The sequence below is a fragment of the Haliotis rubra genome, unplaced genomic scaffold, assembly GCF_003918875.1.
Source record: "Haliotis rubra isolate DU_JTF1 unplaced genomic scaffold, ASM391887v1 Scf143, whole genome shotgun sequence".
NCBI classification, from domain to species: Eukaryota; Metazoa; Mollusca; class Gastropoda; order Lepetellida; family Haliotidae; genus Haliotis; species Haliotis rubra.
The window spans coordinates 1,385,922-1,458,010 of record NW_025765370.1 but is presented as its reverse complement, the minus strand read 5'-3'; the positions used below and the strand labels follow the sequence as shown (position 1 = coordinate 1,458,010).

Here is a 72,089-nt window from a genome sequence, read left to right as displayed (position 1 = left end):
TACACTTCTGGACACAGGACGTGCCAAAACGATACCAGGAAGTACGATTCTGAAAAACGATCAGAATACATGATGTATTAAACTAGCTTGGTCCGCGTGTATTTGGGCAGAGTAATTATTCGCTGCAAGATGGCTTACTGGGCATGCGTGTGTGCCACGTGGCTGTTGACATGAGCTTTATGACCACTAACGCACTAAACGCCAAAAGAAACGTTACCCTCCTACCTTTATGAATTACTTAAAATCTATCAAAGATATTTTAGAAGGTATTAGTTTACAAGAAAACTTAACAACACAGCTTTATGCAAATCACGAAAAGAAAATTCTCAAATCCATTCACATTTAGGTGAATTGCATTTTTTCAGAAGAGTTTAATTGTCCCATTTTCGTCCATGCCGACATAAACCAATAACAGTGATTTAGATGTCCAAAAGAAAGGTTGACATAAAATTCTGCTTTGGGACAAAGATAAACCCTTTAAAGTCACCATTTTTCAACTATTAAAACAAGAAACAAATGTTGTAGAGTGTGGAAAATTGTCAAATAATCATTCCTATGATTTCAGCCTTTTAAAACATTTTCTGCTGATTTGCATTAGTGAAAACAAGTAAAACGTGTCTTTGATACTGTGAAAAAATGAACATCTAAAATTATCTTTGTTAACATTTTTGCTTGCAAAGTAACATTGTTCCATTTTCTGTTTACACATAGCAATATCAATCGCCAAAACGCAGCAATATTCAAGAAGTATTTGCATCCATTTCACATGTAGAATGATTCTATAGGGTATGAAGAGTGCCTAGAATACTTATACTTATATTCTTTATTCATGTGAATGTAGGCCATCGGCCCATGGTACAACGTTATACATTGGCAGCCTTCAAGCTGTAGCGACGACGATTGTTAGCATAGAAGATGAACATGGCAAGATTTCTTAAAACCAGAGGAGTAGCATTACTCATCAGTCGATTAAATTTACACACGGTTGGATGGGTGAAAACATCGACAGGGATAAAACGTTTACGTAGATCATCATAGACAGTACAAATCAGTAAAAAGTGGTACTCATTTTCTACATAATTACAGGAACACATTTCACACAAATCTTGAGTTTTTTGGTTTCTTTATATATCTACCAGTTTTTATATTCAGTTGGTGTGAACTACACCTGAACCTCGCTAAGGCAATACGGAATTTCTTGATAGTTATGCAAAGGAGATATGGCTCAACACCAAAAATACATTTAAATTGAGAATATAGGTAAGTTTTTGAGCCACTAGACAACGAGGAATGCCATTCCTGTAAATATATGTTTTGGGCTCTAGATATGAATTCAGAAATAAAAAGGTATTTGCATCCATTTCACATGTAGAATGATCTATAGGGTATGAAGAGAGCCTAGAATACATGAAATGATACACAAGTACGAGAAATATGCCACGATTGACAACTGAAGAGAGTGAAAGAGCCATTGGGATGGTGTAGATGGGGTCGACATAAAATGCTGTTGCCAACGCCCTCGGATGCCACCGTATCACGGTTCTGTGACTTATTCAGGGCTTCAGACTGACTGGGGTCACAGTCGACAGACCAAGAAGTGGACGTTCACGCATCACAACCCCAGCGGAAGATAGGTGGTGGAATTGGGTTTAACGTCGTGCTTGAGCATATTTCGCCGATATGACGACCTGTGAAGATAGGTACCTCCGTCATTAAGGAAGGAGGATAACGTTTCTTTTTGGCGTTTAGCGTATGTAACATGTGGAAGTATGAACAGGCTTATGTTGTAAGTTGAATATAAGGTGATATTCTGGGAGACACTGACTGGAATTCTGCAGGAAACGACACTAAATACTTATCACTGTAGTAACGGCCCTCAAGAAGCCATGACCCCAATCAAACATCTCTTGGACTATCTTGGATTCCAAGTCGAGCTAGAGACCCGCCTGTTCAAACTCTGTAGGAACTGACGTAGACACTCCATGAGGAATGGCAGAGGATACCGATGCTGAGAGGTTGACTCTTGTCAGCCAGTATGGTAAGGAGACTGGGAGATGTAGGTGGTGGCTGTAACAGGTACTGATGTGGTCGTCAATGATGGTTCATACCATAACAACAAGAATTGTGTGACAATCAGATTGCTGACGTAGTCATGGTGATCATGTTTTTCGACATTGTTAATATTTACGTTTTTGTGTATTCTTCTCAGAGTAAATTGTTACCAAATTTCAATTTATTTTTTTCAACAATGTTTTTGTTTTAATCAGTGCAAAATGTATTACATTTACGATTTTAATTAGCGGAATTGTTTTGATAGCATAGACAACAACGTAATGTTACTTTTCAGGTGAACAAATGTGGGTGATACTTGGTCATATGGCTATATAACTGGACTTAAGAACAACTGCACTATGTAAACTCCCCTTATTGAGTCTGCAATTAACCACATGAAAACCATTTCTCCTTGGAATATTCGGGGTTGTGGGTAGCCTACAGTGTTCACTCATCACACGGAAGACCAGGGTTCGAATCCCCACATGGGTGCAATGAGTGATGTCCGTTTCAGTTCAAGAAAGTCTCCGTTTCAAAGAGACTTAAGATCAAACTCACTCAAACACTTATCTCTACGTTTTTATATTAAGCCCCTGAAGACGCATGAGTTAATGAAAGAAATATAATATTAATATATACCTCGCAACCTGCAGCACGATTATATTTAGTGCTTTCCCCGTGGAGTTGAGAACACAATCTGTGAGCACAGTGATCGGTTAACCAATATAATCATATTTCATGGTTGTAAGTATGCCCGTTGGTATTGAAGCTTGCAAAATGTAAGTCGATTCACGGTTGGCTGTGAGTTTTATATCAACATAACAACTACTCAGTTATAGGGAATAACTCGACTGGATCCAAAAGTGCTCATCCCGACAAATTATGAAATGTTCATTTTTCCATTCAGCTTGTGAGACGCGGCAAAATTAGCTTAAGGGCATTGTTCTACAAAGCTATTTTACAGAAACAGTAGTACTGCGATTTCTCTCTCTCTCTCTGGAACGAGTCTCTGGAATTGGCAGTTTAAAAATACAATCTTCTCAGGAGCGGCGGTGTCATATGATTTTAATATACTGACATTAATTCACAGCAACATTGCACGCTCGTGTTGATAAAATTGACCGATCTTGAATGATCTTAAACAAGACACCGTAATTCTCGTAATGCTGGCGGCGAAATCGTCGCGGGGAAATATTTCTTTGTCCTGGCAGAGTCACTTCAGAGCTAGGCGTACTAAATACAGATATACCTCGTGTTCATTCACAAATGTACCATTTGCACATTCACTCTTGGTGGTTAAAGTGCTTGCTCGTCACGCTGAAGACACCGGTTCGATTCCCCACATGGGTACAATGTGTGAAGCCAATTTCTGGTGTTCCCCGCCGTGATATTGCTGGAATATTGCTAAAAGCGGCTTAAAACCAAACTCACTCACTCACTCATAGTTGTACCTCATGCACACACAGGGTTGCAGCTCATGCACACTCTCAGTTGTATAAATATAAACACACACAGTTGTATGTCGAGCACACTCAGAGTTGCACCTCGTACACTCTTACAGTTATACCTCGTGCACACCGTACCATATTAGTTGGTCCGTGCATATTGGGAATGGAGAATTGCCACTCGAGCATACCTTTGTGTTCCATGATGTCATAGGCTATGACTTCATCTATTGTTGATGACGTTACATACATTTTTGTGACGTCAAAGCCCACAAATCTTTTGGGTCGGTTTTGAGCATTCACATTTCAAACGTTACTTATGATCAATATTACTGATAAAAGTTAAACTAATCTCCTTGCAACCAGATATTTCAACATACCCTACCCTCATGATTTAATGTTAAAGTCCCGTGTCAAACGCTGCGTCTGCAGAATTAATTCTACCAGAGCAGATGCTCCGTAATTCCTCGTAGCACGAACGTTAGCCTCTGAAGTTATAAAACTAATCCCTGTGTCCATGATTCGTCCATTTCGGAATTATGTTCCGGTAATTGACAGTGAACGGTAACGTCAAGATTAGAGGGGTTCTTCTGTATCATGATGTCGATATAAGATTTCCGTTAGTACAGTGCTTCATTTAGTCCAAAGTCTGGTATAAACATACTTGCTACTTATATATAAACATACTGGCTACTAAGAACACATACTAACTACTCTTATGACAACATACTGACTACTCATCTATCGCGTGTAAACAACAACAGAATATTTGCAATAGGATTTGACATTTGATGGAGAGTTTGTCAGGTGAATACATCTACAACGTTATTTTTAGGTGTGTTAAAGAGTCTCACACTCGATGCCTCGGTAGAACAACAAGCTACATAGGGAAGAGATCACATACTCACATGCCAGTTGGTGATTCATCTGAAACCGCAAGTCACGGCCAAGATGCACTCTTTTAATCCTGGTCTGAATCTACGTAAAAAGTACTCTCACATCCTCAGCCACATAACAGGACGTTACACAAATCCAAACTCTACAAGATGGACCTATGACAATCGGCAGTACCGCAGGTGGACAATCTGGCTGTGAGTTCACCAATAGCAAGCCGGCGTCTGGTAGCCTCTCGCTGGTCAGAAGGCCTCGATCAATGCTCGCGGTCTCCTATACCGCCATCGCTCCACGCTTTTCATCTGGTTCAGTAATTGGGAGTATGTGACCCGCGGTCATTATGATCCACGACACAATTAGATCACATATTGTGTGATCTTAATCGAGTTTGTGTCGCTAACAGGACTACTTAAGCGATGCCAAGAAAAGCACACATACAGAAAAACATATCTCGCCGTGAGTGACAGATTGCGGAATTAGATTTGCCGAAGAGATGTTTGCCCAAGAATACAACCTGGCCTAAATGTGCTGGTAACGCCGAGAAAATAGATGGTTATGTTTACCTGTAACACCCCATTAGACCCCATATTGTTATATAACGTACAGGATTATACTAACACTGTCAACCGCGAACTGGTCAGCTATTTTTGGACCATCCAGATATAACAGCGCCCTTTCATCAACTTTTCTTTGACCTAATTTTGAATGTTTATAGACCATAATCCCCCTTTTATACCAAGTGTTCATGCAGTTATTGTTTTTATTACCTATCGACTTTGATGATAGTAATTCAATTAGTCATCCCTTTTTATTTACATATCTGTGGTCCAGCGCGCTGTTTCAGTTCGCGTCTTAATTAGTTTCAAAATACGTTATCAAAATACTCTCGGAAGTTCACGGGTTTATATGGCTTATTTCCTTAAGAAGACTGAGTCATATCGCATTTTAAACAACGCTGGTTCAATTAGTGCTGGAAATGTAATGTTTTTGTAAATATCTTGTCTTGATTTAGTTAATCTTGTTAAGGGTTATACGATAAAACTGTGGCTACTTAAACACTATGATACGCGTCTGTTAAAATGAAACGGGATCCACTTTCAGTTAGAAAACAACACCAGTCGTATAGATTGATATGAAACCAAACTTGATAAAACTGTATGTTGATATCATCACCACGTATTATTTCGGAGAGAATATTCAAGGTACATATGTAGAGAAACTGAAAATCAAGTTTTCACCCCCTGAAATGTCCATCTTCCAGGATAAGCTAATCAACAAAAAGTCTGTTCTTGCTTGGGTTCTTGTTCCGATTGTTTTAAACTGCCGCCGGATATATAACATTATGGTGTTCTAATATACTGAACATCATTGAAAGCGCACCACCTGTAAATTTTGAAATATGGTAATAGGATTGTTTTGAGAGTGAAAATGAACGTTGGAAATGTTGTTAATAACACAAAAGACAATAAATAATGCTGTACAGTAAAGAACGGATTGCCCGAACACATCATGGAACACATCACATACTAATAAGAGTGGAATGCATTGCCTCAAAACATTATTCAGAGACTTATCAGTTCAATGAGGAGACGTTGCACAGCTTGTGTTGCTGCTAACGGAGGTCATACACGTTACTGACTTTCCAATTTGACTCCATCTTTCTTTCATGGTCAGCTGAATTAAAACTTCACTGTTTTGCTGGATTGGTTCTTGTTTCTTTTCTTTACCAATTATTGGACTACAATAGTATGTAAAATTTACACCGATTGCTCATTTATGCTCTTGGAAATCCAAACTAATACAGGTGGTGCTTTAAACAGTAACACTTGAATGATGTTCAGTATATATTTGATTATAAAATCCAAAACTATTTTAGTAAATGTCATTTACAGCATTTGTTTCCAATCTTTTCAAACATATTCTCAGCTCGTATGCACAAAAATGACGTGCTTGAAACAGTAAACTGTAACACTGAATAATGTTCGGGCAAAATATTTGCGATCCATCTTGAAGGTGAAACTATCCAACAATGTTTGAAGTGTGACTGTAGATCGAGTTGTCACGCGGTTTGTGGGTGGCCCTCAGTAGGATCAGTATGGTGTCTCTTACGTTGTTGGCAGCGGCGTTTGACACGGTGGATCATCAACAACTACTACAACAACTTAAGGACGAGATGAACACTCTTGGTCTTCGCCTCATCTGGATCCAATGCTATATTGACAGTCGAAGTCACAATGTTATCATAGGAGACCAACAATCTTGCTGTTCAGTCTTACATGTAGAGTACCACAGGGATCGGTTTTGGGCCCGTTACTATTTGTGATACATACCAATCAACTTGGTGGAATCATAAAACGGCATGATCTCGGTCACCAATCATATGCTGATGATACTCAAGTCCTGGATAGTTTTGAACTTTCACCAGTTGCTGAATCTCAAAACTGATAACGAAGGAAAAAACTGAGGCTATGTTGGTAGGCTCCAGGCAGCGGCTTTAGATGTCAACTTAAACCTTGTGATAGGTAGCTCTGTTATAGATTTCTCAATCCGAAAAAAATATCCTTGGTGTCTATTTTGACTCCGAGGTGTCCAGGGATTGTCAAGTTAACAGTTTGTTCAAGACCCGTTTTTATCATCTCAGATGTATCAGTCAAATTCGTCATCTGATATCACTTGATGCAGCCAAGACATTAGTACAGGGTTTGGTACTCTCGAGGCTGGACTATGGGAACAGTTTGCTTCTAGGCATCAGCAAAGAATCACTGGGGGAACTTCAAAAAGTGCAAAATGTAGAATCGTTACACGTGCCCCAAAGTACTCTTACATTTCGCAGATACTGAAGTAATTACAATTGCTTCCAGTTGAGGCGAAGATATTGTTATAAGTACTCTGTATCACATACAAGAGTCTAAATGACATGGCGCCAGAAAACCATAAGTGAACTGCTAACCCCATACAAACCATCCAAACAACCGCAATCTGAAAGCAAATTCTTATTGAAGACTCATTCTTATAGACTGGCCTCTTATAGCAAGCGTTCTTTCAGTGTTTGCGCTCCATCACTGTGGAATGAACTGTCCCTCGCTTTAGAACTGTCTCCATCTTTTGCTGCGTTCAGCTCACATCTTAAGACGCATCTCTTTTCACTGCACTATTAACTCTACTCAATCTACTTTGTAGCGCTTAGTATTTTATTACAATCATGTTTGCTTGTCCGTCTCAGTAACATTATGAAATAAAAGTTCAGTATTTGGTTAGCTTCTTGTTACATGTGAGACTTACTTATGATGAGATAGGTTGTTATATATACTTCGGAATTGTATGCAAGTCTACTTTTAGATTATGACTTCTTTGAGTGGCATTTAAGAAGTTGGGAAGTACAATATAGAACAAACTTTATGGATAACAACTTCTTTTATTCGTGAGTGCGACGTTTCGATACAGATTCTTGTACCGTTGTCAAGCATAATGCTTGACAAGAATCTGTATCGAAACGTCGCACTCACGAATAAAAGAAGTTGTTATCCACATTGTAGATTATGTTCGATGCATCATCTGGGGTTTAAATGCAGCGTGAGTTTCAGATGAGTGAGTGAGTTTGGTTTTACGCCGCTTTTAGTAACACGTCTGCAACATCACGACGATGGACACTGAAACGTTGTTTCTTGCACTGGAATAGTTCCCGGTTTCTAATGAACACTTTAGGGAAAGATAGTGACTCTGCTAAGTTACTAACAATCTCAGTTTCTAAACATTCTACTGGGGTCGTTTAAGAGAAGATAACAGTAGCAGTATAGACGTCATGATTGTGGGAGATACCTAAAACTGAAACATTTCGGAATGAATTGTATAGACAGAAACTATTTTCTTTCATTTTACCTGTCTATGCATTTCAATACGAATTGTATAGATGAACACTATTTTATTTAATTTTACATATCTATACATTTAGCTATGAATTGTATAGATAGAAACTATTTTAATTAATTTTACCTATCCTTAGCCATTTCTGGAGTCCCAGCCGTGATATTGCGGGAATATTGCTAAAAGTGGCGTAAAACTAAACTCACTCACTCATATTTGTTCCTTTTGCCATCTTTCTTCATAATATTTATTTCGCAAGATACTTACGACCCTGAAGCATGTCTGACAATGTTTTTGTAGGGTGTCATATTCTCCGGAAATATGCTTCTCCACTCGTATGACGTGTGTACAGCTACTTCTTTATACAACCCATAAAGTACACTAAGGAAGCCGTGTCTCCTAAGGTGAACAATTGCTTTGGCTTTGCATGTGTTTGTGATGGATACCACATGTGATGCATTATACGGTCATCTTTATGCGAAAGATCTTTGTTATTTCACTATTTTAATCGTGATTTATGAACACATAATACACTCTGACCAAACAATAGATCACTGGATTGTCCGGTCCAGACTCGATTATTTAAACAACAAACAAACAAACACGATGTTACAACAACAGGAGATAGAAAACGACAAATTTAAAGCTCTCTGTTGTCCCCAAAACGTTGAATACACTCTCTTTGCCGACTTCTGCCGTGTGACTATTATAGTAACTGCCCAGTGATCATGCTATGGTCCGAGTTCGATTCCCCACACAGGGTGAGGCAGAACATGTGTGACCGATTTCGGGTGTCTCCGCAGATATATTGCATAAATATTGCTAAAAGTGGCGTAGAATCACACTCATTCACATCACATGATGCACCAATTTTGGAACATTACTGAAGAAGGCTCACTCACTCACTCACTCCTACACATAATAACAGAGGCCTAATCTTTCGCCGAGCCAGTCACCAAGTACGATGCAGTTGCCGTGCCTACACACGAACGTGGGTAATATGCCATGAACAAACAGTATATTTCTTTGTCGTGAAAGGCGAGGTGAGTTGAAATGAAGTTTAATGTCGCGTTCAAAATTATTTCACTTGACATCGACGAGCATTCAAGTGTATGTATGTGAGTCCGCTGGTGGTAGTTCTGTCTCACGCAGCCGTTACATTGCTAGCCCTCGGAGATATACTCACCCAAAAAAGAAACGTACAGGCGACATTGATAGATAAAATTCCCATTAAATCGCTCGACCTCAACCCCATCGAGCATTTGTGGGATGACGTGAAGGTCAACCGGCGCCCCAGACGTTAGATCAACTGTCGCAGGCATTACGAGAGGAATGGGCCACAATTCCTCAAGGTCGAACTCAAAGACTTATTCAGCCCGTGCCGAGACGGTGCAGAGCAGTTTGGGGGGCTCATGGTGGCCGCAACAGGTAATAAAGAACGCCCCACTGGGAACAGATGCCTTCACATGTGGAACTTTTTTTATAAGCAATGCATGTTATCAGACATCTGATCTTTTATGCTGTGAAAAATGGCTGCAACTGGTCCATCCGGAATTACTCGTGTTACCATATTAAATTCTGGCAAAACGATATTTCGCTAAATGTATTCAAGGGTTCAACAGACGTATGCCAACAGATTCTGTATGTGCCAACCTAGGTCTCTGGACAATGGTTGGGTACATTGACAAGTGTAGATTATTATTCCTTGGAAGATTATGTAATAACGCTTGTAATTCATCAACGAAAACACTGTTCTGTGCATTTTTTAGCACTCACTGTTCACTTAAATATTAGCTCACGCAGTATTTGCAACACTCAGTTATGTACAGCACGGAAGTATAATCTACTGGACTATGTATTAACTTACGTGCAAACTGGTATTTTTCCGTCAAAGACAGTTTGGCGCAGAATAGTTATAAGTTGTATCTTCTCTTATGAAGAAGCTCAATGGAAATTGAGACTCTCCATTAGAGAGGATATGTCCAGATATGCTGTAATCCATCAAACACTGAGTCTACATGGTCTACTGCTATGACCACGATGCCCACATCATTTTGCACTGTGAATCTGTAATGAGCCAAAGAAATAACTTTTATATGACGCTACTTGACCTACTGGACGTAGAATTTAATATGTATTAATAGAAATGCTTGATGATGAAGATGCCCTTGTACTGTTTTGTGGTGCAAAACTTCACATCCCTGGCCTTCATGAAACAGCATGGCAAACCATCATACTACATTTTTCGAACTATATCTATTCTTTAAAGGATTCCTTGATGAATTCTTTCTGAACTATCATTGTTGTAAAAAACCGTGCTTTGTACATATCATATGTAGATATATGTAACTGACTGATGTTTGCTCATGTAATCTTCGAATATATTTTTTAAGTAATATGTTTTATGAAAACATTCATTGCAAATTCCTCTTCCTGTAGCTAAGAGTTGTTTAACTTAATATTGTTCATGTTCTCAGAAAACAAGCTGCTTGTCAGATTCTCGGGCGTTGTGTTCTTGCACCCGTTTGTTAACCTCTGACACTCTCCAGGGAATAAACCAAAGACCACTCTGATTCGAGTCGGTAAAGAACATCTGAGTTGGGCATCTTTTTAGTTTGACACTTGCCACAAACCGTACCTGAAGTTGAAACTTCTTCTTGGGAAGCGCAAAAACGGAAAATTGCACGTCTCTGAATTGCAAAAAGCACCAAATCACACAAAGTTCTATGAGAAACATTGAAACGTTGTTCATTGCGTTATTCTCCTCTAGAAGTGAACCGTACCTATATTTGAACGTAGACCTGATCTTTTTGGTCTGGAATCGGGAAATCTAAAACCTAAGTATATTATATATCGCAACAAGGACAAGTTCAGCACTGTTTATACACTTATAGGTACATTTTTACATGTTTCAATGCTTCATGGCTAGGACCCATGTGCACAAAGCGATCTTAGCGCTACGACTGTCACCAATATATGTTTAAGCAACAGTGTTAGGCCATGTTATCACAGCACTAAGACTAAGATGTTATCACGCTTTATGCAACTAAACCCAGAAAAATAGGGGACATAGAACATGTTTCTAGGAATGTGGGCGTGTATAGTTAGAAAATAAACACTTGAAGTAATGTAATCGTCTCACGGGAGAGTGCTTTCAACTTCAACCAGTCTTCAGAAAATACAAAACGGGTAGTGTAGCCCTAGAGAGGCTCGTTTAAGCTGGAAGCCCTCGCCTGTGAAAGAATTACTTTACTTCAAGCAGATACCTTCATCTGTACAGTGGCAGCGATTTCAGTTCTATTACGTTTGTCCGTGTGAACTATACATCTCAGGACATTACAGCTTACTAAATGTCAAGGAAGAGCTTTCTTTGTGCTCACAGAAAGTTTTTACCACAAATGGAATTGATCACAATGTGAATCATCCAAAAAAAGTGTTTACTTGAATTTTGGCAGTCTCAAAAAAGAAAGTAAGTAATCCCACACGTCAACCTTGAGGAAAACCTTTATTCTTTAATTTTGCAGAGATTTCAGATGACCATCGAAATGTCGTCCTAACTGTTATATGCATGCTGGAATATATAGGCGTCGATCAAATACAAACCTGAGAACATATATATGCTCTACATACCAGGGTTCATATTATTCCAGCTTCTTTAATCTCACTTTGAAAGAAATGATCAAACATATCTTACCCTTTCAGTCATCCAAAAGTCCGAAAATCCCGGAGTTACGAGCTTAATCCCAAATACAACATGTGCTACATTCGACCACGTTCTCAGTGTGTATTAGTACATTGTCAATATTGTCAACCAATCAATATATCAGTCAGTCAGTCAGTGAGTGAGTGAATCAGTCAGTCAGTCAGACAGACAGACAAGTCATTAGATACAGTAGAATCAAAATGGCCTACACTACACGTGACGGGGGTGATTTCCATGCTTGTAATGAACCTCTGGCCATGACAAATTTAAATAGTAAGAACGCTTCTGTATTTGTTCGTACTGCAGAACCCCCGTGTTCTGGGGAATATGGAAGCAGTCCGCCAGTGCTTATTCCAAGGATACTGTCTCGTTGATGAAAAGTGAAAGCGTGTCGTGTATTTAACCTCTTCTGAAGTCTCGCGGTCATGTGACCGGCTTCCCGTCCAAAAGCTGTGTAATGTGCAAACTTAACGTTAAACGTTCCGTGTCTTGTAGCAGGTAAATACAAAAACCAACAGTATCATCAACTCATTTGCATATATTACTTAGACGCTGTCAATGATAATATACAACGGGGACATTTCTGAATATTTGAGAAGGTCCCAAGCATGCAAGTTATTATTCCCAGCATGCAACACGAAGTGGAAGTGTGACAGAATGTTAACCGTGTCTGTTCCTGGAGGACTCGCTCTTTCACAACACCTTCACATCCAGTAACATGGCACACGATAACACCGTACATAGTGCCCCGTGGGGAAGTGTGTCTCTGAACATTACATCCACAGCAGCAGATGAAGCGGAAGGTTCATCAGTGTAGTATATCAGCGCAGTATATCTGTGTAGTATATCAGCGCAGTATATCTGTGTAGTATATCAGTGTAGTATATCAGTGTAGTATATCAGCGCAGTATATCAGTGTAGTATATCAGTGTAGTATATTAGTGCAGTATATATGTGTAGTATATCAGTGCAGTATATCTGTGTAGTATATCAGCGCAGTATATCTGTGTAGTATATCAGTGTAGTATATCAGTGCAGTATATCTGTGTAGTATATCAGCGCAGTATATCTGTGTAGTATATCAGCGCAGTATATCTGTGTAGTATATCAGCACAGTATATCAGTGTAGTATATCAGCACAGTATATCAGTGTAGTATATCAGTGTAGTATATCTGTGTAGTATATCAGTGTAGTATATCAGCGCAGTATACCTGTTTAGTATATCAGCGCAGTATATCTGTGTAGTATATCAGCCCAGTATATCAGTGAAGTATATTATTATAGTATATAAGTGATGTATATCATTATGATATATAAGTGAAGTATATCATTATAGTACATCAATATAGTATATTACTGTTGTATAAAAGTGAAGTATAGCATTATAGTATATCATTGATGTATATCATTAATATATATAAGTGAAGTATATCATTACAGTATATTAGTGAAGTATAGCATTATAGTATATCGGTATACTAGTATATTACTGTTGTATATCAGTGAAGTATATCACTGTAGCACATCAGCGCAGTATATTAGTGAAGTATGTCATTATGGTATATCAAAGAAAGTATACACCTGGGCAAAAGTTAAGCACCATACATATTTTGACTATATTGAATTCAACAAACGGATTAATTGAGAACACGTTTGAGTAACAACATGTTTACCGAAAGATGGCAACATTAGAGTGTTGTCGAACCAGTAGAAATGGAATTTCGGAGGCATGGATCAATATTCCACTTTACAAAGACTTCAGTGAAATGAAACATTTGCATACATAATATCAGAGCACAAGTATGGGCACAAAAACAACAAAGCGTGTATATCATGTCCCTTTTAGAATGAGTGAGTGAATGAGTATGGTTTTACGCCGCTTTTAGCAATATTCCAGCAACATCACGGCGGGGGACACCAGAAATGGGCTTCACACATTATACCCATGTGGGGAATCGAACTCGGGCCTTCGGTGTGACAAGCGAATGCTTTAATCACTAGGCTAGCCCATCGCCCCTCTTTCAGAATGAAAACAATACACCAACATATCTAGTTGAGTTATCAGCCACTATTGTCAATATTTAGTATACCCACCTATTCCTATTCCTGAATAGTTTGATCAGTTGTTCACTCACTCTTCGTCCCAACTGGTCCCACAAGAGCGCCAGTGGATTGAGATCAGGACTTTTCACACTGGTTCTGAGCAGATGATTCATGAAATCCGAAAACAAGTGTTTGCTGACGTGCTGACACAGACAGACAATACTTTATTACCTTAAAAGGAATTCGTTTTGGATCACAAAAATACAAATGAATAACAACATAAAATATGACATAACTAAAAACATAAAAAGAGATAAATCTGTGCTTAAATATAACTAAATGAATAAGATGATAACTGGACATTCAACATTTGTTTAAAAGTGCAATACTTTGAGGTTCAAAAGACGTTCAAGCTCGAGTCTTGGTGATTGGCACTGTATAGCGGCGGCCCGAAGGTAAAAGCTTATGCTCTAGATTTAAAAAATGTGTTGTGTCATTGATGATTTTTTCAGTCGTTGAAAGTACTTGCCGCTCATAGAGAAGTGAAAGATTATCGAAAGTGACCCCGGCTATTTTACTAGCTGTATTTACAATTTTGTTAAGTTTGGATTTGTTTTTGACTGAAAGAGACTCGAACCAGCACTGAGAAGAAAAAGCGAGTATACTCTGAATAAAAGTGGTAAAAAACAACATCATAACAGATTCGGAAGCGTTAAAAAAGATCGCATTGTGCGCATTTGATGGAGGCGTTGTGGACATTTACTATACAGGGCATCTGTGTTGGTGTTCCACGTTAACCTTCTATCAATAAAAGTTCCAAGGTACTTGTATTCAGTGACTGTTTCATTAATGAACAAAGGTGGTACTGTTGGGGGTTAGTTCTGAAATCAATACACAGTTCTTTTGTCTTAAAATCAATGATTCTCTGTACACCATGATGTGAAATTCTTTACGTTATCTCTGTATCGTCTCTTTGATTCGTAATCATACATCTAACCAACAATGGCTCCATCATCAGCAAACTTATTATCTACGCTAGTGCAGTCATTGGTGTACAGAGTGAACAGATCTGGTGACATAACACAACCTTGTGGCACTCCTGCATTGATAACCTTCATGTCTGATACTCTGTCCAAACTGTACACGTGTAGCAAACATCATCAGAGATCCTGCTTCCACAAGCGCACCTGTTCCCATGGAATATTTCCAAACTGAAACTGCCACAATCTTTCACAACAGTCAGCTTTCTTTCATCATCGACCTGGAATAATGTTTGTGAGACGCGCTAGCCCAGTCCCTCGTTCACATTTGAATACGATACCTAAGGTGAATGTTATAGATTATCAACTTAAAAAGTCGGGGATATTCATTAAGAAGATGTTACATCTTTATTGAGATAAAGAGTTCAACAGAATTTAACAGGGACACCTTATTGATATCTGTAGTTCTCTTTGTATATCCGACAGATTTTGTCTGCGCCCAACTGTTTCTCAAGTCATTTACCCTGACAAGTCAAAACTCATTAATGTCGCGTGAATCTGTCTTTATATTCAAGACAATCTCGCATTCGACGAGGCATACTCCTAATCAAACGTCCAATTTGTAAATTTGCAAATTTGTTTTTTTCCATCCCATTCTTCCTGAAAGGCAGCGCCAGGTTCGTTGAGAGCGGCCCCAGGTTGCTGATGATGGACGTGCAAGACATGTTCGATAGGTGACAAGTTTGGACTGAGTGCTGGCCATGATAGGGTGGATGTTAGCTCCTGTTGCAGGTACTTAGTAACAATACGAGCCCTGTGTGCTCTTGTGTTGCCATCCTGCGTCCAGGTTGTTGTGACAATAGCACTGTCCAGTCACTCGTCCGCAAATAACATATAAAGGTGTTCTGTCAAAGTGATACCACCCCACACAACCTCTGGGCCGCTCCCCCCTAATTCGTTCCGTCTAACGTTCATTCCGTCTTCACCATACTCTGTTATACCAGTGGATGAAGTCTAAAGTGATTCTTGATTCAGCCGAAAACATAATCTTTTTTTCCTATGACGATTAGTCTTGACACCAAAGGCTTGCTGCAGTGTGACTGTCAGTGAATTGAGGAATAATACGTGGACCTCGGGCATACTGGTTCCATGTGTAGTCGATTACGAATGATCTGTGCACTCACTCTAACACCTGCACCGCCTGTGAAGCTCAGACCGCCTCCGTGGTGTAGTGGTTAGAGTGTCCGCCCTGAGTGCGGAAGGTCGCGGGTTCGATCCCCGACCGCGTCATACCAAAAGACGTTAAAATATGGTACTTGTTGGTCCCTGCCTAGCGCTCGGCATTAATGGGTACAACAAGGACTGGTCGGCTCGGAGTCAGTATAATGTGTCTGAGTGGGGTATTCATGCTTCACTGCGGCATGGTATCTCAGTGGGCTAGCACTATAAAACCAGCTTCAGTCTGGGCTAGTACAAGCAGCCGCACATATACATACACACGCATGCACGTCGTCATATGAGCGAAATATTCTCAAGCACGACGTTAAACCCAATTCCACCACCACCACCACCTGTGAAGCTCATCTCCAATTCTGATGAAACGGTCTTGTGATCCAGATCGATGACTGTCATCAACGTTATTTGTCAGTCGATATCGTGATTGTAATGTACTAATTACTGACCTGTGAGATCTTCAGAGCTGGTGCCGCTAAACAGTCTTGTTCCAACGGCCAACATGCCACAACACGTAGGCGCCCCTTACATGACATCACCGCATGTCAAAAATCGTTAATTTGAGTTTGAAACAGAACAACTTTCAGTCTTGTTTTTTATCATCCCTGAAATATTCTACCACACCAACACGTTTCACTGTATATTTCTAATTTTACCCCGACCAGTTTCACTTACACGTCATGAAAAACGCTTGGACGAAATTGGCGTTTGCACGAAATGGATATCACGTTGTTTTTGAAGCAATCATTTTCTAAATCCATATACAATAATACAAATGATCCTAAATAATATCAACCCAAAATGGAATAGCTCCTTCCTTTTTGATAGTATATACTAGGTGTATAGATGACGATGTTTGGTGCATTCGATTTCTGCTGTGTCTATTGGCACTTCAGACAAAATAGTATTGCTCAGGACAGGATATGATTTGTGTTATGAGATATATGTACATTTCCTCGCTGCGGTAAACATTACAAAAAATGTAAAGGTTATTACATATTACTCTGCAATCTTAAAGATAGTTTTATGAGGGTTGATTTATGTGCATTTATTGAAGGTTACATGATTATATACAATCTGTTTATTCTTTGATAAATGCACAAGAACGTAAAACATAAATATTATTCAAAATATTCATTATTTATCAAACATATTCATTTTATGTATTATATACATAATATTAGATATTCACACACGGAGTTAAGGGTGTTATTCATTTTAAAATTATGATGTAGGTGTATTACATTGTTTTTGTTTAGGTTAGAGGTAGAGTGCTTTGGAGTTCTATATTTAGACTGAGACCCAAGAGTACTCCAGAAGGTTCCAGATCAACCGGAAAAATCCAGTTTCGTTGAGAAACTTCTGGAGGTTTTTCACATGCATAATAGGAAATACGCTTGCCCCTGTCAATGTACATTACATCAAGACCAGCAGTCTCTGAAGATCGTTTTTTGCACCGTAGATATCCAGCCCAAATCACCCTCAGAAGCTTGACTGCTGTTGCTGGAAATATCGTCATCAGAGTCAAACTGAAAGAACTGAACACATCTCCAGAGCCTTGAAAACTCCACACTGGCTTCCAGTTCGCTTCAGAATGGAGTATAAAGTCTTGTTCCTTATTTTCAAGTGTTTAGACGGTCTAGCTCTAAAATACCTCTCGGCTATTCAGCCTGTACATCAACGATCTAATGCAGAGTTTAGATAACTTGGGTTTAGGTCTCCAGCTTCCATGGGGACACTGTCCAGGTATTCTTCTTGCTGATGATACTACTTTAACCTCCAGCAATCCACGTAATTCTCAGACTCTTCTAGAAGCTGTGTATGATTATGGTTTGAAGAGGAAGTTGAAGTATAACGTCAGTAAAAGTGCCTTGCTTGTATTCAATACAGACAGATCTCTCACACCAGTTAGTCTGTATCTTGGTTCTGTGGCCTTCCCTCTCATGCAATCTGTTACGTACGCTGGAGTTCAGTTGTCTTCATGTAAAAAGTCGTATGGTAGAACAATGTCATCATGTGAAAAAAGCCCTTAAACTAGTTGTAACATGACCTTATATGATTGTACTGTCTGGACCAGCTTAACATCAAAAGAATTGGATATGTTGGAGTTAACGCAAAGGTATTTCTGTAGAAAGGTACAAGGTCTGCCTAAACGCACTGCTTCTCCTGTGGTTCTAGATACCCTGGGTCTACTGCCAATTCAAGGATATATAGAAAAATCTTGTTTGCTTATGTTTGGTAGAATCTGCCGTCTAAACGATGGCTATGTTGTTAAGCATTTATTTCTTCATCGTCTATTTGAATCCAGATGTATGACCATCATTGGTAATCCCCGTCACTCAATCCTGTACATGGTTAAGCTCAAATATATAAACAAATATGGCTTGTTTGACGCTGTTAATACATATATCACAACAGGTGTTGTATGCTCTAAAGCAAAATGGAATGATGTTATTAAATCCAGAATCTGTGACGCTTATGAGAGTTTGTTGTGTCATCAGATAGCAGTGAGAGAGGATCTCTCCAGATATTGCCTTATCCGAGAGCCTTGTAATCCAAGTAGACTGTGGGAACTAGCCTTGATTAATAAGCATGAATTTTACAAAATCTCTCATAATATTCACATTGGCTGTAAAAAGATTGAATCCAGAGAGTGTATATGTGGAATAGTAGCTTCTGATATTGTTAAACATGTTATTATGTCCTGTACACATCTCAATGATTTGAGAAATGAAATGTTTGAAAGGATTTGTGATATGATATCAATATCTGATTGTGTTGAATTTGGGAAAATGATGACGATGTAATAATTGCTGATTTGCTTGGAGGATCTTGTACAACACTTGGTAATTTAAATATGACAGAATGGGAGGAAGTTATGTTATTAGTGGCTGATTTTATGTCTGTCTGTCACTCTAAAATATCTGCTCAATTAACTGTTTACTGATTCATTGTATATTCAACTTGACATATTCTTGTAACATGTAACAATCGTCATATTTTTGGAGGAAATAAAGATAATCTATCTCTATCTATCACCCAACTAGATCACTCCGCTGAAGAGACCAGTCTCTCCTTGAAATACCACACACTAGAACTAAGGAAAACCAAGTTCTATGGATAGTCAACTTCTTTATTGCAATGAGTGCGACGTTTTTAACACCGTAAGTGATATGGGGACATGTCCTTCTCTTGAAGTCTGTCTTCCACATGCACTAGGCTGTTGTGTTTGGGCGTTTTAATCAAATGTTTCATTTCACTCAAACTCAACGAATATTGAATCAGATGCTTCACTGCATGTTCCAACATGTTTAAGGAGCCCATTAAGCACACAAAAAGTTGCATTTACCTTAGAGTATAAATGACCTAACCACGTTTCAGTTTATATATGACTATCAAATGTTAGGGTGTTCCCATACTTTTTGTTTGTAGTATATGTACGTATTACTGCCATTGTAACTTGCTGTCATTAAATGTTCTACCACGCCAGTGGTGCTGCCTTTGTAACTACTTTGAGGTAGTATTTTTTTACATGTAAATCTAGTTTATTTTATGTCACAATGGTTAATCTATTAGATTTCTTTGTTTGTTTTGGTTTCATACCAAATTCTTGTACGTTTCATTTCCAATTAACTCATGCATCAAGCTGTAAATGAGCACTTAATAACAGGGTCTTGGCTACTTAGTACCGCTGGTACCTAGAAGCCAAAGATGGGTAAAATATGTATTCCATATGATACCATCCAGGGATTCTACAGAGAGTCCACTGTCTTGTAAAAGTATTAAATAGTTTAGAGAAGTGAAATCACTCCCTGAAGACCACTTTCCCAACACGTCGCAACGACGTCAAAACGTACGTATTTGCAACGTTGTGATAACACGATTTGTTAACGGCAATTGATGAGTTTATGAGAATATCATCCTCAATCCTTCAGTGTATCGTTACTCTGTTGGGAAAGTGATTGTTAGAAGCGCTTATGAACATCACGACTGGTTCAGCACCGTGGATAGTGTCGCACTAAGCCCCCCCTAGGGCCGTCATTACTCTCACAGTAAGTGCCATACTTTGGTGGACTTCAACAAACGTGACAGAAATCCCAAAGCCGCCAGTACCATTGGGGCCTTAATCTCATGTATATGTGATAGGGGCGGCACTAATTACACGTGACGTCACACTTGTGGCCGACAGCCTGAAGTGAGCAACAACGCATTAGAGAAAACACGAATGGACTTTTCATGAATTGCACATCATGAAGAACCCAAATCCGAGCTGGTAGGAGCAGAGGTTCTATGCAAGTACTGTGCTGTTATACATATTGATTTAGAAACGCCTGTAGAGATCGCAGGATAAACACTGAAGTCCTCGTACATCGCCCATCTTAGGTTCATTAACGCGCACTGAACGAGATAAAGTTCGATCTTTAAGAGTCATCGTTTCAATACGTACTCGTGAAGTTCTAACTTATTTCTAAAGCCCTTCTAAAGGATTTATAATAATAATGTCCATTTATATGGCGCTAAACTCCACTGGGGCGTGCTCATAGCGCAAACAAGAGTCAAGGAATAGTAAAAACTTGGTGGCAGTACAAGGTCACTTTAAAAGTACAAACGGAACATATGAGTCTTGAAGAGACAATTGAACTGTTCCAACGCCTGGGCTTCTTTGAGAGAGTCTGGCAGCGAGTTCCATTTAGTGGCAGCTGCAACACTAAAGGACTTGTAACCCAAGGACTTTTTCTTCCATGGTGGCACCATTAGTCTCTGTTGATTCTCAAACCTGAGAGAACGTGGTGGAGTGTACATACATACAAGGTCACACAGGTATGATGGGGCCAGATTGTGAACGCACTGATATGCCAGGGTGAGGATTTTAAAGTCCACTCTCGTCGCTACTGGGAGCCAATGTAACGCCTTAAGCACTGGTGTTGTGTGTATTCTTGAGGGAGATCTGATGACTATCCTCGCCGCTTGATTTTGCTCCTCTTGAAACGTAATGAGGAGTATTGCCGATGTGTTCATAAACAGACTATTGCAGTAGTCTGTGCGTGTCAGAATCAAGCATCGAGCTAGTGTTGCAGCTGAATCCTCAGTTATGAGATGACGGAACTTTTACATCTGTTGTTCACTTACTGTTCCATTGATACTCTAGCATCAAGGATTTACCGATGATTACAGTCATAACTTTAAATAAACCGTTATCTTGAAATTCTCGGTTTATGGCGTGTAAATAAATCAAGTTTTCATTTATTTTGAAAAATGCTGTTATTTGGTTTACTGTTGTTCGAATCTTTGCCTGGTTCATTTACATTATTCGTGTAATCAAACCCGCGTTGAACTCACCTCATTTCTATTTGCAACAGGGGCGGTGAGGTAGCCTAGTGGTTAAAGCGTTCGCTTGTCACGCCGAAGATCTAGGTTCGATTACCAAAATGGGTACACTGTGGGATCCCATTTCTCTTGTCGCCTGCAGTGATATCGCTGGAATATTGCTAAAAGCGGCGTAAAACCAAACACACTCACACGTCTTGCAACAAGATGTTACGGAGGGGCCATTTGATGTGCAGAGTTGCGTCCCTTTCACATACCAGCAACGCAACACACAGTTGAATGCTCGGATCCCCGATCACCCCGAGTATGGTTGAAGGTTTGTCCGCTCCATGTCCGTGCTCATGGATTCTACCTCGCTTTGCGCCTCCCTTAAGCTGACACATTGCGATGTAAGTAGTCCTAGGCCAAATGCTAGAATAGTCCCTATCTTTTAGGATCTCTCAGCAGCCGTTAAATTGTTATCCAGTAATTAGCATGACACCTCCCACCCTCCAAAGTTTCTTCTTGTTATGGATCGAGTCACAGAATGTATCAGGTTACTGAAAACAAACAAGGTTTGAAACAGTGTCCACATGTCCATAGACCACCTGCATGAGTATTAACCGTGACAGTTTGATTCCGCAAATGAAGTACCCGGATGTACCTATCCCGCCGTCCAAGGCGTTCCACTTCGAGGCCGATCATGCGTAGAGCTGGTTTGTTAAAATCGGTCCCATAAACAACTGATGGTACTCTGGTAAACATTGAAATGACGTGCAACGGCAGATAGAGATTCCCCTTCCTCCAGACGCCCAATTGCAATGTTAAGATTTACAGCAGTGAGTCGCGGCATAACGATATTCTTTCATTTAAAACATGTGAAGATCCGGTTTAGAATTGATCTCCAGTAACCCATGCTTGTCGCAAGAGGTGACTAAATGGGACCAGTTGGTCAGGCTCGCTGACTTGGTTGACACACGTCATTGTATCCCAGTTGATTAGATCAATGCTCATGCAGTTGATCACTGTATTACTAGTATCTGGTCCAGTCTCGATTATTTACAGACCGCCGTCATATTGCTGGAATGTTGCGGACTGCTGCGTTAAGCAACAAACCAACCAACCAATCTTTCATTTAGCTGAAAAAGGCCAAAGACCGTCTAAAAGCAAAACTGCACGTGCATATTGCGAACCACTTTTTCTCAACGACATTTTCATGCAAGTTGACACTTTTGAACGTAAACGTGCATTAAAGTTTGTCTCAGATGCGTTTTTTCGCTGCGCATTCGTTCAATGTACGCAAACCACCATTATAATGGCGAAATTTTTACAATGAAACAGTAATTTTTTTAAATGTTTGAAATTTCGTCCATCAATATCATCTATGCGTTTCTTTTTGAGGAGAGTATATACACGACTCGGACACACGACAAGTTCATCATGCTGCTTTTACATCGATTGAAATCAAATCCACACACAAATGCGATGGACCACTATTTTCTCTGTAGTTTGAACTTATTTGAAGTAAGGTTTTCTTGAAATGTTTTTTTGTTTTCTTGTTCGTTTTTACGTTTCTTTGTGTAGGTTTCTTATTGTTCTATAAAGTCCTTTTTAGCCATTGGATACGGAGAATTTACCGATGCTTGTTTGTGCTTTGCATGCCTCGACGAACAGTTTCTGCGAGTATCGTGTTACGGAGTCATTAACTCAGTCTGGTGTGCTAGCAGTAACGCAGAATACCCTGGCAGTTCCAATAGTTACTACATAATGTCGAGATTAACCAAAGTCTTCAGAACTTAACAGAAGTTTACTGTGTTCTTACCGCTATATAGCCGTGTAGCCGATCTCATTCAAACACACTCCTCACATGAACTGAAGAAGTCTTTATATTTGAACCTGTGGAACTCAGGCCCATTCCTCTTGCATTTCATTCGACAGTTGACTACGCAAAGAAATATTTGTGTACCATATGGTACAATGTGTGAAGCCAATTTATGGTTTCCCCCGCCGTAATATTGCTGGAATATTGCTTAAAGAGGCGTAAAACCAAACTCTTGCACAACTAAACTGATGTTCAGAAGAAAGGGGCTTTGGGATCATTTTCCAAGTAAATATTCTGAAAAGTGTCTTGATTGAGAATGAGTGAGTGAGTTTAGTTTTACGCCGCACTCAGCAATATTCCAGCTCTATGGCGGCGGTCTGTAAAATAATCGAGTCTGGACCAGACAATCCAGGGATCAACAGCATGAACATCGATCTACGCATCTGGGATACGATGACATTTGTCAACAAAGCCAGCGAGACTGACCACCCGATCCCGTTAGTCGCCTCTTACGACAAACATGGATTACTGAAGATCAATTCTAACCCGGACCTTCACGGGTGTCTTGACTGTGACTTGCTTTCAAACATTGTGTACATGTTGCCAAAACACCGCCGATGTCGTACCTAGCTGCGACATTGCCAAAGATTCGTGTTTCGAACCCATCATGGAAGATTCATTCTTGATCGACGGGTATGGACATGCCGACAAATATCGATAAGCCCGGATGCCAGCAGCACGCTGTCGCTTCATCACCGTGTTCCCGCTGATCCGGTGGCCAAACGCTGTTGGCGCTGATGACGTCATTGTAAGCATTCGGATGCGCAGATGATGAATGCACACGTGATGGTCACCTTGCAGTGTGGTCATTCTCGGTCTTCCAGTTCCTTGACTGTCATATATCTGACCAGTCTGTTTGACCCGTCTCATTAGGCTGATGATGGTCTGCCTTGTACAGCCGAACGTTCTGGCAATATGGCTCTTTCTACCGTCGGTTGGTGTGATATGAAGCCAGGGGATCGAACCATCAAATTTTCGCTCTCCCATTGGACACTCTATCCACTACACCATGGAGAATTTGTCCCGAAGAAGATGAGGAAGGCGGTGGTGATGATGATGATGATGATGATGATGGTTAAGATACTTTAAACCACTTACCACGTTTGCATTTTGGTTTTCTGTGGAACCGATGCTGACTCAACGCATTCCGTCCACAGACTGCAGTTTATGGAGACAGTTTTGTCAACTGTGACACGGGCGGTGGGGTAGCCTAGTGGTTAAAGCGTTGGCTCGTCACGCCGAAGACCCGGGTTCGATTCCCCACATTGGCACAATGTGTTAAGCCTATTTCTGGTGTCCCCCGCCGTGATATTGCTGGAATATTGCTAAAAGCGGCGTAAAACTAAACTCAGTCAGTCAACTGTGACACATTTACAAGGCGCCCACAGACTGCAGTTTATGGAGAGAGTATTGTCAACTGTGACACATTTACAAAGCGCCCACAGACTGCAGTTTATGGAGACAGTGTTGTCAACTGTGACACATTTACAAAGCGTGTACGCTCAGTTGTGTCGAAAAGATTTATAATCATGTCCTTATTCCGAGTAGTACAAACTCACATAGCTTCATTTATAAATACTAAATTAATGTGGAATGTTATTTCAATCTATTGCAAAACCTTTATCGAATTATTAATGAACATTTTAATGCAAATGATAGTACAATCAAACTTTGTATTACGGGGACGTTTTTTAACAGAGTTGCTTATAGATAATTAGATATTGTCTGAAATATCATCCAACTCCGGCCTAAAGAAAGACTATTCAGGACATACTGTTGTAAAACAGACATTACAAGGACATAACCCTCTGCTTTTCATTACACTGGGGGGTTCGCGTTCCCCGTTGTCTTGGACAATTAAAAATATATTTGTTTTTTGCAGAACGAAATGTTGAAAACACCATCCTCATTGCCATTATTTATTTTACTAGCAGACTTTCGTATCATATATCCTTCGTTTGAGTAAGATAAATTTCAAATGTGGACGTAAAAAATATTTTAATTAAAGTATCTTATTTGCTTTACCTATCTTTTTACTATTAATTTCTATGTAGAGTTCTATTTCACACCGACAGCTCCACTTCGTTTCCATTTATGGTACTTCTTGTTTATAATTATTAACGTAGCTTTCTTTTGAAATCTTTTTTACTTCCTGAACAGGAGAAGTTTTCCACATTTCCTTGGAACGATATGACCACGAGAAGGCATTATAAAAGTTTATAAATGGTTTAACTCCAGCGTGATGAACTGAGGTTAAAACAGAATTAAAAAACTACTTTCACAAAGACACAAGACAGTTGCTCATCGAACGCGAAGTTATTGTCTGGCAACCTCAAATTTCAGAATCATTATTACATAATGCAGCAGAACCAGTTGATGAAAATAATAACAATAATCTGTTTGTATACAGCCGACTTCCAGCTAGGCTGTTCACACACGCCTGCGCAATAATGTCAAATAACATACAAAATAGATACTGTGAGGTATTTAGTCCTCGGCGGAATGTTTCAACATTAGGAGCAGACTTAATGGTGAATGGAAGATTGTTCCAAAGCACAGGGGCAGCACGCTGCCAAATGTGGTTGTGGTTGGTTTTACGTAGGGTAGATCTTGTGATCGGAGAGTTCTCGATGGTGCATGTTTTTGAAGAGATAGGTCAAATAGGATGGTGTCGTGGTAGTCTTCAGACATTCAGAGAGTGTTGAGTGACTTGACTGACTGACTGACTGAGTTTAGTTTTACGCCGCTTTTAGCAATATTCCAGCAATATCACGGCGGGGGACACCAGAAAAGGTTCAACACATTGTGCCCATGTGGGGAATCGAACCCGGGTCTTCGGCGTGACGAGCCAACGCTTTAACCACTAGGCCACCCAACCGCCCCGTTGAGTAACTTGAATTCAATGTGACGAGCAACAGGAAACCAATGTACTTCGTTCAGCCTGGGAGTGATGTGTCCCCGTCTTGGGCACAGTGATAATTCTTGCCGCTGTATTCTGTATCAGTTGATGACGATTCATGATGATATGCCACAGTCCAGACAGGTCGTAACAACAACCTGCACGAGAGTCGTTGTTTCATCCGACAGATCAGCCACGGTTTGCTGATTTCATGAAGATGACTGAGGAATCCAATATGTCATGGTAGAGTTGTGTTTAAAGCCCTTACAAATCATGATTAGGAGCATCAAAATGGGCTCCATACTTGATATCAGTAGAAGCTTCGAACCGGATAGTCGTCCTAGCAAGCAAACACCTGACCCACTGGCCCAGTTCTCTGTACATTGACGTATATCTTCGACTAAGCTTTTAAAATAACAATTTTGAAGTTTTATCGAGGTGAACATACAGATAAGCACAATAAACGTGTTTCTTTGTAACCTTCACCATATAAATAGTTTGACCGATAATTTGCTGAATTGCATGAGAATAACATCATTATTTTTAAGAACATTTCTATTTTCCTGGTCCTCATCCTTCACGACGCAGAGCAGTTGACATCGCCATGTTACCAACACCACACTGTGCACATGGACTGCACCTCCATGTTACCAACACCACACTGTGCACATGGACTACATCGCCATGTTACCAACACCACACTGTGCACATGGACTACATCGCCATGTTACCAACACCACACTGTGCACATGGACTACATCGCCATGTTACCAACACCACACTGTGCACATGGACTACATCGCCATGTTACCAACACCACACTGTGCACATGGACTACATCGCCATGTTACCAACACCACCCTGTGCACATGGACTACATCGCCATGTTACCAACACCACACTGTGCACATGGACTACATCGCCATGTTACCAACACCACCCTGTGCACATGGACTACATCGCCATGTTACCAACACCACACTGTGCACATGGACTACATCGCCATGTTACCAACACCACACTGTGCACATGGACTACATCGCCATGTTACCAACACCACACTGTGCACATGGACTACATCGCCATGTTACCAACACCACACTGTGCACATGGACTACATCGCCATGTTACCAACACCACACTGTGCACATGGACTACATCGCCATGTTACCAACACCACACTGTGCACATGGACTACATCGCCATGTTACCAACACCACACTGTGCACATGGACTACATCGCCATGTTACCAACACCACACTGTGTACATGGACTACATCGCCATGTTACCAACACCACCCTGTGCACATCGCCATGTTACCAACACCACACTGTGCACATGGACTACATCGCCATGTTACCTGCCATGTTACAACACCACACTGTGCACATGGACTACATCGCCATGTTACCAACACCACCCTGTGCACATGGACTACATCGCCATGTTACCAACACCACCCTGTGCACATGGACTACATCGCCATGTTACCACCACCACACTGTGCACATGGACTACATCGCCATGTTACCACCACCACACTGTGCACATGGACTACATCGCCATGTTACCACCACCACACTGTGCACATGGACTACATCGCCATGTTACCAACACCACACTGTGCACATGGACTACATCGCCATGTTACCAACACCACACTGTGTACATGGACTACATCGCCATGTTACCAACACCACACTGTGCACATGGACTTCGCGTTTGTAAGGCACTGACGAGGAAGTTGAAGGATTTTACGGCTTCTTCAACCACCTACATCAAATTCAGCAGCACTTCACCGGATCTTCATCCCATTGGTAAGTGGTGATATCCAAATCACGACAAGCAGCCCAGACTCTGTGAACTCTTGCATTACTCTGCCTGCTGTAAGGAACGACTGAGAAAAGGGGTAACTGGTCAGATTGAGTGCCAGCATACCCCGAGGGTGGGACCCCCAGTCACTGGAGAGTGAGTGAGTTGAGTTTAGTTCTACGCCGCACTCAGCAATATCCCAGCTATATGGCGGCGGTCTGTAAATTATCCTGTCACTGGAGAACCAAGCCAACACTCGGACAGTTATTATATAGGATCCTCAGATAAAGTCTATTGTCGACTACGGCGCAATACAACCATTTACTCATACTCTTCATGGGTGTTTGTGAGGGTTAACAAAATATCCTATAGTCAATATTTATGGGGTAAATAAATGAAGCTACAAAATTCTACAAAAGCCTTGTATTTATCCAGAGAACACCTAGTGAAAGATATAAAGCTCAGTAATTTACTAAGTGACCAAGACATATGTAAAATTGAGAATCGAAATAGCATTGAAGGCCCTATTACTAAGGATGAACTTTTAACAGCATTAAAAAAATCTAAAAACAATAAGAGTCCAGGCTCAGATGGTTTTACTTATGAGTTCTTCAAATTGACCTTGGTGACTTTCTGTGGAGAACTCTTTACTACAGTCTTGAAGTTGGTCAACAAGGAATAATAACATGCATCCCAAAAGGAGATAAACCGAAACAATTTCTTAAAAACTGGCGTCCAATTACCCTACTGAATTCTACTTATAAACTTCTATCGTCTGTCATTGCAGACAGATTTTAAAAAGTCCTCCCCAACATCATTAATGAAGATCAAACAGGATTTATGTCGGAGAGATATTTTGGAGATAATATTCGTATGATGTATGACCTTCTTCTACATACAGAATTATTTTGATGTTTGCCGATGATGTGGTGATTTTCTCAAAGTCAGTAATTGGTCTACAGAGGCAAATCAATGCTTTAGAAACCTACTGTAATAAATGGTCCTTAAATGTTAACCTTGATAAAACTAAAATTATGATTTTTAAAAAAGGACCTAAACTATCAAAATCAGAAAATTGGACATATAAATCAGCTATGCTTGAAGTTGTTACATCGTACCAGTACCTTGGAGTATCATTTAATAGAACTCTAAATTGGTCCCTCTCTGCCGAAAACATTTCACTTAAGGCAAAGAAAGCTTTAGTGTCTATTACAAAATGCCTTTGTAGCTTTAAAGACTTGTCATATGATGTCTATTTCAAAATATTCGACTGTAAGATACTACCCATATTATTGTATGGGTCAGAATTATGGGGCTTTCACAAACATGATTGTCTGGAAAGGGTATTGCTTTATGCATGTAAACGATTCCTTGGTGTGCGAATGTCTACACCAAATACAATTGTCCTTGGAGAAACTGGCAGATATCCTATTCATGTGTACACTCTAAAACGCTGTATTGCTTACTGGTTAAAGCTCCTCTCCATGCCCTCTTCCCGCTACCCATTAAAAGCTTACAAAATGTCATGTAATCTAGATTTAAACGCAAGCGCCGAGCGTAATAGGTTTAATTGGGCTACACATGTAAAAACAGTTTTATTTAGATTTGGACTAGGTTATGCGTGGATATGGCAGGGAGTTGGAAATAAGCACCAATTCTTAAATTTACTTGTAAGAAGAAGCAAAGATTGCTTTATACAGGAGTGGCATGCAAAACTCCAAAATAGTCCCTGTACATTTACTTATTCCCTGTTAAAAGAAGACTTCTTGTGTGAACCATATGTACGTTGTATCAATATCAAGAAAGTAAGACTAGCCTTATCACAGTTTCGTTCCGTTTATTATGATTTAAGTTGTTATAAGGGAAAATTTCATAAGAAATCTACTGTGTGCAGATACTGTAAAATGAATGTCTTGGAAGATGAATACCATGTTCTGCTAATTTGTGATTATTATAGAAACATTAGAAACAAATATATACCCAGTTACTTTACGAAACAACCGTCAAAACATAAATTTATCCAACTGTTGTCAACTTCTAATCGTATATTGATTGAAAATATTGCTTTGTTCATATACCATGTGATATTGAAGAGAAACCCACTCTGCTTTTGAACTTTGTATATACCTGTACTATGGGTCTGTGGCAGTTCTGAATAAAGATTATACACATACAGAATCGAAGCAATTACCAGGAATGATGTTACTCGTAGACTTTGAAAAGGCCTTCGATTTAGTATCTTGGTCCTTTAGTTTTAAAACATTGAAGTTTTTGGGTTTTGGTGATGGTTTTATTAAACGGGTTTCTATACTGTATGAAGATACTAAATCAAATTTAGTCATAAATGGTAAAATGTCTCCCTGGATACCTATTCTTCGTGGCTGTAGACAAGGCGACCCTTTGTCACCATATATCTTCGTACTATGTGCTGAAATAGTATCAGCTCTTATTAGAAAAAATGAAAATATAAAGGGTGTAGTGGTAAATAACATAGAATACTTGATCGCTCAATATGCAGATGACACAGAATTTATCCTGGATGGCTCAAGGAAATCGTTCGAAGGAGTCATTGACACACTAGATCTGTATGCACAAATCTCTGGACTTAATATTAACTATGATAAATCAGAAGTGATTTGGATAGGAAGTTGTAGAAGTATTAATGCTAAATTCAGACCAGACCTGAACCTACTTTGGAACCCAGAAAACTTTAAGATCTTGGGGATTATTTTCTCGACTGATATGAACAAGATGATTAAACTAAATTATGAAAGTAAGCTATATGAAATTGAAGAAATTATTACACGCTGGATGAAGAGAACTATAACCCCTCCAGGTACCATTGCTATTATCAAGTCACTGCTCATTTCCAAATTAAATACCTTTTCCTTACTCTGCCCAACCCACCTGGTGTGTTGCTTAAAAAGTTAAATAGTGTGTTATTTGGTTTTCTCTGGGATAACAAACCTGAAAAAAATTAAACGAACAGTTGTTTGTAGACCAATTGTTGAGGGTGGGCTTGGCATGATCGACATATATGCCTATGTCGATGCCCTGAAAGTAACATGCATTAGAAAACTACTACAACAAAACTATGATAGAAAGTGGAAACATCTGCTGATAGAAACACTTCCACAATATTTAAACCTTACAATGTTTGGCAGCGACTTTCCACACAAGCTTTCAAAATCTATACAGAATATTTTCTGGAAAGATACTCTGAATGCTTTTGCTAATTATAGCTACAAAAATAAACCAAATACCTGTACTATATGAAGATTTTCTTAGGGAACCCCTTTTGTATAACAGAAACATAATTACAGATGGCAAATCTTTCTACAGAAAAACATTTCAAGAACATGACCTTGTTAACATTCACACACACCACACACACAAGACAAAAGTCTGAAGATCCTTGGTACAGATATAATTTCTTCAATTCTAACCGGTTTCACACTGCCATTGTGATCATCATGAGAATTATATATATGTTTCACTTTTATCTTCAGGGAGAAGCCAATTGTATATATACACGCATATACTAAAACCAAAAACAAATGCCAAAAAAGGCTACACAGCGTGCAAATTTAATGTTGGATCTAACATCCGTTGTCTAATGGGGGAGAAATTCATAAATATAGCTATGGTCTTGAAAACCAATAAGCGTATCCGGGGCAAGCAATAAGTATCTGAAAATAGGCCTCATTTTGGACTATGGCATTGTAGAAAGGGTTGGGTGGTGGTGTGTGGTCCTGTGGTCCCGTGTGGTCCTGTGGTCTTGTGTGGTCCTGTGGTCCTGTGGTCCTGTGGTCCTGTGTGGTCCTGTGTGTGGAGATCAGGTCACAAATCACTTGAAGTTAAGCAACATCGAGCTTGGAGAGTCCCTGGATGGGTGACCGTGTATGGCAACATGACTCCTGAGAGTTCCTAGGACTTCAGTCCTTCCCCACAACGAAGCACATGTGATATGGTCTCACCTTAGGCAGTGAGTTTGTTCAAAATTGCCTCTGTTCACCCAGCAGAAAGTGGGTACCCGGTGAGATAAGTCATGTGACTATTAACCTTCTCGCGCCTCACAGGCAGCTTTGGTTATCCGGGGTAATAATAATCAGATTCTGATCGCAACGTCCAGTGAGCGAGTAGTCAGAAGGATACTAGGCGCCATATAAATGATTATTATTATTATGTTTTACAGATTAAGGTGAAAATGCAGCAGAGAGGGTTCGGGTGATCCTGCCATAGTCAGGCTGGTAAGGCTCATCATCAGCTCAGGGCCCTTGCCCCCCTCTACACGCAGCACAGAAAACGAATGGGCCTAGTCGAACCCACCAAGAACTTTCCAGAGAATATGTAGACTCCCAAACACTGCAGCCTTCTGCATTACCCAGAGTGTCAGAAGGGCTGTACTCCCGGTGGAGAACCCGGGCACTCTCCTGATCTGCGCCAAGAGATCAGGAGGTACCAAACCAAGGGCACCGAGAACAATGGGGAGCCTGACGACAGTGTACTTGGGATGCAAGCGAGAACACTGTAGCCTTCTGCATTACCCAGAGAGTCTGAAGGGCTGGAGAACCCGGGCACTTTCCTGGTCTGCGCCTAGAGATCAGGAGGTACCAAGGGCACCGAGAACAATGGGGAGTCTGGCGACAGTGTACTTCGGATGCAAACGAGACATTTCAAAGGCGAGGTCCGCATATTTATCATGCTTTTCCGGAATCATGCCAATCACGTTGCTGTCAAAAGGGACAGAAAATTCAATGATATAAATGCATTCATTGGCTTTATCAAAAAAGGACAAGATAATGTTTGTTGGCAGGGATTCTTCTGAGGCTGTATATGGACCTATTCCACAGAAGTTTGAAAGCATCATTTTCCATGACGCCCTTGACATGTTCAGGGTCGTACCATGGATGGGCCTCAGAGTCAAAGCCACAAGCATGGCGGAGACGGTAGTAAAAGCAACGAGCCATGCCATCATGTCGTTTAAGATATTCTGTTTGTGCCAAGGAAGGGCATCCACTGACAAGGTTTTGGACAGTCTCTGTAAATTCATTGCAAAGTCGACATTTCATATTGATATTTTGCTTAAGAATCACATTTTGGCGATTGTGAGTGGGAAGTGACTAGTCCTGGGCAGCAAAAAGAAAGCCCTCAGTTTCACATTTAAGACCATCCAGGCGAAGGAGTCGGTTGGATTGCTCTTCTGTTCCACACACTGCATGTACACACGATGCAGTGGTTTCTCAGAAAGCTTATCCACAAATGACAGACTCTGGGCAGACTTGGTGAAGGACGTCACCTAGTTTACTCCAATCGCTTCACCGTCCAGCAGTACATCGCCATCAACAAAATCAACCTCAATTTCAGATTCTGTCCAACAACCTTAACACGCTTAAAATAGCTGTGGAATTCCTTACTTTCATCATGAGTCTTCACATGCATCACCAGAGGATCATCCGATAAATAAATATGTGCAAAAGTACACAATAGAATTCTATCATGAAGAGCCTCCACATTAATCAAACCCCGACCTCCAGAATTGATTGGCATATATGAATGATTAAGAGAGGAACGAGGGTGGTGGACTCTGTTATCAGACATGAACCTTCTGGTCAGGTGGTCAAGACTCTGGATGTCTTATTTGGTCCAATCAACTACTCCAAATGAAGAGGAAAGGACTGGCACAGCAAAAGTATTGGCGGCTTTGACCTTGTTTCGAGCATTTAGCTCTGAGCTCCAGATTTTCTTTAAGCAAGCTTTATACTCGGCCCGAAGTTTGTCTTGATTCTGGGCATTCTGGAGCTTGTCTCGAACTTGCATTCCAAGATAGGTGTAGGCCTGATCTTCCACAAGGTGCAAAAATAACGCCTCCCACTTGTAACTTGACCGATCCATCAGTATTTACCTTGCCACGTTTCAAATGAAGAGCATTACATTTTGTCGAGCCATGCAAAATGGCATGCCAATATCATTAGAGTGAGTGAGTAAGTGAGTTTGGTTTTACGCCGCTTTTAGCAATATTCCAGCAATATCACGGCGGGGGACACCAGAAATGGGCTTCACACATTGTACCCATGTGGGGATTCGAACCCGGGTCTTCGGCGTTACGAGCCAACGCTTTAACCACTAGGCTACCCCATCGCCCAATATCATTAGAATAGGACTCGACAAGGAGAACCTGTTCTTTCAATTGGTATCTCCTTTGGCAAGGAGCTCGATGTCATCCATATAAAGGAGATGGGTAAGCGATGTTTGGGATCTGTGCTGAGGAGATCCGGGTTGTAACCCTCCGCTTTATTGAGCAGAAAGCTCAAAGGATTTAGAGACAAGCAAAAAAGCAAAGGACTGAAGGAGTCCCCTGGAATATTCACCTTCTGATTGGAATAGATTCCGAAGTCTGCACCTGCCCTTGCGAGTACAGCTCAAGTTGAGTCGACAAGCAACTCATCAAAGACTTGAGTAAATCAAGTAGTCGCTCAGGGAGGTCAATTGCAATACAACGAAGAGACTTCAGAATCCATTCATGAGGGACAGAGTCATATGCTTTTTTGTAGTCAATCCAGCACATGGAGAGGTTGCGGTGATATGTTTTAGCCTCTTCCAAAATCATTTTTCGTACAAGAAGTTGATCCTTGCACTCCCTACATCCCTTTCTTGCCCCCTTCTGCTCTCTATAAATTATATCATTGGAAGAGCAGTAAGATGACTCGATGTTTGTCAGACACCCTGTGAAGAGTCTATATTGTGTATTCAAACATGTGATAGGGCGGAAGTTTTTGGGATCAATCAAGTCTCCTTTTTGAGGTAGGAGTATTGTGCGATCTTTGCAGAACCATGGGGGAACATCACCTGTGTCCACAAGAGAATTGAAACAGTGAAGTAATGGTGTATTCTGTTTCAAAAATATATTTTTCTTTTCCCCTTTTTTTTCTTTTTTTCAGTCCAAACCCTTTAATTTTGCCTGAAGGGAATCGACAATTTGGAGAAGTACCTTTTCTTTCGTTGCCTTATAATGTAACTTTAATTTTCTCTAAATTGACTTTTGTCGTTTAGACATGGGGTTCCCTGGCGATCTTATTTTAAGGCAAAGCTCTATCCAGGAAATGTTTCTTTAGTTTCATTAAGTTTAATTAGAAACCGGTTTTTCTTTGGTGTCGTGTTCTTAGCATTGGATGTTTTTTTCTTTGGAAACTGTGTGAAGTTCCTCCAAAGTTCGAGCGACAGCATAGACACAGCAATTAACTTCATGTAACAAAGAGTCCGCAGAAAGTTTCAAAGAAATAGCTTCATTTAATAAATCAGTTTCATATTGGAAAAAGAAACGTTTAGTTGTTTAATCGGCCTCCGTTTTTCCAAAGGTGAATCACAAATTTCCCCATAAATAGAGTTAAACAGAATATATACAGGGTTCTCAGAAGATCTGCAACTGAGGAAGAAGAATGAGGATATATTGGGCGGAAAGTTGGGAGTATGAGACAGACTACTGGCAAGGTACGAGCGATACAAAGCGAGTGTGGCTCCTAAAAGGAGCGAAACGCATTAAAAAAAACTAATCTCCTAGTAATATTAGTATTTGTATTTTGGAAAATAAATATATCGATCTGGGTAGGCAGAAGATGTCCTTCATTTAATCACGCTCTGTTGATCACAGCTTGTGATGGAACAATGCAGTTGACGGCAGCCGGCATGGTTGTGCCTGGGCGAGGTCTGCCAATAGTTCAGGTCTGAGGTTGTATTGTTGACATTCATCAACTGACCTGAGCCAGGTGCTTGATGCGATAACTATTGTCAATAACTAACTCTCTGCTTAACTGACAACGTAGTCATGCGACATACTGAAATCGGGAAATGAACGACAGTTGGCGCGGTAAGGCGAGGTCACCACTACTGTCAATATGTAGGCCTATATACGATTTCAAGGTTTTCCGCGCAAGACCTATTTCTAGGGCATCGAACTCGTCTGCCAACGGCTATACCAAGTTTTGCGCGTGTATTGAAAAGCTGATAGTGATTATATGTAACTTGACAATTCCCTCTGTGAGGTACGACTTATGCAGAGACCAGTTGATATTGGCGACATATATTGTGTTGTCTATACTGAACAGCATTTGGAATGATATGCAATCTTTATCATGAGACTGACTATGCATACATTCATTAAACATTCTCACAGGTTCACAAATAGGTTGGACTCGTAAAACAATCAGAATTGCTCTTCAGCAACCCCATGTTGTAGTCAGAGGGAACTAATGTGACCGGGCGGTCGTTCTCACTTATTTGTTTGATGCCTGCATCGTATCCCACTTGCGAAGAAGGCGACTACCGGGATCGGGTGGTCAGGCTCGCTGACTTGGTTGACACATGTCCTCGTATCCCACTTGCGAAGAAGGCGACTACCGGGATTGGGTGGTCAGGCTCGCTGACTTGGTTGACACATGTCATCGTATCCCAGTTGCGAAGAAGGCGACTACCGGGATTCGGTGGTCAGGCTCGCTGACTTGGTTGACACATGTCATCGTATCCGACTTGCGAAGAAGGCGACTACCGGGATCGGGTGGTCAGGCTCGCTGACTTGGTTGACACATGTCATCGTATCCGACTTGCGAAGAAGGCGACTACCGGGATCGGGTGGTCAGGCTCGCTGACTTGGTTGACACATGTCATCGTATCCGACTTGCGAAGAAGGCGACTACCCGGATCGGGTGGTCAGGCTCGCTGACTTGGTTGACACATGTCATCGTATCCCAGTTGCGTAGATCGATGCTCATGCTGTTGATCCCTTGATTGTCTGGTCCAGATCCGATTATTTACAGACCGCCGCCATATAGCTGGAGTATTGCTGAGAGTAAACTCACTCACTCACTCAGTCACTTGCGAAGATCGATGCTCAGAGTGTCATGACCACGTTATGTGTAAGCGTTTTGGGTATGTCATTAGATACTAAAATTGAAACCTGCATATTTTAATGAACGTTATAGTACGAGCATTATGTTCAAATAAATGTTATCTAGGAATATCTTTGAGTTGTCCATACAACTAGGCACTTTACGTTTTGTATTTAAAGCAAGACGTTTCTGTCGTAATAGTTCCTCTGTGATAAAGTTGCAAAAAGGTTTAGAGACCCTTGAGACATTCCCTGGCACCAGGCCACAACCCCCTAGCCCAGACGACACCCAAGTCCCCCCTCTGAGTGAGTGGGTTTTGCGCCGCTTTTGGCAATATTCCAGCAATATCACGGCGGGTGACACCAGAAATGGGTTTCACTGTCCTCATGTGGGGAACCGAACCCAGGTCTTCAACACCATACAAAACCAGCTCGTGGAGGTCTCCAAAGTGGTCAAATATACATTCTCCACGAACAGGTGCCAATCTTCTTTTGTTACCTTTCCAAAATGAACTTTTTTCCTGTCATACTTATCTTAAATAAAAATTGGATGGTGCTTGGATAAAACTGCTTCCCTTCAGCTGCCCTAGATATTGTGATACAGACACTCAAAAAACAGACCAAAGTCTTTGTCACGTGACAGATACGTTACATCTAGAATTCCAGTTTGAGGTCAGTTTTCATGCAATTAGAGAGGTATTCATTTTAAAGCTTGTGTAATAGAATACTTTTGAAATGAAACGTGCATTAATTGAATAGGGTTTTGTTTTTCCTTTTGAGTCACGAAATATGATATTTTCGTATTTCCTGATATTGCTCAAAATACTTTTTCATCCAAATTGCATATGAACTATTATTTAATTGATAAGGTAAAACATGTTATTTATTATTCTAGAGATAGCTGTTTTTATATGTTCTCATGCTTTATAAGGCATCATTTCAAAAATATGTTGTCAGAGACGCAAGAATTAAGTGTCTCTATAGAGTTGCAGAAAGTAACTTATCTGTCAAATTTGCAAAACTCAAATGTCTATAGTTAAAGAAAACAGACTTAGATTTCCACGTTGTACCAAGAAATGTCCACACTTAATACAGCAGTCACTGTTTCCACAATTAATATAGCAGTCAATGTTTTCAGACAAATATTTACTTGAAGATATTTACGCTGAAAAATTCAGCTTCCATTGTGACGTATCTGTTTCTAGTTTAGTTCCTTCGTAGCAAGCGGTTTGGATCTCCTTGTGTGTGGAGCCCATTTCTGGTGTCCCCCGCCCCGATATTGCTCGAGTATTGCTAAAAGCGGCGTAAAACCAATCTCTCACCTCGGTAGCAAAACAACCATTTAAACACTAAATGGTGTTGTCATATAGCTGAAGAAATAACATTTTTCATCAACACAAACAAATCATTAAATGTCTCATTTCGCTCAGCACAATGCAGTAACGCATCTATCTGGTCATAACCTCATGTGGGTGTTGAGGGTTACCCATGCAGATGACATGTTTTGTCCAACTACTGTATATCTTTCTTTGTACTGATGAATCATTTCGATGTTGCTGTACACTTGCTGGTATTTTCATTTCATCAAACATATACCATTCTCTTTTTATATTGTTGCATACAAAAAGGTTGGTCAGATGACCTTCATAAACAGATGCGTTACCTTGAAAAAGGTCAACATCAGGAATTGTGATGGCCATAATATGTTGTTACTTACCGGTACCTATTTTCACCAGAGTCCCCCCACAAATATCTGGATAACGTTTAAAAACGTTTTCCTACTCTACTTTAGTCTAATCTCCGATGGCCCGTGAAGGTCCGGGTTAGAATATTGATCTTCGGTAATACCCCCTTCACACTTGAGGCGGAATGAACCGGGATGCTGTCGGAATTCCTGGAAATTCCAACTGCATTCTAAAACTTCTTACGCCATTCCGAATCCACTCCAACTATTCGCGTCAATTGTTGTAACAAGCCTGAATGTTTTGAACATGTTCAAAACTTTCGAGGTACATTCGAAATGGACAAACAAATCGAACAGCATTTGAAGTGCATTCTAACTGCATTCTATTTATTCTTACTGCATTCTAACTGCATTCTATGTATTCTGAACGTATTCGTGGGAGAATAGAAAAGGCAAGCCACTTCAAATCCTGCAAGAATGTCCCAAATGTGCCTCGAATGTACTTCGCGTGCTGCTGGAATTTAGGTGGAACATTCTTCAAAAGTATAGGAATATTTCGATTGCATTTGGAATACAGCTAAACTGTACATCGAATACACCTCGAATACAGTCAGAATGTCCCGAATGTTCTTTAAATGAGCCATGACGTCATCAGAACACCGCCGAATAGCATAAAATCGTAGCCACCTGTCACTGCAGCTTCAGATATCATTGGGAGTCGCCAGTGAAAATAGAAACAACAACAATAACACAATGTCGAGCAAGTACACGTGACTTTAATGATAATAGTTACAACTGGAAGATTGCAGACTAATTTATGCATGTAGCCTACTGATTGAAACGTCAGTGTCCTTTTACTGCAGTGCAATGGTGATCTTGGTTGGAGTATTGGACATCGTCCTTGAACTCAAATTACCATTGCAGCATTTTTACCTCGAATTTTATAAGGTAATTTTGAAATATTATCGATCAATAGTTATTATAATATACGAAAGTGGTGTCCAAATATCTTTGCAGCCACCATTACTTTATTACGAATGTTTGATTTATTTTCAATAAAGGGCACTATTAAACTTCAGCTGTCTACATTTCCCATCGCCCGCTAATCTCGGATACTTATCCCGCTCACTTGGCATACACAAGTTATTTCCCTTAGAAGTCTCTTTGCTCGTGCATGCGCAAACAGGTTTTACCTCACGTGGTGCATTCGCGTCCCAGTCAACAAACGACAGACGGCATTAGGATGGCCTGTCTCTAAAAAATGGCGAATGTGTTTGATATTTTCAATGTCAAGCCCCAAAGCGAAATTGACAGCGGCATTAAATCTCAAGGGGAGTCAGTGTCATTCAAAACTTCTGAATTGAACTGTCAGAAGAGGGTTCTAAGTCAAGACAGCACGGAAGCAGACATTTTTGAAAACAAACATGGCGCGAAGGTACCCGGAAATGATACATTGGAGGAAGAACAAAAATCAATCAGAATGGACAACATACCTTCCTTTGTCATTCCCAAGCTGAAGAGGAAGGAAGAAGGTACATTTACACATATGCAAACTCAGTTGACAGAAGCAGAATGTTTATATTATCAAGATAATGTTCATACAGTTTGAAACGGGTAGTGTTACGCAGTCAGACCCGTGACGTCATGACATTCTTGCTGTGCTAAATGTCATGCGTTCGTGGCATTAATAAGTTATCATAGTTTAACTACATTTTGATATGAACTATCAGCATGTTGTTTTGCTTCACATCAATACATTATGTTTATGATTTTACTTGCAGAATATGTTCAAACTCTGCAGTTTGATACGACTTACGTCATGGATGGTCAAATGCATTGAAAATAATGCAAGCAATATTGGCAATGTCAACCTCCAAATTGATAGGACATGTGATAGATGCATTATTCTGTCGTGCTGATAGGTACTTCCTTCTGTCTGCTGTAGAGACAATAACAATAGAACATCAGCAAGCATCACCAACACATGGTCTCTCCAGTGTAAAAAGATGTCAACAGGTATCATATGGTCACATGTTTTGCACAACATATATTTCTGCTTGGTCATTTTGAATCGTGCTGTGTCTAATTTGGTATGAGATATGCTTCACTGGCATCTTACTTGTCAACAAGCACTGTCCCGCTACCATACCAGTGAGGAAATGCTCAGAATCAAGCCACAGAGCATAAGTTTTTGATCAAAAATGAGAAATATGTCAGTTTGAAACAGAGATAACTAAGACCTAACTCACCACAATGAAAATATAGTATTTATAAGGTTATGGTACTGTCAAAAGGATGATAGTTAGGACTACAGTACTACCAGTATACCGCAAAACGCTTTTCAAACAAGACGTTTTGGAAAAACAATTCTCAGAACCGTTACATTGGGTAAAAATTAAAAATAGTATGTGAAGTTTGAAGATTATCTATATGGTTTACATTAAATCTACCCTGACATTCACAATTGAAGTCTTAACTTCACAATTACCAGTAACAGCATACTTTATATATAATCTGAACTGTATAAAGAAAATATGGGATCCCTGACTGTTCAACTTAAGTTTTGGATTGCCGTTATCAGAACACTAGCGTTTATTTTTTATGCTTCGTATGTAGAAAATAGGATCTGTACGTACACAAAGTGGAACTTGAGCTTCATGTATATTGTAATACTGTATACCAATACATGTACCTGAATTGCAGTATATTTCACTACAAAGAAATTGCCAATGCACAGCCCTAGTCATAGCAATAGTTCGTCTGCTTTTTGTTGATATTGGCAATCAGAAAGTCACATGACATCATTTCAAAGTGTTATGGCCTCACAAGGAGCTTCTGAGAGGATTGCTACCGACTTTACCTTCATGGACGTTTACCATATCAACATGTAGGCAGCATGTTATAACTTTCAAAGCCTCTATCACACCATACTTCTCTAAAAATAGATAATGTATTTCCTTCTATAAACTATCAGCCCTCAGGGAAACTATCATGTAATTTATTCCAAAAAATATATGTATTTAGAGTACAATATTGAATTAAAAATAAAATATTCGAATGAATTAATGCAATGTTGCATTGAATCGACTCTCGCACCCTCTACCATGTGTCTACTGGCCGAACATTATTTCAAGTGAATCCCATAGAGCTATGTCCCTTGGAGCGCTCTTTACCAATATCCTACACACAACCTGTGATTGGCAAGTCATGGGGGATAATAAGTAGTAGTGTTCCGATGATCGAAAGGAGGATTAAAAATAATTATCGATTGTAAAAAACATTTTTTCGATTAATTAGAATTTTGTTGTTTTGGTATAACATACTTGAATGAAGTAAACTAACCATTAAATTTGACGAATATTCATGAACAAACATGCTCAACAGCGTAAAGTAAAGTTTCGTATCCATCAGTACAGTAAATATTACTGTAACCTGTCTATGAATAAATTCTTCATCTATTGTGAACGTAATGAGATATATTGTATAAATAAACAGAATAATTTGTATGTAGAAAGTAAAATTATTGCACTTTTTAAGAATTTAAGAAGAAGGAAAGGTACTTGCCCCAACCCCAATAAATCCAACCTTGACATGACTAAGGCTTTTTGTCACTTTTGCGCGCAAAGACTATGCTTTCAAAGGTTTGTACAAACATCTACCGATACTCGTGTTAATGTATTATATGTCATAGTACATCAAGTAACATCATGACTGAAAGTAAATACGAATCAAATAACGAATTTTATTATCTGTACAGTGTAGAATATGAATAATTCTCACCATTAGTTTCATCATGTTTTGATGTGTTGGTGTGAAATGGTTAATGATTGTTACCATCTTTGTCCGTCAATATTATTGCAAACTATACTGACCATAATACTGATTTTTGATATTTTCACTTCCAAGATAAACGGCTGTCAGCAGTGTGAATGTGTCAGTCTGTCTCAGTGTCAAATCATGGTTTGTTTGTGTACGAAGGCAGCAGCTTTAAGAGGCAATATGAAGAGTAATTACGTACATTATGATCGATAATCATAGACCACAAGTCCTTCGATAATTGTTAGTGGATTTGGTTTCCAATTCCTAACACTAATAGTAAGTCTTTTATTGCATCAATAGGAAGATAAAGTGAGAGCATATGCCTCAATATGTATAATATAGGCCAAAATTTGGTCGAATATGTGTGACATTATGCTTTTAATATTTGTGTGTATTTGATGTCTTATCAAAGTGGAAAACTGATGAGGCTAGTGACTTTAAAAACTGTTTTCTTAAGTTGATTTTTCCATTGTTATCATGGTTATGGCCCTTGCTTCATGTGTTTCAGCTTGGTGCAGACTGCGGGAAATGGGAACAGTTTTTTTCCGGAAACCACTGATGTTATATGACTGAAAGCTTGCTTGCTTATCTAAGAGATAATTATCAAACTTTGGTTCATAAAGTGATGTCAGTTGTCATTAATTCTTTTCTATTTCTACAGGGGTACTTCCCTTGTGACATATTAAGTTTTTTAACCTAAGCATATACCTGATATACAGTTTTAATTAGGTGGAATGTCTGAAAGGGGACGGATATTCTCAGAAACTACTGAACACATGATGAAATTGCTCAAGACAGAGTTCACAAATAGGTGCCGTAATTTTCTATTTATTTTTTTTCAGATTTATGTCACATCCAATCTTTTTTCCTGATGACATTAAGCAACCTTTGAGCCGAGACATCTAGGCTTTATGCGACTCATTTTGTTTTCTTAGTCTTCTTATAGTCTTCTTATGTTCTTCAAACTTCATCAAAAGTTTAACTACTTTTACAAATTGATTCAGCTACTTAAAAATATGGAGTCTGACTTTTCAAGGTGCACACAGTTCCATATATTGATAAAATACACAAACTATATCTTATTTGTCCAATTAATGCTTATTTGCTTTCATAGAGTATGACCGAAAAAATTGAAAACCCAATAGCAAAGTAGCAGTAGGCATAAACATGATAAATTACCAAGTAACCCTTGTTTACTTGTATACATGTATTGGGTAATTTTATATTGATGGGTTTTACTGACTGAATGCAAGCTGACATCTCGTACACCATGAACATGATGAACTCCATGGTGGTAAATACTGATAATAGAGCAATACGTCTCGTTGATTGCTGATGTGTGTCGCTGTGGTCAGTTCCATACTTGCAACAACAGCACTCCAACAGATCTATACAAATGAAAAGTCACCAGAAACAACATTATGAAGCAGGTTTCTATGTTTACAGTAATCAGTGTGAAAGTCAGTGTGTCACAATGAAGTCACACCTGTGTGTTCGAATTTTCAATATGTACAATTATTTCATTGTGATTTCTGATTAAATCATTACAAGCCATTTGACCCAGATGTTGGATGTCAGCACTGTTGCCTGGTTCGAACTGCAATATTGAATATGAGAACAGCTTAAATCAGTCAATATTATCAGCATTGTGTTTTGTTTAACTTCCATTCTCTTCAATACATAGCCAAAAGTTCTATATTGTCGCTGGGATTTGTCAGATACTTCTGGAGGCCGTGGGGAAGCCCTGTGGTTAAAGTGTTCGCTCGTCACGCCGAAGGCCTGGGTTCAATTCCCCACATGGGCACATTGTCTGAAGCCCATTTCTTGTGTCCCCACTGTGATATTGCTTATTGCAAAAGTTCCCAACTCACTCACTCCCAGATACTTCTGATAATGTGGAAACTTTCCTTTTCAGTGTGAACCTGATGAAGTAAGATATGCATCAGATACTGTCCCATTAGTGCCAGTGTATTAGTATATGCAATTATTTCTGTGTTGCAGTGACGTGTTCATTCTTGGCCGTGCCCTTGTGTTCTAAAATAAAATAAGGTACACTGTGCAGGTATGGGCGGGTCTTGTTTGCGGATTCAATTCGATTCATTCAGTTTGCTTTCTCCTGGCAGCTTTATTATGCAAAACTCCAAAATAAGTAGGTTTTTTTTTGTTGTTTTTTTTGTTGCATATTTAAATTCAGATTTGTTTGACATGATATACTCATGCAGTGTTTGCCATGACGCAGAAAACCTGCGTATTTGACGCATAAATTATCTCAAATACGCAGTGAATTTAGAAGCCTGCATCATTGTTGACGCAATGCTACTGGGCCCTTAGTTCAGATAATGTATACTTCGGTTTCTTTGTGATGACTGGGGTTTTTTTTATTAAATACCTGACCTGCCTTACCTTACCTTGTTTTTTTGTCACTATTAAACAATCACAGTGATGTCTTGATGAAAGTTCCAAACTGAAGTTGACTCCCCAAAACATGTCCATGACTCCCTCTCATGACATCCGGGAGTCATGCTGACACGTAAAATTTTATGACTAGGGCAAACACTGCTCATGGTAATCCATGGTAATGACTTCGTATTCAAATGAATGCAGGGATAGAAATACTTTTTTTTCCTAAGTGTGCCTTAGGGCACCAGGCAAATATTTTAAATGTGCCTTTCAGGAATTAAGTGTGCCCACATGTTTTTTAGAATAAATGATTGTAGCAATGATGATGATCTTTTGAAATTTATTGTTAGTGAACAACAAATGTAACCTGTTTTCTGTTATCACTGATATGTCTTCTGTTTAAGATGGCTTTCTTAAGCTTCATTTGTTCTGCTTTCCCAGCACCTTTAATAGCTAAGAATTCTGTAACAGGTTATCAATATGTAAGTTCAATATATCTAACATACACAATTTCCCCTTCAATAACCAAACTATCAGTCTTCCCAAACTATCAGTAATTTTCGTAAGTGTTTTGTTTTGGGGATTAAATGACTAAAGGTGAGTTATGTCTCTAAAAGATTAGGCATGCCATAAGGGCACTGAGAAAATTATTTATCCGTGCCATTTCAATATTTAAAGTGCCATGGCACCCTAATATATGGAGTATTTCGAATCCTGGAATGGAATTTTCGAGTAACTACAAAGGTTGTCCGATTGCATGCGATTTCCACTTCTGTATGGAGGCTTAGGCAAAAAAAAATAAAGATATGTCCGGTAACCCGACCGACCCTATCCTAAACAGACACAAAGCATGTACGGGTAATAGGAAACGGACATATACATTTTTTGGGCCTTATGTACGGTAATCAGTTCACTTGAAGTTGAAGGGGATAAAAATGCAAGCCGAAGAACTTGAAGTGAGCAACAAAAACTTCAGGAAAAGAATTTTTCAAATTTTCCAGTGTGAGACCTCTCAAAAGGGTGGTCCCTACCATACTATCTCCCGACAGTATTGTGGTTGGTACCTTGGTCAGACATCAGTGATGGGACACAGTGTAAGTTGACAATTCCCTCAATATTTCATATTGGTAAGACTGATTTAATGAAAGGCTTTGCACAGTGCTTGGTAGTGGTGTTCCGATGATCGACATCGATCGTAAAGAAGTATTAAAAATAATTATCGATTGTAAAAAATCATATTTTTGGTTAATCAGAATTTTATTCTTTTAGTATAACACACTTGAATGAAGTAAACTAACCATTAAATTTGACGAATATTCACGAACAAACATGCACTCAACAGCGTAAAGCTATGCGCATTGTAAAATAATTGATTTTAACCAATTTTATTGTTTAATTACAATTCCAGTGTCTTTCTTACACGTGTGCATTTCATTGAATGACAGTATTAGTTATAAAAAGACATTAAATAGAAAAAACTTGGGGAAAACCCTTAATGTTGGTGATTACATTAAAAATGTATATTTCGATTATAATCGATAATGGTTCACCACAAGTCCTCCGATAATCGATAGTGGATTTAGTTTCCGATTCCCAACACTAGTGCCTGGGTTCTGTATCATGTTCAAACATGTTGTTTGTTTTTTTATTGATATAAGTTTCTAATGGTTAAATAACACCAGTGTTATTATACTGTTACTTGATGAGTTCAAAAGGTAACACACTTGTCATTTTAAATCACATAATATATATGCAGACACTTCATTCTTGTATAAATTATGAGTTATTTTGTTTATTTATAAAGGTTTATTTATAAAGAATTTATTTCAGATAATATAATGTTAAGATTTGTTGCCTATTGCAAACAGCTGCTCGTCAAGGTAACAAATCTGTTTCTTTGGCAATATATACTAGGCAGCAAAAGAAACGTCAGTTTGGAATTTCCTTCACAGAAACGGATAACTGTAAACTCATTTAATGTTTTGATTGTATGTTTTTGACAACATCTCCAATTTTACCTGAGCAAAGACATTCCTTCCCAAACTCAGAATGGAACCCACGAAATGGTCTCAAAAACGCAACCTGATCTCGGAGATGGTACGGTGTTCTCCATGTATTTCATGCAACTCATGCTGCATGTACTGTTCACAAGGACCAGCCCTATAGAATGCACCCCCAAACCTGGTTGAAACATTCACATTACAACGCCAGCAGGATGCCGCGACTCACGACAGTGGAGAGGAACCAGGCGCTAGGAAGACTTGAAGCTGGCCACACTGCACAAGCAGTTGCCAATCACTTCCAGGTCAACTATCGGACCATCTACAGGCTGCAGCAACGTTTCCGGCCACCAACACCACAAATGATCGCCCCCATACTGGCAGACCAAGGGTGACCATAGACGACAAGACCGCCATGTTGTGTGACAGCATGTACAGAATCCCTTCAAGTTCATGCAGGTATCCGCAACTGCACGCCAGACAGTGGGAACACACGGAAGACCAATCAGTACTGATACAGTACGCCGACGTCTTAACAGCAGGAACCACCATTGCCGTAGACCTTACCGTGACCTATCCTCACCCCTCGTCATCGGCGTGAACGTCTACAGTTTGTCCTACAACACCAAAACTGGAGATACAGGCAATGGGTAACTAACTGTTCTGTTCACAGATGAGAGTCGGTACAGCAGATAGCAGAACAAGAATATGGCGACGACGTGGCCAGCATTACTCAGACCAATGTGTTATGGAAAGAGACTCATGGGGAGGTGCAAGCATCATGGTATGGGGTGGGATAGGCCGGAACCATAGAGTGGGTCCTGTGGTGTTCCAGAACCTTGGTCCAGGGAGAGGAGGCGGCATCACAGCGGTGCGCTACATCGACCAAGCTCTCAGTCCCCATGTCATACCACATTTCGCACCACAAGCATGTAAATGATCATAAATTAACTAGCTTCTGCTGGTACCAAATTCTAGTGCTGGTATTGAGAGCATGCCAGATTGGAGGGCTGCCAGTTTTGAGAGCTTCCATTGTATATGTGGTTTCAATGGTAATGTATACATATAGTCTCTTCTGTAAACACAGACAGTGAAAACTTACATGTCATATTGTCTGGTGTCCATTAACTGCCCATACAATGTTACTTATTATCAATATTTACAGACCGCCGCCATTTAGCTGGAATATTGCTGAGTGCGGTGTAAAACTAAACTCACTCACTCACTACGTATTATGAAGATATTTTGGGGATAAGGACAAACTTTCTGGATGAACAACTTCTTTATTCGAATGATGCGACGTTTCAAGCTTGACGATACAAGAATCTGTATTGAAACGTCTGACAATGATACAAGAATCTGTATTGAAACGTCTGACAACGATACAAGAATCTGTATCAAACCGTCTGACAACGATACAAGAATCTGTATCAAACCGTCTGACAACGATACAAGAATCTGTATTAAAACGTCTGACAACGATACAAGAATCTGTATCAAAACGTCTGACAACGATACAAGAATCTGTATCAAAACGTCTGACAACGATACAAGAATCTGTATCAAAACGTCACATCATCCGAAAAAGAAGTTGTTCATCCATAAAGTTTGTCCTTATCTGATTCACCAACTTCTAAACATGCCACTCAAAGAAGTTAACATATGTTTTCTTGCAGATTTTGGCTATAACTCCTGTCAGACATTGTTCGTGTAACAAAAACGTCCCCCCATAATGTCCATATTGAAACTTGAAATGTTCCTTCTCCCTGACTTTTGGAAATAAACAATATATGCCTTACTTGTGTTGTTTTTCATGAAATGATCAACAGCTGAGGTACTTATTGAAGTATGGCCTGAAAGTGCTGTTCATACACTTGATTACACAAATGTAAAGAAGCTGTAACTTTGAAAATTGCCGTTTTCTACTGAATTAACAAAAATATTTTGTTTTCATGTGAGTGGCGTCATGTTTGCACTTCCATTTACATGTTTATCATTATCTCGTTATTGAGGTGCCAATACAATAATTATATAGAGCAGTACAGCATGTACACCAGAGTTTTAGCAGTATGTTAATGCTATCGTTTTCCTGCTTCTCTGCAATTTTGAACTAGTCGATTTTTATCCCCCGCCACGCGTTGATATAATATTAGGCTCCGTACGTACGTACGTACGAACGAATTGGAATATCTTAAGAACCGTTCACTAGATTCTTTTCATATTTGGTACCTAGGTTCATCACACTATAAGAAAGGTCACAAGGGGACTTCACGTTTTACCTGCATGTTAAGCTATCTCAAAAACCGTTCACTGGATTTTCTTCATGTTCAATTTCTTCATGTTAAATTGTTCAACAGAGTAAACTTACTCTCTGATTTGTTTGGTTAACATTTCTTCAGGATCATGAGGGCTTGAGGTGAGATGTTTGTTCAAAGCCTTAAGCGTATAATTTGATTAATTTTATTAATGTTCAATAGTTTGAGTCATAGATGTTCTGAGGATCATTTGCAATTTTTGCATAACATTACTGATAGAAAGTTAGAAACTGCCCTGAGTCCCTTTACCTCAAGAATCAAGATAGATACAGATGGTATTTGTTTGAATAATGAACATGTGGCCCCTTTACAGTATGCATATGTTTTTGTTAGCATTTAAAGGGTTAACATTTTCATGAAACTTGTGTTACAAAATATTTGAGAATTACATGTTCACAACTGAAGGTTGATGTAAGAAGTTCTTGTGTGTTTTCAACTTTTCTTTAACAATTTCAGTTTAATCATTGATTAATGACTATTCAGTGTTTAGTGTAAAGTGTTTGACTGTTCAAGTCTAATTAGTTGAAACTGGCATAACATATATGTCATCATGAAGGTGGTTTATGCTCTATTTTAGTTGACAGATATTGAATCATTTTGTCAAATTTTGTGTGACATATGGGTTTTAGTTTATTGTTTACTTAATAATGGAAACTAAAAACTGATAGTGTTATTTCAAGTTTCAACTTATTTGTAAGTTTGTAAGATCAGGTTACAGTTGAAAGACCTGTCAAGTTTGAACCAAGATATTCTTTTAACTTTACTGGCTTTGAATTTTATGATCATAAATAGTTATTAAATATATCTCTTTGTTTTTGAACATTCAAATTACAGAGATGGCTACTAATACTTGAGAAAAACAACAGAATTCTGTATATCATTTGTGAGAAATAAAAGAACTTGGTTACAATTGTTGATATTTATTTTTCAATGCTCAAGAGTTGTCAGGAACATGTCCAAGTAGCTGCAGATGTTTTTCAGTTTTTTTTATGACGAAACTGTTGAATATTCTCTTCCAGTTTCCTTGAAACACTAAGCATTAGACAATCAGTAACATACACATGTATCGTGATTTCGTATCGTATCGTGAATTTTCTGTATCGTCACAACGCCATTGGAGAATAATTAATATTCATAAAAATGTATTATCAAATTAAACTTGCAAAAGTATGTTTCTTGTTATGTTTGTTGAATCAAGATTTGAACTACTTAGACAGTTTTCTGATTCGTAAAACTGCCGTGTAAACAACACATCCTTTGTGTCTCACCTGGATGTGTCATCGATCATGTTATTTCTATTGTATGATTATTAATCTGTGCCTATTCCATTTGCACAATGCTATGATTGAGTCCCCCGTTATTGACCACATGAGTTTTGTGGTGGTGTTTGCGATTACAATCGATTATTGTTCGATAACTGAACTCAGATTATTGATCTGCAAATTGTAAGTAATAACCAGGGCCCCGTTCCTCAAAGCGATCGTAACCCTAAGATGATCGTAACTCCCATACTTTAACATAGACTTACGACAGTCGTAGCACTACGATCGCTTTGAGGAACAGGGCCCAGCACTACTCAAAAGTCATTGGAACTGCTTAATCGAGAATGAACCTGGGCATGTTTATTTAATAAGATATGTGAATATACCTACCTGGTACATTGCATAAACTGCTTTTTACATCTGAGGTTTTAGAAGCGTTAGTCTGTAATTGAAAGCACAAGTCTTAATAGCATTTATTGTTTTTTCTATTCCAGATAACTAGTTAACTTGACTGAGTCTCATGTCAAACATCATATTACTGCCCTTTGTCATTATGAGCTTTGTCAGAACAGTTCTCAGAACTTAATGTGCTATATATTTCTGTTTCTCTCTCTTTAGAGTTGGGATTTTGTGCTTCTTCACAAACATGGTAAAAAATGAATATTCTGGACAGGTGACTGTACATTTTTCAAATTGCGCAATTTTATTTGATTGGTTGAGTTAATGTGTTAGACCAATCAGGATCTTATTGAAGATTACCCACGAGAACAACTGGGTTTACACTTACTACTTGTCAAAATTAATGCTTGAAAATCTTGTATATTTTTCAGATTTGTTGACTGAAATTGGCAAAGATTCCCATGAATTCCAACAGGAGATATTACCAGCCATCAGGAAGAGTTACCGTTGTTCTTCGTCACTCAACAGATTCTCTTATTACAGGATACGAACTGTTCACAGTGCTGACCTGACACAAGCTGTAAGTAGGCGCTCTTGTTTGTAATGTTTACACTCAAAGGTATTTTAACTCGAATGCAGGCTGATATAAAAAACATTGAAATGTGAATATTGCATCTCAGATCATGTGTCTGTACGAGATAGGTCTGGTAGACAGGATGTGCCATATTACACTTGAGTTTGTCAAGTACTATTTAGTTATGATATTTTGACATATTTTTCTTGATAATAAACTGTGTACAATGCAGACAGTAAGTGTGCGTGCATATGGGAAAGTAATTGTAGAAATAGTGAGCTATGTCTTGATATGACATGGATAGTTACCTGCTACCAGTAAGACGCTGTTGAGTCGGATTGAGCTATTGCCCAAAGTGGAAGGTCAGTGATAAAGTCTCCAGTCGCCTCCAAGAGACCTTCAGTTTATTTAACACTGCACTCCGAAATTTTACGCAATTGGGATATATCGATGCTCATGATATCAATCACCGGATTGTCTGGTCAGGGTTCAGTTATTTATAGCTGATGTCATACAGCTGGAACATGACTGTGTGCAACATTAAAGAAAAGATCAACGTGAATGTCTCCTAGACACAACTTGTGATGCTGCTTGTTGTTTCCCTGGACTCAGTATGAATGAGATAAGTGAGCTCGGAGTAGGTATGCTGTGACCAAATTTGAGCGGCTTTGTTAAGAACTGTGACATGATATCTCCTTTAGCTAGTGCTGTTTAACTGGCATGCAACATGTACTGTAAAACAAGAAGATACATGAATGAACATAGCTATTTTAAAAGTTGCCAAATTGAAATTATCTAGGAAAGAATGCTAAACCCCAATGTCACGTCACCTTGCATCACGTCCTAAAGCTGTCGACAGAGAATGTCAGGTATTGTTCATATAGTACTTATAGTGCTTCTCAACATGAAGCAGATTGTAACAGATGTTATACCACCAGCACAGGGATTGGATAACAAAGACAGTGTGCTGGAGTACAATATGCTAAAACATGGTACTCACTATGAAAAGGTTATCATCAAGATGATGTGTTGCAGCGATGTTGAAGTCTAAATGTATTCTTCCAAGAACATATTAACTGCTACGAATGTTAAAAAATATGAGGTATGCTGAGTGTAATGTTGTATGAGGTTGTGTCACTTTGTTGTAACTTGCCAGTGCTGTATATAGGGCAGTCAGTACAGTGTAATGTTGTATGAGGTCGTGTCACTTTCTTGTAACTTGCCAGTGCTGTATATAGCAGTGTTCCCGTTCTCCGGTAATTACCAGATTTTTACCGATAAAAATTGTGAAGATCCGGTATTTTCAACTGCCGTCGGTAAATTTTGTATTGCTTAAAGTTGCTTTTTATCGGCAGATTTAATAAACTTGCAGTTAACAACGTCTTTGTTTATTCCTTTTTCTCTTCAGATCATTATGCAAACGTATTGAAAACTAGGGTGGCAATCCCACATCTAAATATAGCCTCTAGAGTATTTTCACAGTTGTAAGAAGCGATTTTATTGGATAAAGATTGGTTTCTAATGACGCTTTTTCGCCACAGTCTGCTATAAGGGTCGTAATTGGTCAAAATCAGACACGTGACCTAAAGCAACCAATCATATTACGGCAATGGATACCGTCCTCGTAAACAAAAACTTTTAGATTTAGACAAAAGTTTTGGGTAAAATAATGCTATTCTGAACATATTAAGCAAGAAATCGCTACCTATACGTAAATTATTGGACGTATCATGCTAGGTTATGACCTGTGACAAAAATGCTTCATGTATATATTTTCGCATTAAACATCGTGTCCGAGCGTGAAGATTGAGGCGACAAGAGCCGAGATGTCACTTGTCAGTGACTTGACTTACATTACATGATCGCACAAAAAGATGGAAATAGTAATTTTATATGTACGTTTGACAACTTTTATGAATGTTGTTGTTGATTTTATTCATTAGTTTATTCAATTTATTTAATGAATTCCTCGAAACATCGTTACTTTGCTCTTTGACAATGTTATTGTGGACCCGCTGCCGAAGCATGTGTCCGAGACTCGTTGTTTTCAACTCGTTAAATGCAGATTGAAGTTCACCACAGGTATATAAACACTAATTATTTGCACATTTCACAGGCATTTAGATAGCGAATGACATTCTGAACACATTTATCGAATTTAGTTGGATCGCTTTCATTTTCTGATTGTGTCAATTGTAATGTAGGTCTAATGAACATTCTCGAAAAACAAGCAACACGTCGTGATGTACGGCAGACTTTTCAACACATTTATTAACAGTATATCGTTACGAATACTGATTACTTTGTCTCTCCGGATAAAAACTAGTTCAGCCGGAATTTTCAGACCCCGTCGGCATAAGCCGCCGGTAATTTTCAAAACCACCAGGAACACTGATATAGGGCAGTCAGTACTGTGTAATGGGGACCCATCAGTGTATAAGGGGCAGCCAATAGTGTATAATGGGGACCCAGTACTGTGTAAGGGGCAGCCAGTACTGTGTAATGGGGACCCAGTACTGTGTAAGGGGCAGCCAGTACTGTATAAGGGCCAGCCAGTACTGTATAAGGGGGACCCAGTACTGTGTAAGGTGCAGCCAGTACTGTGTAATGGGGACCCAGTACTGTGTAAGGGGCAGCCAGTATTGTATAAAGGGCAGCCAGTACTGTGTAATGGGGACCCAGTATTGTATAAGGTGCAGCCAGTACTGTTTAAGGGGCAGCCAGTACTGTATAAGGGGCAGCCAGTATTGTATAAGGGCCAGCCAGTATTGTATAAAGGGCAGCCAGTACTGTATAAGGGGAGCCAGTACTGTGTAAGGGCCAGCCAGTACTGGATAAGGGGCAGCCAGTATTGTAGGCTTGGTCTGATCTGTAGATTTGAATTTAGGTCAGATTTGCCAGATGTTGGTATTTTGCACCAGGAAGATAGTATAATTAAAGGGCCACTGATCCAGAGCGATTAATGTTTCCAGCCAACAGTCTAATTACGAAACCTAGCTGCAAACTGGTCAGCCCTTGCTCCCTCGAACATGACGGACACAGGGACTGGGCTACTGTCCACCTTGGCAGAATTTCTTCAACCTAATCAGTGGGACATTAAGAAGGGTGGATGCCCATCAGATGCCGTTATTTGAAAAATATCCCCGGTAGTTCTTGTCTGATTGTAATAAAGTATCCCAGCAGTGTAGTTTTTTTCAGATTTTCAAATGTTTGGATGGTATGGTGACTGATCCAATTTGATCCTATTTCTGTGTTTTTACCTAGATATTTGATCATGTAAAAATATGATGTCTATTACGTATGCTATGATATCAAAAACACACATTTGATATACATTGTATTTGAATCTATAAACTAAACAACCCCACTTTGCCATTGCAAAAAAATCTGCAATTTTACTTAAGTACATAGGTATATACAGTTGTTAACTAAGTACACACCAAATGCTTATACATATTTCTTATGTAACAATGAAGTTCCGTTCGTATCCTCAAAACTTGGCCCATTATTATATATTTTCAGGCAATCAAACTTGCATGCAATACAGCGATTACTACTCTCTTCCTGTAACCCTGGGGCGGGGGGTTACCTAATGGTTAAAGCGTTGGCTCGTCACGCCGAAGACCCGGGTTCGAATCCCCACATGGGCACAATGTGTGAAGCCCATTTCTGGTGTTCCCCGCCGTGATGTTGCTGGAATATTGCTAAAAGCGGCGTAAAACCAAACTCAGTCAGTCAGTCAGTCAGTCCTGTAACCCTTGTTTGATGGTAAACTTACACATGTTATGACTTGATGAATTTTAATGAATTTATGACAGGTATAATTAGTGATAACACCACTCAGATTACCCGACAAAGGTTCCCGTTTGGCATTTCTTGTGTCTGGAGTAAATACTCATCATTATAAATTGAGGTCTGATGTGGCAAATGTATTACATCTTATGTAACATACGCATGGAAGTGCAGTAAGAGGAATTATCAGCTGAGTTACATAAACAAGCATCGATCAAAGGACTAACCGATAACACGTTGATTGATTAATTGCTTTTATCCTGCACAGCGGATTTGTCAAAAGGTAGTGTTTATGTATGTAGATTTACTAATCTATACTGAATACACACTGTCGTAAAGTTTCTTTGTAAAAACAACGTCCTTCCTTCAAAGGATTAACTGCCAATACATTGATTGATTGCTCATTATTGGCTAACTAAATTACTTTTAATTACGGACATCATGCAGTTAGTTGCCAGGTGTGCTATCTTGACTTACATTGACTTCATTACTTTTAAGTCCTAACATTTTTCACCCCTGGCAGATAGTTAAACTTCAAAATGTTTTCATTTGTTATCAAATTAATGAAGATGGAAATATTATCGAGTAAAAAAGATTCCCTCTTTGCTGATCAATCTATACTTATACTATCAATTGTGCATGCGGGTAGCGCAGCAGGGGTCACGAACCAGTCAAGAATTCTGGGATATCATCCGGGTACTCGCGGGAGGAAAACAATAATAAAAGCAACAACCAGTCCACAGAAATTGCTCTGGATCAGTGGCCCTTTAAGTCATGATTTACAAACATACTGTAACAATGTTGAAAAAGGATGCTTGCATCATTTATGATTCTGTATGGTTATGGCTCTGTCAAGTCATGGAGCCATGTTGTGCAGGTTTGAGTAGCGATACTATAACAAAATTAAAATATCCCACTGTTAGAAATGAAACAAGGAAGTGTTTCCTTTTATTGGTATTTGGGAAATCGACTGATATGTGACTGGAATCATTGCATTTTATGGTTTACAGTTCCTGTGTCAGGAAAAAATGTCCCTAGACAAAAGCTGTAAATATTTAATTGCTTTTGTTTCTGAAAGTAGAACACGGTATAAGCCAAGACGGAAATGCAAGATGCCTGTATTTTGTGTTGGGGTTTTGAATGTTGTCATTGTAACCTCAACATACATGACTAATGTCACATTCTCTGTCCCAAAGATGGGAGATTTGTAGGTAACATAATCTGTGACCAGTGCACGAGGTAATGATGTCACAGAGAGTGAATTCAGTACGCAAATAATCCAGATCTAATGTCCATGCTCATTCATGTTAACTCCTGCAAAGTAAATATTTAAAACTCTGGCTCAACAGGTACGGAACTCTGTATCAACGAGGTACAAGACTTTGACCTTTTGGACCTTTCCATGTAAAAGACCACAGCCATATAAATTTAGAAGCTGATAATAAACTGAATATATAATGAATGTAAATAATTTGGTATGCATAGTGTAACTTCAGCCGACACCTGAATAGTTAATTGATTATGACAGCTGTACACAGAATATTCATGTGTGAAGAAGCTCATGCATTTGTTATCTGGTGGTCCGTTTTATGTCCATTGTTTCGTTGAAATTTAACTAAAATGATGTTAATGAAAGAGATGACGCAAAGTTGATGACTTATTAGAAAGACTTTTAAGTGCAGAAAATGTGTTTGTTTGATTTGGGTGTATATTCTCACAATTACCAATATTCCATCTATAATGATGGTTAATTATCAAGCCTAGACAGATAAGTTATTAACATGATGAACACTGCTTCAAACAGTTTGCTTCAATGACAAACGCTGAAGTAAATCATGTATCTGACCACCCGATTACCACTACTTGCAAAAGGGCATATTCGTTGTGATGGATTTGGACATGTTGAACATGAATTTTGACACAGAGGCATGTTGAACATGCTTTTTTGCATAGATTAAGATGGCCTTCTCTTAAACTGTTTTAGATCCAATCTGGTCTATGTCACATGGGACCATTACGACTGCAAATACAACAATCATGTTTCGAAACTAACATTTCAAGCATTAGAATGTTTTGCTGTTGATCATGTGTGTGGTACATGGTTAGGTAATGCATGAATCCTTGCAAGAAATTGCAGTCTGAAAGTCTCTATGCTGTTTTGAAAACATGATCAGTGTGACTGAAATTAGCAATAAAGATATTCAGGCTGATCCCCCATCTTATGCACATGGGTCACAGATGATAGCTAAATGCTGTACACTTGGTTGCGTGATTTGTGACACCTGGACTGACAATAACATATGTTATAGTTGGGATTACACTTTCGTGGTAAAGTACAGGTTCTTGTACTTTTGTTGGGTTAACTCTCACACACACAGTCAGGCACCTAATTGCCAGCACACAAGTTCAGCCATCTAACAAACTCTGCTTGTGGAAGGGACACCATTCTAGATGGCATTGTTTATTCATGGATCGACCAGGCTGATAACAAGCATACATTACACATTAAAGACTATGTCAGTATGTGGCGAAGGTGCAGGCCATTTTTACGAGATGAGAGTGACTGGGATGACCAGATACTTCTGTAATAACCACTAATTATCTACAACTATTAATTGATGCTCAATATTTTCTCTTTGGTTAAAATAGCAACAGGAAGGAAAAGCCTGATATTGTCAGCAACACTTTATTTCTAAATAAGGTCTTAAAGTTGGTTCCACAACTAATTAAATGCAAATCTCAGTCACGTCTGTTACACACTGTTAAACTATTTGTCTCATAAAAGATATGAAATATCAATAGTTGTATCATGTTTTTATTGAATATCCCATACATTATAGTATATTACAAAAAATAGTAACCAATAATCACTCTTGATTGTTACAGTACTTGAAATATTTTTTCAATATCGCAATGTATGATGACATCCCTATTATTAAATCACTGATAATGTCCAGGTTGTTGGTGAATTATTAACATATTGTTGGCTGTCATGTCTCTTGTGAATTATATAAATTTACATATCCTGTTATAGAGCTTGTTCTCATTGCAGGAGTGTACTGGTAGACCAGCTATCATAATCACTCATTAACTAGATACACCACAAATTGTTAATTGTAAGTCATTTTAAGTATTAAGATAACACTGATAAACCTTGTGTACTGTACTGTTTCCAGTTGTGTTAAGCCAATCCAACCAGGAATGTGAGTCGATGTTTATAGCTTCACAATAATTGCTGTGTTGTTTAATTATTTATTTTTTACAACTAAGATCCTAAAGGCGAGAATTTATTGATGTCATCTTCTATATTTTGAGGAACACATCGTTTCAGAGAATTTTCTTACCCCTTCATCAGTTACATGAAAAACTAGGAAGCAGATAGCTATGTAAGTAGAGCCTTTCGAAGTAAGCAGTGCCTATGTTCAGTGCCTGGTATTGTTGTAGTACTTCCTCATTGTCAAGTCAGTACATTTTGACTATGGAATGTATCGCTGCAAACAAATCAATCGATCACGCATAAACTGTCATGAAATATTTCAGTTAAAAAAATGTCATTATGTTCATTCTTGCATGGGAGAAAACTAGTCTCCGAGTGTGAACAACACGTCTTTTAGCCTTGGCCACTACTAAAGCAGGCTGTTTCTGATGAGTAAAATAAATTGCTAGCATGAAGTACATAAAGTCAGGTGACACAGCACACGCATTAACCTCCACTCAGTCGAACAGCTGTTTTCAATCAATTTTCAATTTGCCTTAATTTTTTTGAGATTGCAGATTGAAAAAAATATTAAATCTAACAGGACACAAAACCCACTTATTCAATTACTGATATTGTCATATAAATATATTTGTTTTGTGTGTGTTGAGTTTTTAATTATGAGATCAATAACAGCTGTGGATTATACATTCTGGTTATCTCGCAACAGACATGATGTACCTGGTGAATGTGAAACGTGACTACAAGACACTGAAATATAGCCCATTTCAGTCAACAGTCTTTTCCTTACGTGATAGAAAGACATATTCCCAATTCAGATATTGTCTATTCTGATGACGTAACATTTGGCGTACATAGGATGTTACTGTTGAATCTTTTAATGTACTATTAGCATGATTAGGGAGAAAATGATATTTGTTTGTTCACTAGCAAAAATAAAATAAATATTCAATTTTACACAAATTTGACTCGAATTTAAGATGTCACATAAAAAGATGGTAATTATTTGTTAGTCTGCATGTATAAAATGATACTTCACAAATATTTAAAAAGTTAACTTGGAAGCTTGATACAACCTATTTACATCCAGTTGTTGGTTGTAGCCTTGCTTATGCACCACATTTTGGACTTGTTCACCCTTGTATGTTATCTCACTGAATGAAGGTGAGCGTTTAGATATTAAAAGTGTTTTTCTGCTAGTAAAATGTCTATGTCTGTAATAGTTGCCAATGGTTGAAATACCATAGGACTATTCTCACTCCTTCCTTCCTCCTCCTCTTTCTCCTTTTTCCTTTTCCACCTTCTTCCTTCCTCTTCAGTAACCATGCTTGTCGTAAGAGGCGACTAACGGGATTGGGTGGTCAGGCTCGCTGACTTGGTTGACACGTGTCATCACATCCAAATTGCATAGATGGATGCTCATGCTGTTGATCACTGGATTGTCTGGTCCATACTCAATTATTTACAGACTGCCGACATATAGCTGGAATATTGCTGAGTGCTGCGTAAAACTAAATTCACTCACTCCTTACTGTATTCTGAATCTCTTTTCATTCTGGCAAATGAAGCAGTTATAATAGCTGTGTTACTTCCTGAATACTTTGCACCAAACATGTACATATATATGCCAGTACTCTCGACTAGGATTATGGAGGACCACTCTGTATGTGTTCGTTACAGGAACGAGCATGTAATATTCACATGTGTGGTTGGTTCCTTGTTCTTCCTGGAACAATAGCCAGTCAGATCAAGTGGGTGCTATTTGTATCACACACAAAGTGTTTCCTGTTTCCTGGCCAACTCTGAGCTGGAACCGCCTTTCTTCACAATTATCCTACTGTTTTGTTTGGTTGACATTTTTTGTCAAAAACTGCTTGAATGGAGTTATATTGTTAGTTTAAAATATCGAGGTGGCAACAGAAAGTTGAGCATTATGACGTCACTATCATTGAATAACCTTGGTTGGTTACACAACACCTGTTTCAGATAACCAAAATTAACTCATAAAGATATACAGAATGTGTGTAATAAACGTTAATAAATGTTGCATGTTGGCTTCAGGACTGAAACAAATTAAGCCAGAAATCCATGCTGTTGTAAAATTAACTAGGTTCGCAAAACATAGGGTTTTACAATGGCAGTACACGATCAAGGGCAGTACAGTTGCTGTACTAATTAATTGCATGTTCATTATTGTCAATTGTATTTTGTTTTTGAAATCATTAGTCCCCCTACCATCCAGATAAGTACTGCTGCTAGTGAATGAATAACAAACCTGCAGGTCGCACTGTCATAGAACTTTGATTGCAAACGATACCGTATGAATAATAACTCGGTTTTTTGTACACCAAGAATTATAAGATCTCATCAGCAAGGGATGTTTTTTTAGGTAACAATGACATGTGTCAACCAGGTCAGCGAACCTGACCACCCAATGCTGTTGGTCGCCTCTTACAACAAGCATAGGTTGCTGAAGACCAATTTTAATAAAGATCTTCACGGGTATATAGGTATGGTGTGTGGCATTGATCTTACTACAAATATATGCCTCTACAATATGGCTGGAAAACTGCTCTCATTAATTTCATAATACATTCACTCACCATAGACTTTAGAGTAGGGCTGGGTATTGCAGAGAATTTTCATATTGCGATATATTGCAATGCGAAATCATATATTGCGATATGTATTGCAATATATTGCATAAAGTCTCTTTTAACAAAAAATGACTCATAATCGCGTTAATGCTTTATTATAAAGCAAAAACACGACAAATTCACAATGCTTGATTGAGCTTTAATAACAACATTTAATCATGACAAAATAGAAACCGTGAACTTTTTCAACCCAAATGCTGCTATGCTTAAACCTTTGTCCTAGTATTTGTTCGTTGTTGGGTGTCACCATTTTACAACAATCGCATGACTTCCGGTGTGAAAAAACGGATATATCCGAAGATTTCCATGTGTTACAAAGTTTTCCTAACGCATGTCAAAATACCGGTTTTCAATCAGCGTATCGCAATACGTATCTTTTTGATGACTGAACCGGTAAATACCGGTAAACCGGTTATATTGCACAGCCTTACTTTAGAGCCGCCATATAGCTGGAATATTGCTGAGTGCGGCGTAATACTAAACTCACTCACCTATAGACTTTAGAGTCAGTGAGTGAGTTTAGTTTTACGCTGCTTTTAGCAATATTCCAGCAATATCGCAGTAGGGAACACTAGAAATGGGCTTCACACATTGTACCCCTGTGGGCAATTGAACCTTAGCCTTCGGCGTGACAAGTGAGACTTTGACCACTAGGGCCTAAAAAAAAAAAGCTTGTGGTTCCGATTTCCTAACCGACCCTAAATATTCCCGCCGAGCCTAACACTTTTTACTCACCACATAATAAATTAAATTTATTTTCTGACACATGAGTAATGTAAAAATATTTTGCAAAAAAACAAACCCTACCTACCTACCCTAGTTCTGAAATGTAGGAAATCGGAACCATAACATTTATTTTTTTTTTTGGCCTAGGCTACCCCACCACCCCTCATAGACTTTAGAGGTTTAGACATGAGGTAATCGTGTTTAATAATATGTCAGTCAATTCATCCAGTGTGGTCCCCAGTGGAGGGCTGGTCAGTGTGTATTCAGATGAAGTACAGTACTCTATTGTTTTAAAGCATAATTTGTTTGTATTTCAGTATCTGGAGAAACGTCGAGAGCTGAAACAAGCAGGATACTCAGACAGAGATGTTGCTGATAGCTATGCATTCCTCCTTGTGGAGAGTGAGGCAGAGGTATGTATTTCTTGAGTAAGTAAAACGAGTGATGGAAATTACTGCTCCCCGAGGCCTGAGGCTAGTAGAAATTACGGTTGGCAATAGGCATGTGATACCAATTGCTTTATGGGCATGTTAATAGTTTGTTTTTCAGAGAGCTTCAGCTGGAAAATAGAGTGACTGTTGATTACAGGGACAGTGATACAATTATTGTTAATGTTTATAGCATGATGTTTTATGAAGTAAAATTATCTTATCAGACTAAGAATAATTTGTGGACATACGTTCGTCTCATGTTTATCTAGTTTATTATTTTACTCAAAATGCCAGTCAACAATATCCATATTAATTGCTGCGAACTGTGTGTGGTGAGACAGGTGGATGCTGAGACCTTGCTGACAGACACTGCAGGGTGTTTGTTTTGGCAAATTTCCTTCTGTACAGCTGTACCTTATATCCTCAACGGTATATGAGATAAATCTCTGAATCTACTTTTTTAATCATTTTTGTACATGCCTATGAATATTTTAATACTCTGGCAATGATGCTGACATACAGATTTACCTGACACACAGATTTACCTGACCTTGATATGTCGATGATGTTTACCTATTTTCATTATGCTATTTGGGATATTTGTTTCACTTGTTTGCTAGTAAGAGTTTCAGCTAAATATTCTAGCATATCTGTTTCTGCTGCAGGTGGAGACAATATGCAAGGACGGGGTGAAGATAGGAAATCTCACTACATCCTGTTTGGGAGACCCAGACATGGGTAGGTTGCTCTCATATGATGGCATTGATGAATATTTATTAGGTAATATTTTGTTGCACAGGTGTGTATGTTTAGGTATTGGTCTTAGTCCCATATCCTGTATAATTGCTTTTGTTAGCAAGCACGGGTTTATCACAGCTTATACATAATCAACAAAATCAATAGTTTATCTATTTTTATCATTGTGAACACGTATCAGTTGAGATCACGTTTAGGAGTACATGTGTAATTGATATCCAGTCTTATATGGTCTGCACTGATATGGTAGCATTTAACATTGTCAGTGGGTCTCCTGTATACCATGCTTGTAGTTAGAGACGGCTAAGTTGTAGTCAGGCAGTTCCCCGGCAGCATGTCATTTGGTTCTCTACAAGCTTCCATTACTGTGGCTATTGTGTGTACATTAGGACTACTGCTATAAACAACGCCCACTGACGATGTCAGTTACCACGGTCCCAGATAAGATACATCGTTACGTAGTGCACAAACTAAGTTTACCATAACCCCACTAACTTTTGTTCATTGCAAACAAATATACATGAAATGTCATAACACCCAAAGAAAACTAGGAACTCCCAATATGAATAACGGGTGTTAATACTAAATGTAATTAGGTTAAATGTAATTGTATACATGTATTTCTAATACAAAGTTCTCAAGCCATTGTTTATATATTTGGTTAGTTTCCCATCACTACTCATTCTCTTTCATAACAGAATATTGTTTCTTCACACTGTCAGGGACTAACACAAGGCTCAACAATTGAAACCTTTATTTTGGACAGCTAGGATCATCTATCAATAGTCAAATATCAGCATCCACTGAACATGAAACCGTGAAGATCGGGGTTAGAATTGGTCTTCAGCAACCCATGCGTGTCGAAAGAGACTACTACTGTCTGGTCCAGTCTCAATTATTTTCAGATCACTGCCATATAACTGGAATATTGCTGAGTGAAGTGTTAAGCAATAACCAAACCAAATTGACTTGTTTGGTCCAGGAGACCCAACAATTTTTTTTGGAAGGAACCTTCATTTGTGCTTGTCTGGTATTTCTATTACATCCTGTCGTCCCCGCTACTGTTTCTATATAGGTGTGCAGTTGAGCAAGCATGCAGATGTGCTACGTCCCACATCCATCCCTGTCCGCAGCAAGGGGATTATCATCATGTTTAAAGTGATGAAGGTAAGTCATAACTTTTGGTGGTTGATATTGTCAAATCCACCTTTCCGTATATAGGCTCTACATTGTATTTTGTCCGGAAGGGAATTCTGGTTCATGTTTGAACTTGGTATTGATCTGCAGAGGACATACAGTAAAAATTTATGTGTGTTACTTGTGATGTTATAACTGATATTCATCACCTAATGACCAATATGCAATAAATACGCCAAGTAATTACATATACCATTGGAACTTATAATACTTCGATCTAACATAGTAATACCTAGGAAATCTGTCTGTCTGCCCATGCGGAGACGTTTTTGTTCAACCAAGAACCGGAAAACTGTTAGTTTGATTGTTTTCAAATTTAGGGACCACCTGCATGATCTAAAAGAGAGATAATGAGGATTTCTTTTTTTAGAATTACAGCTATTTAAAAAATTTAACTTAGAAACGTTTTGTCATGATAGTTCTACTACTACTATTGTGATGTCTTGCCATTATCATTGTGTCAGAGCTACAGATAACTTTTGGGGTCATTGAGTTATTTACTCGCTTGTGTTCATCTCAATTGGGTATCCGAATTTTCCTTTGAGTAACCAAATATATTGTACCAACCTCACTAAAACTCAATTCGGTATTTTGCCATTTCCCCATTAATTATAAAAATATAATAAAGTTTAAATGTTATTTATATTGGATCTGTAATATGAGACACGATAAGGAAGAAAGTTGCCAAGTTCATGTGCTGAAATAGAACCTCTGAATATACCTCAGTTATCTTATCTATGCACCAGGACGCAAGCTATGATTGGACATTTTTGTGTGTACGCTTGTAAGATCAAATCTACTGAGTATTTACAAAAAGTCAAGCGTACTTGCACGCAACAGACTTAATAAGAATTGAGTTTTCATGTAAATATTTGCGTAATTTACGCAGATACGCAGCTTATCTGTACCTCTGTTGTGTTCTGTGACAGGGTCACGTGAAGCCAGTGTTTGAGAACCGCGGTATGCCCTACTTAGAACCTACTCCCAACCACGAGTGTCACGTTTCCAAGGCAAATCCGCAAGATGGGAATACAGTCACTCTCACACAGCTGTTTGAAACATCACAGGTGAGTCAGTCATCCTACATTTTGGGTGGTGAGGTTGCACAGTGATTGCACCACTGCTTTTCACACCAAATATCCAGACCTGCGAAGATGCAGGTAAGAATAGGTCTTCAGTAACCCATGCTTGTCGTAAGAGGCACCTAACGGGATCGGGTGGTCAGGCTTGCTGACTTGGTTGACACATGTCATCTTATCCCAATTGTATATATCGATGCTCATGCTGTTGATCACTGGATTGTCTGGTCCAGACTTGATTATTTACAGACCACTGCCATATAGCTGTAGGATTGCTAGGTGCGGTGTTAAACAACATACCAACCAATTATACAAGCTATTAAGTACTAAATTAAGGGCTATATCTAGCACCCCCAGCTGTTCTTGCTGCTTTGTTTATTGATAATGGCTGAAAATAACCATAAACACATTTGTTATCAGCTCTTGATTATAAGAGAAGCTCATACTACAACATGGATCAAAATGAATTTTTGAAATGTCAGTTTGATACAATAAAACTTCACTAATGCAAACACTACCGCTTTCACTAATATTGTATGAACATCTGAATCACTTTACAACACAAAAACACCAACCCACTGTTGTATGTTACTAAAAATTACGTGTGCATTTTGTTCTGTCAAAAACTACATCGTATCCATTCTGTGATTTCATATGATGCAACAAGGATGGGTGGCAAACTTTGTCATTATGAATGTGAGATTTGAGAAAAACTAAGCTGGATATTGGAGTAAACTCGATGCATGTTTCCTCCTGAAATACCAGTGATTCAGTTAAAAACAAAAATTATGTAACACAAGAAAGTATGACACAATGGCTGAATAAATTTTATATTAAACTACTTTGATCTCTTCTAATATTGTGGTATTTTAGTTGCAGATTTTGATATACAACACCCTTTAACACCAATAACTATAAGTGTACAACTGATTGCTATGTTGGTACAGAATTGTCATGCTTCGACAAATCTGACTTTGAATGAGACATGGTAAGGTGACATTAATGTTTATCCTTTATCAACTAATGTTCATTTTGCAGGCTTAAATAAATGTAATATACTAGTTATTGGTGTAAATAACAGGGATTTGGTAGATCACACATGATTTTGCTGAAATTATTGTAAATTATTTTGAAAGTTCATGCATGCATTGTTCCAACATCATAGGGTCTGTGGGGTAGCCTTATTGTTGAACATGTTCACTCATCTGACCCGAGTCCTAGGTTTGATTCCGTAGGGATACAGTATCTGAAGCCAGTGTCTGATGTGACCTCTGTAATATTTCTAGAAATAAAAACATATTCTCACTTACTCACTTGCCCACATTGAAAGCAGTTATGGACTTCTTTGTAATGCTATCTTTCAGTTAGATTAGATAGACCCAACAGGTTTAAATTATTCAGTGACCGATCAGTTACACAATGCAGACATGGATGACTTGTATCAGTAATATAATCTCAACAAACAATGGTTTAGGATATTGACCTAGTTTCTTTTCTTTTCCATTGGATTTTGGTTTGACAGTACTCCAACCTGTATCCCATAATGTACTGTAGCCACACAAATGTTGGCATTCCATTCCCAGTGATGCACGTGTCATGGCTCCTGATCACTTTGTCAGCCATGAAGTCAACTGTGTGCGAAATTTACGCTGATCCTGTGGTCCCTGCCTAGTGAAAATTCATCAGGCCCATGATAAGTTTTCAGTAGTCCTGGTGGCTAGTGAATTTTGTATTGATAGTTAAGTAACTCAACGAATGTTATTTTAGACCAGTGAGGTACAAACAGGACCACTAATTATTGTCCACTCACTGGTCCTGTGGACTAGTGGAAAATTTTGAAAGGTTTCTTTCCCTGAGTCAATAAGTTGTCATTCACAATTAGTATTGAGTGTTATTTGTGTATTCAATATGTTTTCATAATATAGTCAATATTTCACTTCCCTTTGGGGTATTTTTACATCTACAAGTACACAGTTTTATGTTTAGTTCAGCTTGAATGCCATTGACTGTATTGTATTTGTTCTTGGGACCCGTGAAGATCCGGGTTAACAAACAGGATTGGGTGGTCACTCGTTGACACGTCATCGTATCTCAGTTGGGCAGATCGATGCTCTTGCTGTTGATCACTGGATTGTCTGGTCCAGACTGCCGCCATATAGCTGTAATATTGCTGAGTACAGCGTTAAACTACAACCAAACCAAATACAAGTTGAATAAACTCAGCACCATCGGTATACTGTTGAAGTAAAACTGATGTGACATTAAATGTTAAGTCACTGACTGGCTGCAGCAGCACCACATAAAATCAATGATAAGTGAGACATAGTGCATTATTTATCTGAGCCGAGTTTGTGTATGTGAGATACCTGCATTCCACCAGTAAACACAGATCTAAAGAAATACAGGTACTGAAGTCACAGGATATGTGGGGTTCATTACACAGAGTATTCTATTGTTGTTATCCCCCTCAAAGCGTTTTCCGGGGGGTATTAAAATGGACTCTGTCCGTCCGTCCGTGCACATTTGTCTTTTCCGGAGCATAACTCTAGAACCCTTCAATGTTTCTTCACCAAACTTGGCACATAGATAGATCTGGTGGTGTACTGGTGCCTTTTGCTAGTTTTGGAATTCTGAATAAAAGATTTTTGGCATTTCCATGGCAACAAGTTCGACTTAGACTGAAATTGGTGGTTGTGCTCTTTTCCGGAGCATAACTCTAGAACCGTTCAATATGTTTTCACCAAACTTGGCACATAGATAGATCTGGTGGTGTACTGGTGCCTTTTGGTAGTTTTGGAATTCTGAATAAAATATTTTTGGCGTTTCCATGGCAACAAGTTTGACTTAGACTGAAATTGGTGGTAGTGCTCTTTTCCGGAGCAGAACTCTAAAACCGTTCAATATTTCTTCACCAAACTTGGCACATAGATAGATCTGGTAGTGTACTGGTGCCTTTTGGTAGTTTTGGAATTCTGAATAAAATATTTTTGGCGTTTCCATGGCAACAAGTTTGACTTAGACTGAAATTGTGGTAGTGCTCTTTTCCGGAGCAGAACTCTAAAACTGTTCACTATTCCTTCACCAAACTTGGCACATAGATAGATCTGGTGGTGTACTGGTGCCTTTGGGTAGTTTTGGAATTCTGAATAAAATATTTTTGACATTTCCATGGCAACAAGTTCGACTTAGACTGAAATTGGTGGTTGTGCTCTTTTCCGGAGCATAACTCTAGAACCGTTCAATATGTCTTCACCAAACTTGGCACATAGATAGATCTGGTGGTGTACTGGTGGCTTTTGGTAGTTTTGGAATTCTGAATAAAATATTTTTGGCGTTTCCATGGCAACAAGTTTCACTTAGCCTGAAATTGTGGTAGTGCTCTTTTCCGGAGCTGAACTCTAAAACTGTTAACTATTTCTTCACCAAACTTGGCACATAGATAGATCTGGTAGTGTACTGGTGCCTTTTGGTAGTTTTGGAATTCTGAATAAAATATTTTTGGCGTTTCCATGGCAACAAGTTTGACTTAGCCTGAAATTGGTGATAGTGCTCCTTTCTGGAGCAGAACTTTAAAAACCTTTCAATACTCTCCTTCCACTTTTCTATATACACACCTAAATATTTGACATAATCATAACTCGTAGACATAATCATGAAGACTATTTTGCCATTGCGGGGAATATTGATGACTTTGTCTTCTTGTTGCTTTAATTTCTCGAGCATATTTGTTTGCAAGGAACACATAATTGGGTATGCATGGTTACTTACTTTAATAAAATACACCTCGTGTAGAGCTCTGCTGTGAGTTACGTCAGTTGATGTGTGGTGGTGTTTCCAGCTGTACTTGTATGAATACGGAGACCTGACGGTGGAGCAGCGGCCACGCCACATCTGTCCCTTCGCAGTCATGTCCTTCAACTACAAGGATGATGTCAAGAAGATAAAGCCCATAGAAGTCCCAATTGTCAGGTTTGTTTAACCTTGGATTGTTGCAGGTTGGCGTCCTTTACACCAAACTGTTACTGTGCCATTGAACAACATTATGAGTTGTGTCCGTATTACGAGGGTTATACACCTGGTGTACCCTATGATGTACACCTGATGGCTCGAGCTACATCAAACTATATGCCCCAAGGTTGCAACGAATTGCTGTGATGGCAACTGCTTGTGTTTTTTAACATGGATATAAGAACTAAAGTTTGGCAATTCAAATTCAAAATATTGTTTAATCCTCTCACCATAATAACTGTGAAACGTCCCCATAACTGTGAAACATTAATAACTGTTCACAATATTAAACTGCAAGTCACAGAAAAACATCCCATAAAGGTTTGTACTGTATGACCTAGGACACAGCTGATGAAGCAAAAGAATGAGTCCAACTCAGCTTGACTCCAGACCGTTTCTAGGACTTGCGTCCTGCCCCACAATGAAGTACGCACAATGTGACACATGTGGTCTCATCTTAAGCACGTCAGTTTGTCCAAATTTGCCTCTGTTCACCCAGCAGTGAATGGGTACCTTGTGGAATAAGTCATGCTATTAACCTTTGAGCGCCCCGAGTGCAGCTTGAATTATCCGTGGTACAATGTCCATTGTGTTGTGTGCACCTAGAGCCACGTGTCCAGGCAGCGTGGAGTTCAGCCCTATATAAGTAGCCTTATATTTATTACTCATATCACAGGGGAAGGTATTTTTCTATCAATGACATTGACATTCTGAATGTTGCAATTTTGAAAAAAGTGATGTTTCGTTTGTTGTCCCAAGAGTAAGAGTGGGTTGCAAAATAAGTCATTTATACCCCTTGATAGCAGGTTGCACAAATGTTTATCAAAACAGCCAGGTCCAATCAGATTAGGGTGTTTGACATGTAAGATCAGATTATATATGATCCCACCATTTGTAAAGAGCCGAATTCCCTCCACCAAGTGATCCCCAATACTGCCACAAGGTACAAGCAAAACTTCAGAAACAGTAAAGCTCGTTAATTGTAGAAACTTCTGAAGCAGTGTGTCATTAATCCTGATTTGAAAGCAAACCGAGAAAGTGAACCAACTTGGAGCATTTCTGCATGGCAATGCAAACCTAATTATCATCAAATACTGATTAATTGCCTGAAATTGTACCCAAAAATATCCTCTGTATGAGGTCATCGAGATCCCTATAGATTTTTCTACCACTTCTGACTTGATCTTGTGTTTACGTCCCCGAACTATCGGGCTGTAATCATCTTCAAAGTGCTCTGTTTCCATTGTAGCCCCAAGTTGTCAAGCCCTAAGGTATTCAGCCCTAAGCTGACAAGTCCCCCCTGCCTACATCAGCCCTACCTCGAGACCTCCGTCATCCTCGTCGCCGTACCGGGAGTCGTCAGATGAGGAGTACGCCACATGGAGCGGACGTCTCAGTGTCAAGGGGCTGTTCACCTGCAAAGTGGAGATGTTCTCTACAGCAGCCTGCATCAAACCTGTCAAACTGTGAGTTTCTGTCTCCATGACAACAAAGTAACATCAGCGTTCTGTGTTATTTTGCATGATCAACACGCAAAAGGAACATGGTTTTGTGCAGTTAGTGCAAAAAGGTTATACTGAAATAATCTTTTGGTATCATATTCTTTGAGTGAATTGTCAAAAGAAAAATAATGCATTAAAAGTTTACTGTGCAGTTTCGGCTGCCTGAAGCTGAAGACTGTCTTGTGACACAGTTTGTAACAACTAAATGTTTCGGAGGTTATGATGTTTAAGCATACGATATTCATCCATGCTGTTAGAACTGTGAACTGAGTTATAATTTCTATGAATGTATGGCTTGATCAAGTGCCCCTTTCATAATTGATCATTCTTTAGACTATAGATTGCAAGTAAAGCTTCAATTGATTAAACCCACAACCGAACCAAAGTTTTTTTGTGATATATTTAAGTGGCAGTTTTTAAGCTGTTGTATCAATGAAAACAGAAATGACTTCTTCATATCAATCATTCTTTCAATAAACATGTCAGTAAAGATGCTAGTATCTTTACCAAGCTACTACCATGGCTGATTTGGTGACATAATTCATATAGTGATAGACCCTGTACTTGTATAGGACATACTTGTACATGAAGAAGGGTCGCATCTCCACTTGATTCACGCATCAAGAGATAGAGTTGTAATAGATAACTAATGGAATATTAGTATATCTAAATCCACACGAAAATGTCAGAAGTTTTGGAAGAAATCTGACAAGTTGTGGAAGGAAGACAAGCATAATTAGCATGAGTTAGGATTAGTATAAAATATCAATTTTAGTCAGAAAATTACATTATTTGTAAATCTATCCTTTTCCAGAGGTACCACCCTGAATGTGACAAAGAAGTGCAGCTTGCCGCTCGCTCAGAGCAAGTACTTCGGCCAGCTGAGCAGCTTGAGGAAGAACGGGGAAGTGTACTGGCGTGGGAATTACATCAACGTTTGTGAACTTCGACCTAACGTTGACAGCCGGTCACAGTTCCAGAAAGTGATGAACTATCTAGGAAAGAACAACAGTGTAAGATGACTGATGTAGCATCTGATTGTTTAGTGGTGATGTGTAACTAAGTAATAAGACAAACTACCATGTACGGCTTACTCTTGTTATATTTCTGGGCAAGAGTTGTTCAAAACTCGGTTATCTTTTAACCAGCCGTTAAGTACATTTAACCGACTGTTGCCTAATAACAGAGGGTTATCTTTTTGTTCAAAACTCTGTTAACTTTTAACAGGCTGTTAACGTGACGTTACGTTAACACACCTAAGGACCGCCGC

General features: G+C 39.0%; 1 protein-coding gene across 1 annotated transcript; it reads left to right on the top strand.

Moving 5' to 3' along the window:
* The first annotated feature begins 39,902 nt into the window (after positions 1-39,902).
* On the top strand, positions 39,903-71,755 carry LOC124269229 (protein TASOR-like). Its single transcript, XM_046704245.1, has 9 exons — positions 39,903-40,217; positions 51,312-51,460; positions 62,164-62,259; positions 62,943-63,015; positions 64,109-64,200; positions 65,160-65,297; positions 69,148-69,278; positions 70,567-70,783; positions 71,634-71,755. Exons 1-8 carry the CDS (start codon positions 39,947-39,949, stop codon positions 70,682-70,684), a joined length of 1,068 nt encoding a protein of 355 aa, XP_046560201.1. The 5' UTR covers positions 39,903-39,946; the 3' UTR covers positions 70,685-70,783; positions 71,634-71,755.
* Positions 71,756-72,089: the final 334 nt, after the last annotated feature.

Bases quoted from the DNA above. Each gene is read 5' to 3' on its own strand.
- LOC124269229 (XM_046704245.1), top strand. From the start codon at position 39,947: ATGGCGAATGTGTTTGATATTTTCAATGTCAAGCCCCAAAGCGAAATT. The intron at 63,016-64,108 runs GTAGGTTGCTCT...GTTTCTATATAG, and splicing joins TTTGGGAGACCCAGACATGG to GTGTGCAGTTGAGCAAGCAT. The intron at 64,201-65,159 runs GTAAGTCATAAC...GTTCTGTGACAG, and splicing joins TCATGTTTAAAGTGATGAAG to GGTCACGTGAAGCCAGTGTT.